This window comes from Aplidium turbinatum, chromosome 11 (genome assembly GCF_918807975.1).
Source record: "Aplidium turbinatum chromosome 11, kaAplTurb1.1, whole genome shotgun sequence".
In the NCBI taxonomy this organism is placed as follows: domain Eukaryota; kingdom Metazoa; phylum Chordata; class Ascidiacea; order Aplousobranchia; family Polyclinidae; genus Aplidium; species Aplidium turbinatum.
Window position 1 is genome coordinate 10822013 of NC_137482.1, and position 72089 is coordinate 10894101.

The 72089-nt window shown below is 38.8% G+C and overlaps 4 protein-coding genes, 1 long non-coding RNA gene and 1 pseudogene across 5 annotated transcripts; 4 read left to right on the forward strand and 2 right to left on the reverse strand.

The window, feature by feature from the left end:
* Positions 1 to 5171: 5171 nt before the first annotated feature.
* LOC145779378 (uncharacterized) lies at positions 5172 to 6510 on the reverse strand. The gene is made up of 3 exons (XR_014290549.1): positions 6338 to 6510; positions 5915 to 6052; positions 5172 to 5278 (listed from the first exon to the last, which is right to left on the reverse strand). It is a non-coding gene; the product is annotated as an uncharacterized LOC145779378 (long non-coding RNA).
* Positions 6511 to 7814: 1304 nt separating this feature from the next.
* Positions 7815 to 7911, forward strand: LOC145780424 (U6 spliceosomal RNA; annotated as a pseudogene).
* A 14682-nt stretch (positions 7912 to 22593) lies between these two features.
* Positions 22594 to 27108, forward strand: LOC145780195 (uncharacterized). The gene is made up of 3 exons (XM_082591901.1): positions 22594 to 22615; positions 22937 to 24076; positions 24344 to 27108. Exons 1-3 carry the CDS (start codon positions 22594 to 22596, stop codon positions 27106 to 27108), a joined length of 3927 nt encoding a protein of 1308 aa, XP_082448027.1.
* Positions 27109 to 35365: 8257 nt separating this feature from the next.
* On the forward strand, positions 35366 to 45237 carry LOC145779569 (ubiquitin-like protein 3). The gene is made up of 6 exons (XM_082591188.1): positions 35366 to 35542; positions 36758 to 36843; positions 37928 to 38036; positions 38656 to 38742; positions 39517 to 39594; positions 44006 to 45237. The coding sequence occupies exons 2-6, from the start codon at positions 36790 to 36792 to the stop codon at positions 44068 to 44070; spliced, it is 393 nt and encodes a 130-aa protein (XP_082447314.1). The 5' UTR covers positions 35366 to 35542; positions 36758 to 36789; the 3' UTR covers positions 44071 to 45237.
* On the reverse strand, positions 44860 to 52437 carry LOC145779568 (nucleoporin p58/p45-like). The gene is made up of 12 exons (XM_082591187.1): positions 52278 to 52437; positions 49548 to 49642; positions 49102 to 49209; positions 48666 to 48882; positions 48254 to 48385; positions 48029 to 48151; positions 47699 to 47817; positions 47517 to 47599; positions 46989 to 47079; positions 46397 to 46540; positions 45257 to 45421; positions 44860 to 45077 (listed from the first exon to the last, which is right to left on the reverse strand). Exons 1-12 carry the CDS (start codon positions 52316 to 52318, stop codon positions 44929 to 44931), a joined length of 1467 nt encoding a protein of 488 aa, XP_082447313.1. The 5' UTR covers positions 52319 to 52437; the 3' UTR covers positions 44860 to 44928.
* Positions 52438 to 57130: 4693 nt separating this feature from the next.
* On the forward strand, positions 57131 to 58939 carry LOC145780196 (uncharacterized). Its single transcript, XM_082591902.1, has one exon. It carries the CDS (start codon positions 57131 to 57133, stop codon positions 58937 to 58939), a length of 1809 nt encoding a protein of 602 aa, XP_082448028.1.
* Positions 58940 to 72089: the final 13150 nt, after the last annotated feature.

A 72089-nucleotide genomic window follows, 5' to 3' on the forward strand; every position in this document is an offset into this window, starting at 1 on the left:
CCCATCCCACATATACGTCCTGTACCTCTATGGAACCAGCGGAACCTTAACCCGAAAAATCATTTATTTCTCAAACCACACGTTTTTCATAAACTATTTTATTTGCCACAAAGACTTTTTAACTCGTTTGCTGGGTTTTCATTTCATTTCTATAATTAACTTTTTAACGTTACCTATTTATTATTGCGCGGTGGGATGGCGCAACGGATAAGGCGTTGGCTTTCCAATTATGCAAACCTGGTTCGACTCCGGCTTCAACTGGTTGTTGAAAACCACCGCTCAACTCTGCCCAGGGTGTGATAAATTGGGTGGGGAAGTTGCTGAAGTAACGGCGGCCGAGTGAAAGGAACTGGCCACCCTACTCTCCTTAGTGCCGAAGGCTTAGTATAATGAGAACCTTATCTTCTCATTCCCCAAAACTCAGTACCTGAGTAAGGGACCTATTCTTTACCCTTTATAATACTTTGTTCATTCAGTAGGCGTACTGTAGGCCATGTGAAATGGTCCAAAACACACTTTCTACTACAAGAAAGCAATGAACGTACGGTACTTTAACCACTAAAATTCTCTTTTCAACGCTTTCAAGACAGACGCCGTATTTTACTTGAGATAACTGACAACAGAATCGCTATTTTCCATCTCATATGCATTTCATAACATCTTGCCTGACAACTCAAGCTTTAACTTTGTAAGATGAACAAATACGCTACAAGCTTTGCCACAGGCGATTAATAAGCAATCACATTTGAAATAATGGAATGAATACGTTATTACAGAAATGAAAACCATGCTATACCTAAATGTGTTGGTCGAAGCAGTTGAATCATGTTAAATGTAAGATGCACTCCTACAAATAAAGAATTTTATTTGCTTAACTTGGCGCAAAAATGACGTCTAGAGTGAGTTTAAATGTATAACAATATCTTGACCAGTTAAGATTTGTCAGTATTTCCATGGTTTATATTTTGTATTCATTGTCATGAGCATATTCCTCACCTTGCGTGCTCAACTATACCCCAGGTTAGCTCCACACACAGAAGAACATTACTCTTTGCTACTCTTACATATATTTGACGATGTGTGCGCCAAAAATTCAAACACAAGCGTAGAAGAAGTGTGGTAAGAAACAACCCCGCCATTGAAGTCCACTAAGTAGCCTTAGGGAGAGTGGTGATTTAAACAAATTTTTATAGCCTACTACTACTTATACTATAAATAACACTTTATATAAAGTCATTTTTCTGTGTTTTACGAGGGCGATCGCTCCCTCTCCGATAGATCCGCCACTGCCATTAAATAGGTAACTCCATGATATTACTTAAAATTTTGAATCACGAGACACCTACCTGAAATTAGCAATGTTTAATCTTTTTAAAGTTTCAGCTTTGAGTTACACTACTTGATGAATTTCTTGACTGACTGCTTTTTGAGTTTTTCTGAAAACTTTGATAGTATAACTACTTTTAGCGGACAAGCGGAACTTTTGTATTCTAAAAAGTAGTGGTAAAACCTAAGCTTTTTATTTATTTGCAATTGGAGGTCTGTTCAATTGTAAATCATAAGCTAAATCGCATTGAAAGACAAACCACTGAGACATCGCTACCTGTAGGTAATTGACGTAGTCGTAGAATCGGGACTTGCGGTTTTTCTGATGTGTCGTTCTATGGTTGTTATTATAGTTCATAAAGGTATCGTTCCCACAGGCAAACTCGTCAGAAGAGACCACGTCACAAATGCCATCAGCACTTACTACCTATAAAAAGGCAGCAAGCCGTCACTAAGTGACGACATTCCACGTATGTTTTGAAATTTTTCTTTTTTTGTGTCAAGTATTTATAGCATTTCGGTTAAAAATCATTTGCTTGGCATGTTCCTGCATATCGTAATGTCTCATGTGAACTTGTTAGAGTGTAAAACTTAAAAAATGGCTTCAAGAAGAAAATTGTGTAATTTGAATATTCTTTCATGTCCTCTAGACTAGAGACCTTAAACTATTAAACTCGAAAAATGCTTCTAATTTTCGCATATACCAGTGGTTTCCAATCCTATTTGATGCATTTCTCCATCTGCTTACGGTACCGTATGCTAAAGATTTTCATTCAATGAGTACAGGGGCGCCGGAAGCGGGGGGGCAGGGGGGCGGATGCCCCCCTGCCCTCAATTTTTCTGCAGATGGAGGGGCAGGGGGGCAATGGTGCCCTTTTGAAGTTATGTAAGCTACTACACATTTTGCAATATAACAATTTCTGCTATTCGCTTTTAGCCTATATATAATCTTTTATTTTTGCCTCAAAATAATACTTACGGCACAAAATTTTGCAACTGCAGCACAGTACAGGCCTTAAAACTCGTTTTTTTTTCGGCAGCCATCGTGGCCTACCGGGAGCTCTTTCTCGGCGGCCAAATCTCCGTGCTTGGAGGCCAAAATACAAAATAAGAATAACGATAGCACAAGTAAATAAAATTAAACTTGCAACAATGCTAAAATGATCACTTGGCGTTGTTGAAGTCTGGGCCTGGGCGACGTTCTACAATAGAATCGTTGCACCACGCAGTAACTGCTTTATCGAGATTGTAATCCAGTACTGCAGAACCATGTAACGACACTCGCACGAGTGTCTCCAATGTGGCTGATTTTAATGAAGTTCGCCACTCCCCTAGAATTCTTATTAGCAACGAAAAACAACGTTTGACCTATTGTGTTGACGATGACGCTAAGGTAATAAAATAAGTATTTCAATGATGTGAAAAACATTACTAAAAGAAGCATAATTTTTGCAAAATAACTTATGATCAAAACAATTTTCCCCTCGGATGTCAACTAACCTAGTTCTCCTTTTTAACAACGATTCAATGTCCGACAACATCGAACCGACATAAAAACGACAATATTGCCAGCCAATGTAAATTAGCAGTTCGGATTAAGATTTTGTTAAAATAAACGTCTGGAATTACAAACAAGACTTACAGCGCTGGTAATCGCCGATGGATATATTTCATCAATAACAAATATTCCCGCACAATGCAACAGCGGCGATTATGACCCGCTGACCTAATTTTGCGTCACTATTTGATACTACTGTACATATTTTCGACAGTTAATCCACGATCATTCTATTGCGAAATTAAATAATTGGCTAGAAGAGACCGGCGGCCAAACTTGGCCGATTGAGGAGGTAGCACCGGCGGTCATTCAAGCACTACTTAGCGGCCATGGCCGCAGGCTGCTTTAAGGCTTAACAGTAGGTTACATCATTATAACATAGCATGATGCCCTTCTTTGTGTACCGGACACTTGTAGGCTATCATTACTTAATAGCCTACATAGTGAGCTGATAGATTAGCATTATCGCTATATCTTAACATAAAACTTGAAAAAAAATTGGCCTTTTAATAAACAAAAGTGCCCTTTTTTGTAATCTTGCCCCCCCAGTCAAAAATCGTTCCGGCGCCCCTGAATGAGTATTCGATTAAAATAGACAGCATATCCGCCCCAATAGCTCAGTTAGTTAAGCGCCAGACTAAGAAATTGCAAGATCGTGCAGCGGTGGTTCGTCTCTTGAGGGTGTGCGCTTGAAAAACGCATTTTAAGAACTACTTTCCATTCTTCTTCTTGCTGATAAGTATGGGAGAGTTAATTTTAGTTTATACTTATTTATATGTGTAGCTGGTTTTAGTATATGTAGAGAAAAAAAATATATAAGCGCACAATACAAGCAATGAAAGTACCGTAGCTCAACAATGCATTCAATCCATTCTGGACTTTTTGCAATGCAAAGTTACGGGTCACCACATCAAGTAATAAAGATCTTGCAACGTCTGATGTGATGCACAACATGCATAAGCTGTTCAATCAGTTTTGAGTCATGGTGAATCGTAAACAATTCTTTACAAATTTATGTGCCCTAAAACTAAGTTCTTAACCCTTTAATGCACATTAAAGTTTGGGAATGAGTTTTTGCATGAATCTTACACTTCTAAAGTCCACTGGGGATACTTAAAGGAATTTAATTTTTTTTTTTTAATATGACACCACGATGTTTTAAAGGTAAATTTTTATTTTCGATGCATATTTTGAGTTTTTCTAAATCTCGCGTAGAAACGTATAAAACGAAGAACAATTGCAGATTTGCAGTGATTCCATTTGTATTGAGCACAAGTATGCTGCTAACTTAGTATCAATATTGAAAACATGCAAAATAGGTTGACGAAAATGGATTGCTAGATAAAAATGCGCAAACAAGCACTGGGGTAAGTATAATATACCAGAGATAAACAGAGAGTACTTCTAATGTCAGCTTGATGTCAGCAAAGCTTTTTTCTTGCATTTTAGCTACAGTAAATCTGCTCGCTGAAATTAAATGAGAATATCATGCATGAAGAGAACGGTCTTGGATTCACAATGGGAGGCAAAGATGGATGCAGCACATTCAGAATTATGCATGTTACTCATCCAAAACAAATCTAATAAAGTATTTTGTAAACAAGTTAAAAAAATTCAAACTAGAAAAACTAGTTGATAACATTACACATCAATAGCGTACACCCCAATATAATAACTATAGCTAGAAGTGTTCCTGAGGCAAAAGTGGCTAAACGTGTTAAATCGTTATTTGTGGTCAATTTCTTCATGCAAATGTTTAAACCAAAATACAGACTACGCAAAAACGAGGTCCAATTTTATGGTCATCTTGCTACAGAATAGATTTTTGTATCAGTTTAGTCCTTGGCGACGCAAATGTAACTCACACAAAAGCTAGATTACCAACATCCAAAATAGCACGTTGACTATTACTGTACCTTCGTAGAGACTTATGACTACAAAAAGTACTGAGACTATGGATATAGAAGACTGATATTGAAAGCACAGACTATTTGAGAGAAAGGTTAATTTGCTCTCCTCAAAAGAGTTATTAGTAGTTATTGTTTTGCACTACTGCAAATGAAGAGATTTTTTACCATTTTAACACCTAAACAGAATTATGTACAGCATAGTAAAAATAATTGCATACAATCGCCACGTTTTACTATTGCATATACTAACGACAACAGCATGGTCACAAATACAAAAAGCGTCGATTAGCCGCACAGTCCAAAAGCTAATTGGCATTAAAAAAATTCTTATCACATTGCATAATGGTCTGTAATGTTGTTTTTTGTTGTTGTTGAAAATTTCAAGCAGGCTCGCATTCCTTCAAGGTTTCATTGTCGGTGATGGTTGAGGTAGAGGAAGATGCAGAAGCCACAGAGGTTGTTGATATGGTCGAATCACTTTTTTCTGCATAAAAGAAAATATAGCAGTCTTACCTTATCACTAATTTACTTCTCTTATCTTTTGGATATTGTAGGTACATTTATCAGATCAAAATAATTCCATTAATAGCAGGTATCATTGTGTAAGGTTGTAAGAGATCATTGTATCACATTGTAAGGAGAGACAAACATTATGTCGGAAGAAGAATAAGACAATTGGAAATTGGTAAAAGAAAGCGAGAAAAGCCGAAAAAAAGATAGAGAACTTGTGTGGCAGAAGATATGGAAATAGTTGGAGTGAAGGAGGAAGATGCTGCCGACAGAGTGATGTGGAGGACTGCAATCTGCACAGGCGACCCCACTTGAAGTGGAAATAAAACCAGAAGAAGAAGATTGTGGTCACTGGTTATTGGCACTAATCAGGGGTACATTGTAGCTTACATCATGGAATAGCATGTGATAGATCTAAAAGTTTATTCTTTCGCAAATATAATGATTGTGTTTGGTTAAGATAAACAAAAGTCTTAGTAGCAAATCAACAAAAGCATGATTAGCCTACGTATATGTTCAACGGATTACAAGTAGCCTACAGTAGATGAAGGGAAGTGTAATTTGTTTTAGGCTGATGTTACTTGTTTAGCCTATATAAAACTGATCTCACCTAACACTCGGCGAGTTTTTTGTTGTCTTGGGACCGTTGCTCCTGGAATTACTGGCAGCCCTGAAGGTGGCGTCAATGATAAGGGAGATTGGCGACATTCAAGTAAAAATTGGCGATCATAAGTAATTCGTCTTGTTCCTGGCCAAAAAAACGTGGAATAGTTTGGTCGGTACTAGTACTTTTTTAAACGGCTGGATATTTTCTTTAACCACAACTAGTTTTTTAAAATCGTTTTAGACAGTAGGCTAAACGTTTCACTGTTATTTAACGATTCGAATAACGTGGCATATCCATTTATCCGAGTTGGAAATGTTGATCATCGTTGTTAAATTGGTTCTTACATCTACAGATGTTGAATCAATGCAAAAGAACAGTTTTTTGACTGGGGTTTGGCCTAAATGTAGGGTTATACACTAATCGCACCTCCAGGTGATAGCTTTGATTCTCCTGCGCTGCGAACACGCACCAGCTTTTCTTTGTCAAACCCTTTACTTTGTGGTCTTCTCACTCGCTTCGGAATAGGAACTGGAGCTGAAGATGTTCTTGCAAGTGGCGAACGTTGAGTAGGATAAAAGTTATTTTTGACTAAAAAACAATAATTAGTTGTTATTTAATTACTGATCTTACCACTGAGATGAATAGTTGGTAAAAATTTTAAATGAGTTCCTTAATTCACCTATACATTATTCTGCACAGCAGAAGCATTCAAATTTTTCTATTAAAGGGCTATAGCTATAGCCCTGCTGGCTATACCCGATCCATAAATTTTCTACCTAAGTCTCTTCACAAATTTATATCTACATTTCAAAAGCAAGCATGGTTGTTTTATGTTGTTTTCTACCAAAATAGAAATTACAGCTTTGGAGCCAGATTTCAAAAACTTTGACAGCTCACTTGTGGCACGGGCGACCGTTCGATGTTTTTACTATATAACTTAACCGGAGGTTGATGAAACTATTTTTACAAGAAAAAGGTCGGATTAATTCGAAGAGATCCTTCACAATATCTGCTGTGCTGTTCAACATTGAGCTTTGGACGCGCACTCAACAATTTCAGTGTAAGTATGCTACTTATGTAGGAGTCTAATTTAGGTTAGTTCAAAGATTTAACTTCATCCGACAAGCAATTATCAACTTTAAAAACATGGCAACAAAAGAATTGAGAAAGATTCGCGGTCAAGGACGCAGATTCCTCATTGTCTGCTTTACACATTAACTCAGGGGTCACCAACCTTTTTTGCATGCGGGCCACTTTGGCACTAAGGAGAGCTGTGGCGGGCCGCACTAATAAAATTTTAGGTAGGTTGATATTATGCTAGAAAAGAACGAATTTCGTACCCAGTATCCAGCGTTACATGTTGTTAATATTTGTTTTAGAATACCGCAGCAACACAATTAGTCGAACAACGCTACTGCCAGGCCAAGCTCCTTAAACAACACTTTTGACTTCTTTAACAATGTTTAATAAACGAGGCCACTTGTTTTGCGCACTTATAGCGAAGCGAGTGGTTTCATCAAAATATTCATCGCCAAGCAAGAGTGGTGTTGTCACTTCGCTTCACAAATGATATCTTGCAATTAACAATTTCAGTAAACAAGGAAATGTTTGACACATCGCAATACAGGCAGCAATAGTGACCTGCAAACATATCAGCGAAAAAATAGGCTCCAATAACAGGGAAAAAGGCACCATGAAACAAACGTTTGTGGAAATCACCGAAAAATCGTAACTCATGCACAGTGTTCCCTCTAAAAAAGCAATGAGTTGGTTTTTCATCCTTTTTGTGAGAGTCTATAAAACCGTCTTTCTTTTGTTATAGACACTGTCGCATGCGGTGCTTATTAGCGTGGCAAGAATTTGTTGATTAACAACATTTTGCAGTAGCCTACTTGCTTCGGCAGTACATATACTGTACTAAAACTGGAACAATACAGAGAAGATTAGCATGGTCCCTACGCAAGGATGACTCGTAAAATCGTGAAGCGTTCCATATTTTGCCAATTTATCGTAAATTGAGTTGGCACACCGACCTAATTTGCCAACAAAGACTTGCATAAAGAGAATACTGCTCGTGAAACACAATAACGGTGAAACGCACACACTTAAAATAAAATAAGCAACCCTATGCTCACAGAAATTCGAAAACAGACGTTTTAATCAACCACTGGGACAATGTGGCTGGACATCGCATTGGAATAAGCAACCCCCACCTAGAACTATAATCTGATTGGTCGATCGGTGGAATCGTATGCAAAGCGAGAATATGCTTCCCGGAAATTATTTTTTGCCATCGTGCTCTTTAACTCCTCAAGAAAAGTAACTTATTTTTGGTTATGCTTGTACGCTGATACCTTCCGCGGGCCGCAGCGATACAGCGTGGCGGGCCGCATGCGGCCCGCGGGCCGCCAGTTGGTGACCCCTGCATTAACTCATAGCATTAACTTGACATTGATGGCCGCGGCGTGAAATGGTGTTGCGCGAATAAAAATAAAATAAATAACAAAATAAAAAAACGGCTCCTGGAGCGGACGCACTAATGATGAGACAGGGAACAAATCCATTTCATATGGAACATTGTAAACCCGCAAGATGTATCTATCGCTGAGTTCTTGCTACACTCGACTGCCGAGATAGACATAGTGTAGTAAGATCACATTGTAACAATAGAAAGGTAAAAAGTCAGTCACAAAAGTCGTAGTTGCGTATTATTTTAGCAGGGATGACTTATTCATCTAAACTTGCACTGTTAATTATTTTTAACGAAAATAAACAAGCAATACCATTTACAGGAAGTAAGGCTTCTTCTGATTTTTTTCTCATAAACTTGGACCATCCAAGTTCTTGCAGTTCCTGTGACTTCCAAGGATTCGGGTTGATTATTGGTTGATTGATAGGTGAGCTGATTGCAGAAGCCTGGCTTTTCGCATACTTGTCAACTTGAAAGTATGGCTTTTTGGCAAGTGCAGTCTGACAAGACGTAGTCAAAGAACACATCGGTGTTGTTATAGGTGCAATTAAACCGTTCCGGTTATCCACTTCTAATGCAGCAAATTGAAGGCTATGTTGAAAAAAAGTGTTCTGAAAAGAACTTTTTCAGAAATTGATTAATCTTTTTCGTGATTTTTCTTATGGAAAACCAATGAAACATATCTACCCCACTGTGCTGAAGCTCATCATGACATTGATTATACTGTAGCTTACTATAGCCTACTAGGCCTACCTAGTTTTAAGCAAAGGTGTAGGCCTACGTGTATTTAGGTACCCTAAGTTCGTTAATCATCAATAAACTGCTCGTAGTTCTTTAAAACATATGACAAACTTTCCACAATTACAAAAGTTCTGTCTTTACATGATTTGATTTAGTTTAGAAACTACATCTCAATTTGCCACATATCAGTGCAGTGCTTCATTCTTAGCTGATGCGGAAACAAGTCTATTCACTTGGCTTATGTCTCGCGTGCATCTTATACGGATGTCGCGCACCTTCCAAGAGTAAGCAAACTGTCAACAACTCCCATTCTCCTAATGTAAAGTATTTCCAAAGTGGAATGGAGAAAAAATAACAAAGGGATACGATATGCAGTTTCAATAACATGTTGTGACAGTGCGTGGTAAAGACCATAAGGAAATTTGTCGCTTTTATGTAACTCATCGTTACTCGTCAGCGACTTTTCATCAATACCTTGGTCGATTAATTACAAGCACGTTGCCAGCTGGTAGTGATTAGGTCATTTTCTTTTTATTTCCAACCTCTTTTAATTTTTTAATATTTATTTTTACAGCAAAACAATTTACCAGTGGCTCCGTGTCTTCAAATAGCTTAGGCTATCGTTGAATTCAAAATTTGCTTTTAATAAGAGAGCGTGTTTATGATCCTTATAGCTAACACATCGCCTGCTTAACCCTTTGCTTTTCAACGTTTTTTTGGAAGTTAACTGCTCAAGGGGGGGCCTTTTTTGGATCAAATTCAATCAGCTGTTACGTGTTATCTGCTGATGCTATTTCAACAAAAGTTGCACTGGTGTGAAAAAAAATCATTTGTCTATAAGTTTGAAAAGTCATTATTTTAAAATTTTGTATGTTAAACTTGATATTTCAATTTTTGCAAAGGTACCCAAAAACGACAATTTTGATTTATCTTGCCGCTATTTAATTACCGTGCTAATCCGATTTCATGCAAAGTTCTGAAAAACAATGAGCTCGATCGAACGCACGAAGTGTGTGTGCGGTGTGCCAAATCATTGCATTGATAAAGATTTACTTACGACTTGCGAGCAAATCTTATTGTAAGCTACTCATTGATTCTAAAATAGTTACAATCAGAGTAATATTGTTACACGAATTTGAAAAAAAACAAAACTGCGTTTGTTGTCTTACATTTTCGTCCTAAACTAATGCATTCCCAAACTCATGGCTAGCTTCTAGTTTTATGGAACCAAATTTCTCATAAGTAACACCTTAGCCTGCTTGAATAGCTGTTTACATCTTCGTTTGTGTATTTTAGGTCTACAATTGAGTTTGTAGTATGAATATTTTTAGTAGAGAGAAGACAATTGAACAAGTTGTTGAAATTATCTGAAATTTCTAAGTTCAAATTAGGTGCTTTTGAAATAGTGGATTTGTGTCAAGTCGCATCACAAATATCATGCAAGCTACATCATAAGTCATTTCGCTTACGGGTGTTTATAAACATGACTCATAAATTACATCCACCAACAATACAGCATTTACATCAACAAAGCTAAGTTCGAAGCTAAACTTTTTATTGAAGATTGTGTCAATCAATTTGAAATAACATTTTTAGTCCGCCAGCGTCGAAACAATGCAACAGCGAATTGAGGAACATGCGTAAACAAAGGAAATGTGAAATAACCCACAGTCAGCAAAGCTACATAAATTTAACGTTTACAAATGTTGAATCAATGTAAAAGGAATGGATTGCTGCCTGGGTCGTCATTGTTTGAAGCACAAAAAATACGCGTAAATGCGACAACATCAGCAAGGCAGCGATTATGTTTCTGGCCAAAAAAAAATTAACATTTGAATTCAAAGATAAAAATGATTATAACGAAGCTTCAAAGTTTGTCGTAAAAAATATTGCAGAGATACAATAAACATAATCATTTTGTGCCAGATTGTGAGAAGACTTCCTAGATTCTTTCCAAACATTTGCAGGATTGCAAATTATTTTTTATAATTTTATATTGCCAAAAAATGGCTTCTTTGTTGAAACAACGTGGCTACAATTCTATAAAAAATTCTTAGGCCTACTACATTGAAGTAATGAAATTTTTTTTTGTGATTTTGCTGATGACGTTTTACAATATCCGAGAAGTAAAAAATAATAATGATGAATTATTTTACAAAACCGTGGTTTGCAAGCGCTTCACAAAAAATTGTTGGGGGAAAATTTACCATTAGACGTAAAACGTTTGTAAAAGAAAATTGTCGGTTTACGTATTTATAATGTTTATTGCCCTGTTCGAATTATAAACTGCCTGTATTGTCTACCTTTGTGGTTGCCGGCCAGCTTAGAGCAGCATGCAAACTACGCGTTTATGGTATTTGCATCGTGTTATGATTCTCGAAAATTTCCCACAAGGTCTTTATTTTTATCGTGACATTTTTGTGCATTTTCTGTTCTAAACTTGAAGTCATTGTGCAGCACAATCCACATCGGTTTTTAGACTCAGTCTTCATTGAAAATCTTTTGTGTGGTGCATCATTTCAAGTAGTGTCTTCCCCTAAGCTGTTACACAAACCGCCCAGAACCAGGTTGATTATTATGTATCTTACAGCCGTTGAGAGCCCGTTATTGTATGTGTGGAATTATTACTGAAGATGTCTGACTACATTCATGCCAAAGTCGAGCAAATTCTGCTTTCGGGATCCTTGCCGTTATTTACGGTATTTTTTGTTGATAAGTTTAGGCAGCATTTTTCAAAGATAAATGAAGACATCGGTATTGTTCATCACTTAGATTTAGTTTTCTCAGCATTGTTTATTCATTCTTTGATCCACTAATTTGTCCCACTTTTGGTATAATCGGATCGTTTATAAATGGCGGGTCTTCACAATAGCCGGCCTCTTATACATTGGCGCAACGTATTCAGATGTTGAATCAATGATGAAAAAAGCTGATTTGTTGTTTGTCTGATGTGACGCCTAGCTTTATGCCTCTTCTACATTACAAAATATTTAGTAATGTAGATGAGGCATTATCATCTTCATTTTGCGCTCTTTGGAACAACACACAGTGCACTGTGAAACAAAAATGCAGGACATAACAACAAGTAGGCGACATAAAGCAGGGAAGGGACATATTGTAGCCATCGAGTTAGCTGCTACGTGTAAATGGAGCCTATCTCATAATTTTGAATGTATCTCACAATTACTGTTTGCAAAAACGCCATTTCTTCGGCCTCTCCCAAAAGCATTTGCAGTGATACATTTCCTCAATTGCAAGTTTTGTCAATGAGAGCATTTCCATAGAACGTTTATTTCGAAACCAGGTTTTCGTGCATTTACCCAAGAGAAGATTTCTTATTGTAACGTTTTTTATTCGTCAATGAATATTATCTGCTTGAAACAACTGTTTTGAATAGTTTGTGGCCTACATAGCCTACTATTTTGATCGTGGATTGTTATTCTTCTTTGTAGAGCTGATAACGCAAAAAACGTTTGCTATTATTGTTTCTAATTAACAGCTTTGTGATCACTGGCTTTTCTTTTGTGGCATAAGAAATAACGCGCTTTGTATTATTGAGGTCAAACCAAACAAAGGAAACCAAGAGGATGTTTCTCTCTGCTCGCGCATATCGATGCACGAAGCAATTATGAGCTTATGGCTTGTTATCGCAATGTAATCCATTTCACGCTTTGCTGGAAGTGAGCTAGAAATAGCAAAAATTCACCAAAATCTTGAATTTACAAGAAAACTACACAACTTTTAGCATCAAATTTAATATCATCAGATCCGCCTGGCAATTTTAGGAAAAGTCAAGAAAAACCAAGTGCATGGCGTTACTGTGCTTCAAATAATCAAAGGAAATATGAGGGGGGGGCCAAATCTGGCCTCCCTTTGAGGAGCAAAGTGTTAAGCCAAGTTCTGACCTTTGATACCAAAAATAATTTTTATCAATCACGTGCTTATCGCCATTCTTGCTACTTTATGCATGGAAACAAACTGCTATCGAACTAAAAAAAACAACGTTTTGTCTTCCATTTTATTATTTTTTCGTAACCTGCCCAACGAGCGGTGATTGGCCAATATTCTTTAAATTGGTTGCAATGTTGTCCGGATCTTTATCCTCGAATTGAGGAAGAATCTTTAAAAGCTTTATCCTCTCAGCTTTGTATTCTGTCACCGAGGTTGACAGAACGAAGTTCCGGTTTGTTGGAAATGTCATTGCCTCTATTTTTTCCGCTAGCTGCAGCTAAGCAAAGAGCTGTTCTTGAAATGTTTTGCTCAGGCGCATAGCCCCAGAAAGGAACAAAAGCTGCTTGATTTTACCTTTTCTTTGTTTAAAAAGTCGACCCCATTTTCTTACTGAACTATCGGACAATGTATCCCACAATAAATTAACATTTGTAGTGAATATATAAAAGGCTACCACAATTCTGTTTGGATATGGTCATGGTGTATTTGTAATCTATTTCTTTTTGAATTGCTCACAATTCAAATTGATAAAGTCGGGTCGGGTAGTTGAAAGGATCGGAAATCAATAAGCCATGCAAGAAGTTGTAGACTGAAGTGGCTTGTTGTTGGTTGTTACTGTATGAGTATACGACGATCATTGTGGGTTTATTAATCGCAGTTAATGGTGCCGTTTGAATCACTTGTTTATTACAGCATGATGCAAGCCATTAAAATTGGATAAGTGTGCAGTACGGTATCTAGATTAGTTTGTAGATTAATTAATTTATTTTCATTTTGTTGGTCAAACTAAGCGTAAAGTTTTTCCATACCTTTATAGCCTACTCGCTAATTTCAGCATTGTTTTTTTTTTTTTTTTTTTTTTTTTTATAGCAGTGTTATAGAGCCGATCTTTGCTCATAATTTATACAAAAAATAGAATGTTACTCATAATTTATACAAAAAATCCACATGTCCTATAGTGGATCCATGTTAGCAATGTTTGGCGCCCTTGGTTCAAACTACTAGCTACGTCAATACTTGTTTTAAACGCAGGTTAGCATGACGAAGTCTGGACGAAGTAGTGATAGCTTATATTAAACCTTAGCTATTCAATGTCCCTTATCTCATTTAGCAACATTGGTCTGGTTCTTGACCCTCTGACCCGCGTGTTATTTGTCTATGCGCAGACAAACAGCTCGACAACACGTTTCTACTGGGAAATAACAGGTAGACTACTCACTCTTATGATCTAAAACACCACAAGCACGTGGCTAATGATGAAAGTCACAAGGGTGGGAATACAACAGCTGCACGTTTCTTAGTTTGATAAATATTTGGTTTAGAGTGCATCTCACTTGTGTCATCAATATTGTGATTGACAGTACAGATTTTTCAAAACAGCAATAATTAAAGAAACAGGAAAGAAACTTTGCATTTCATGCAATAAAAAGATTTGTACGCATCTGAAGCCTATAAACTTTGCGTTTTTGTAAAAAAAGCATTAAAGTCCAAAAATTGTATATCTTGAAGAGCCAAGCAAAATTTTTCGAAGTTTTTTATGAGCATATACTGCCACAGACCCCTAATTAACTTTTTTCCCTGTTCGGGATAACTATAGGCCTATATACGCAGAGTCGGGAGAAGTATCTCTGACCGGATTAGACTAAAAATAGACCCCAAATTTGATGGCATCCTTCAAAAGTCAAGAATTTCATCCAACCTCATCTCTCCTTAGCCTGTGGTGTTTAGGCCATTATAAATCTACACTTCATAAATTGCTAATAAATGTTGCTATATATATGGATGGATATGGTTTTCAGTGTGCTTTGCCTACATTGCTTATATATCACCCATAGGGCTATTTATCAAATATTTCTATTGTGGTCTTCGGTAGAAATTTGAAACAGGCTCCAAATTTATGACACAAAAACTTTCTTTTCTTTGTTATGAATGAAAATAGGCGCATTTGAAAAATGAATATGATGCGGATAGACGATTGAAGAGTATTTCTTCTGGGACATGGAAAATCCTTTTGGAACCTTAATTCTGGCAGATTCACATGCCTTTGTCGGTTGACCAAGTGGTTGATTAATTGATTGGACGAACATCTGCTCGACACAGCTCTAAAGCACGCAGCTGTGTCTCGGCAAGACACAGCTACGTCCGCCCTGCTGGTAGCTCAGTTGGTTAGCGTGTGACTTCGTAAACAAAGAAGCTTCAAGATCAAGCGGCGCTGGTTCGACTCTCGGGGTGTGCGCTTTGAGCAACGCATTTTAAGGATGGCTGTGTATTCAGAGGCACTTAATGGATGAAATAATTTCCTGGCAACAACACTTCAACAATCAAAAAACTTCACTCTGTCAATCTCGGTAACCGGCCCTGCGTCAAAAGCTTCTACAAGAATGCGAAGCTGCCAGGAATAACCTATCAAGGCTTTGTTAATCCGAGAATAAAGATTAAAAACCAACCAACCATTTTGGTGAAGATCGTCGTCGTCGTTGTCGTCGTCGTGTGAGCGTCTGGGGCCGAGGGTCTATCCTTTTACCACCCCAGATTCACGATGTTCCCGGACTACACTGGAAGGCTACTGGAGAGCAGCCAGTCTTTGGTTTCATCATCCATGACACGCAGACCTTCCACTCCGTTAGGTGGCTTGAGGATGGAGCAGTCATTGATGATGTGGTCTGCGGTCTGTTCCTCGGCACCACATTCACAGGAAGAGGAAAAGGCCATTCCCCATTGGTGCATGGTTGAGCGGAAAAGCCCGACGCCCGTACGAAGACGGTTGAGGCGCACCCAGTGTTGGGCGCGATAACTCATTTTTCAGTTAAGCGATAACGATAATCGATAAACGAAAAATGCCTAAAGCGATAACGATAAACGATAAATCAAAAAAAAGTTAACCGATAACGATAAACGATAAATTATCGCCGATAATGTCCGATAACGATAAATTTTTTTTCTTGATTAGCGCTGCCCCATCCCATGCAGCACGAACTGTTTTCATCAACATGACGAAAAATCGAACATAATATTACTGTGAAGGGACAAAACTTTTTGTAAGTTAAGCATGAATAGAATCGCAACAGCGGCAGTAGGTATCGAATCTTCAACTTCTTGATCCAGAATCAAATCACTGAGGTAACCGCCGTGCTTATAATTATACCTTTAGATACCAGTTGGATGCTTTTATCAATTGAGTTACACTGCCGTTGCAGTAGGCAAAATAATTTAATCAAATAAAAATACCATAAAAAATTTCAAACTTTGTATTTTGCTTTCTGCAGGGTTGTTTACAGCAAAGTCAGCAATAATTGAAAAAATTCCAAAAAATGCAAAATGCTTGAAAATTTATCAGTAATCTTAAGCGTTATTGGTAGTAAAATGTGCATAAACTGTGAAATCCATCAAGCTTGTGAAATTTGATAACGGATTTGCCTAGCGTCTTATATATAGGACGGCTTTTTTTATCAAAAAGTACAAACACAATTAGGAAAAAAATAATTGTGTTATGTTTTTTAGGTCATAATTATGCAATATTTAAATTTTCCGAATTTTTTTTTAAGTACTTTTACTTTCGGCACAAATGGGTTAACTTTTTAAGTTAAATGGCACTTACGCATTTGGTCATTATTTTTGGATTAAAGTTATATCGCCAAGCCAGAAAAAAATCGATCTACAGTCTATAACCAATCTTGTGTTGTTATTGTGTGTGAATTTTGTCTTTTAAACTGAGTTTGTGACGTAAACGCACGTCTCAAGGCAAGTTCTTGCAATTTTAGTTAATCTACTCATCTAAAGATTTAATGCACTTAAAATAGTAAGTTTCATATTTTGACGAGAGAGATTTTATTTTTTTACGACAATTACTAAAAACTAACACTTCCAACGAAAAAAGAAAACACAAGAATAAAATAGTTGATCGTGAGGTGGCGCGAAAGACCATGTTTCCGATGTAAAAGCGGCCTCGTATTGCGACACTTTCACAAACCACTTGCCAATTTCTGTCGCTTCGCTTCAAAGGAATCTGTACCGCCTGTGCGCTTACATTTTAATTGTAAAATTCACTCGCGATTGCCGATTGCAGCAAAACAACAAGACACTTGTTGCATGCATTTCATTGCATTGCAATTTGCAACTCTAAAAATTATTGTGTTGTCAGAGCCGTTGCTGCAGGGGGCGTGCCCCCTCCCCTGACAACGACCTGTGCATACACACTTCAGGCACTGAAGAAGAACTGGTTTTAATTTTAGTTTCATTAACTAGGTGGCTAGTAAAAATATTACTTTTCATGGTCTTTCCACTTGTGCGTTGATCCGAAATAAAATTTATCGGCGATTAATTATCGGCGATAATCAAATATTGCCTTTGGCGATAACGATAAACGATAACTGAAAAAATAATTGAGCGATAACGATAAGCGATAAAAATTTATCGCCGATAATTATCGCCGATAATGCCCATCACTGGGCGCACCCATGCCTGTCTTGGTAGTGTTAGACCGATGGGGGGTGTGTCGGCGTCGGGGATGAACGAATAGAGTCTGGTGGCGGTTGACTTCCATTCAGAACTCCATTTATGGTCCGCCCAAGCAGCCGCAGAGATGTCTTGTACATCAGCTTCGTTGATAAGAAGTTGAGCGGCTGGCACGAATGGGTGTCTTGATTTCAGTCGATGGGGGTGCTCGTTTGGGAGAGCAGAGATCTTGTGGTGGAGAAGGTGGTTAAGCTCCAGTGCCCGTCGACCGAGAGTCAGAGTGGCTTCTTCGCGACGAAGCTCAGCTGGTTGGATGCCAGCGAGAATGGGGAGATTGTCCAATGGTGTGGGACGCAGGCATCCGGTCACTGTGCGCAGGGCGCTGTTTATGGCAGTGTCGATGTTATGGCAGTGAGCACTGCGGCACCAAACAGGTGCACAGTACTCTGCTGAAGAGTAGACAAGGGCTAGAGCTGCTATACGCAAAGTGTCAGCCCTCGCCCCCCAGCTAGAGCCTGCCAAGCGCTTGAGTAGCGCAGCGCGGGATGTGAGTTTCTTGCGCAGTGACACCAAATGGTGGCGATATGTGAGCGATCTGTCCAGCGTCACCCCAAGATATCTTGGTTCGGGACAGAAGGACAGAGATTTTCAGTTGTTCTGGACGTGTAGCTCACGATCAGCTTCCCGATCATGGAGGTGGAAAGCTGCTGCCACAGTTTTGGTTTCGCTGAGTTTCAGTCGCCAGTTCTGGAGATAGGCTGAGAGAGTTTGCATGTCCTGGCTCAAGGTGTCTTCTAGATTATCCCACGACTTTGTGGAGTGGAGAATTGCCAGATCGTCCGCATAAGCATATTTTGCGAAGACCGTAGTTGGCAGGTCATGGGTGTAGATGTTGAAAAGAAGTGGAGCCAGGACCGATCCTTGTGGGACGCCGTTTTTCAGGCGTCTCAGTCTGCTTCGCCGTGAGCTACCGGTGGTGAGGGTGAATCTTCGGTTCCTGACAAGTTCCATAATCATATGAACCATATGTCGGTCAGGAAGCAGGCGAAGCAGCTTGCAAGTAAGGCCGCGATGCCATACAGTGTCATAGGCAGCAGTAAGATCTAGAAAGACAGCGCCGGCCTTTTTTTTTGCCTCAAAGCAATCCTCGATGGGTTGGGTTAAGAGTGTGACCTGATCTACGGTGGATTTTCCGCACCGAAACCCAGCTTGCTCTTTTGGAAGGAGCGAGTCGATGATTGGGTTGACGCGTGCGTAGATCAGTCTTTCGAGGATCTTGAAAGAAACACAGAGGAGGGATATTGGACGATAACTCCTTGGGTCCTCTGGTGGCTTGTGAGGCTTAGGGATCGCAACTACTAAAGCTCTTCTCCAGATTTTTGGGATTGTGAGGTGGTGCAGGCAGGAAGAGAGGAATCTACGTAACCAGGACTTTAGGGCATGGCCAGCATGGAGCACAAGCTCAGGGCAGATCTTATCGGGCCCTGGAGATTTGTGTGGTTTCACTAGGCGGAGGGCGGTGGCGAATTCCTCTGGGGTAAAGTCTCCAGAGATTGCTTCCTCTTGTGGTGTTTCCACTCGCCAAAGGGCAGATACTTCCTTGGCAACAAGGCGGGATGCCTTGCGGTCCTTTGTCTTGTAGACCCCGTTCTGCACTAGCTGGGAAGCGATGGCATTAGCAGAAACGGGGCACTGACGAGGGGAGTTTGCTGAGCGCCCAGTGAGGTTGTTGACGATGCTCCATGCTTTGCGGCTTGAGTGTGAGAAGTCGATGGTTTGGACAGCTTCGTTCCATCGCTCAAGCTTCTTTGTGTCCAGCCGCTCAAGTAGTTTGGTGGCGGCGGTGTTAGAAGCAGCACCACTTGTGGCGCTTAGGTGGGAGCGATAGAAAGCTTCACACTCAGAGTCCCAGCATGGTGTATATAGCTGGTTCGATGGCCACGTGGTATTGTGGCCTTTGCCGCAGTTATTATGGCATTGCAGAAGTCCTGGTATGCCTCGTCTGCGTTGCATATTTCAAGTGATGGTAACTTTGCAGCAGACTCATTGGTCAGGAGGCTGTATTGATTCCCATCGGCTTTTTTGAAGTTCCATTGCTTCACCGGTGAACTCGGAACAGGAGCCACAAGTTTTGGGGCGATGATGAGGGACGGCCGGTGTTGGGACCGCGGGAACTTTTCAAGCACACGTCTGTCTGGAAGAGAGCTGTCGACACTCGCGAAGGCCAAGTCAGGGTTTGTCCCTGTTCCCCAGCAGCCGGAGTGGAAACTGGCTGGTTCCTTTGGGTTGAATAAAAGAGCAAGATGGTTTGTAGAGGCCCGGTCAGCCAGCAATTCTCCGTCGCTGCTTGTGTTGTTGTAGCCCCAGTCGATGTGCTGGCAGTTGAAATCGCCAGCGTAGAGACTGGGTGAGTGGAACGTTGGAAGGGATGGTGGCAACATTCGCGAGGGTGGGGGCTTGTAGATGTTGACGATGTTGTAGTCTGAGATACAGATGCACACCCACTCAATCTCAGCATCAACTGGAGATTGGTCGACAAAGGTCCACTTCAGGCTCTCATGCACAAACGTGGCAATGCCGTGCTTCCTGCTTAAGGTAGACCCGGCTAACGTGTAGTTGGGAATAGCTAGCCTATCTGCAGAGGTGCAGTGGGTCTCTTGGAGGAGAATGACGAGTGCCCGGTTGGTATGGGCAAGCTGCTCCACACCTTTGATCTTGCTTGTTGTGTAGCCTTCTATGTTGAGCTGCGGAATGGTGGGGCGTCTGAACTTGTTCATTTCCCCATGCAGCTGTGTCGTCCGGGTGGAGGCTCTTGGTTGACAAGTTTCGTTTGGCATCTGCTTATACTATGAATCCCTGGCTTGGGTGCAGATGTTACTCACAGGATGGGGCACGAGGAGCCACTTGTCGTCCATTGGTGAAGATAAAAAGCAGAAAATCCAATAACCGACTTCCTAATTATTACAAATTATTATTATTGTGGCTAGTGTAAATTAAAAGTCTAAATGTTGGGAATCTGATTAAATCAGTTATTGCATTCTTATGACATGACTTGATTGAATGACAGCGTTTCATAAAAAAAATTCATAAAACTCGAAGATTTATTTAAAAAAAACTACCAGGAATAACCTCTGCAAAGAAATTTATTTTCACACGAGTCAGTTCAATCATATAGGCTACCGGTACCTAAAAATCGATTTTGATCAGCTAGAAGCGAGATCATTTTCAGTTAAGCTTGATTACAAATAGAATAGGCTAAACTATCAAGGCTTTGTCAGTCTGAGGATGAAGATTTAAAACTAACCAAATCAACCAACCAAGACACTTAATGGCATGCCAAAATATTGGAGCGGCAGACTTGATGACCATATAAGTCCTTTGCTGCTTTCAGTTGTCTGCTGTGTTACATCTGTAATTGTAGCGTAGGCTACCCTACAGATCATATACGACAGCATTACCTTTTTCAAACAACATTTGAGAATCAGTTTAGATTTAGATAGATCAAATAAATAAGATATGATGAGAAAGAGCATAGCCTATAGCCAGAGATGGGCAAGATCACCAGTATTGGTGATCTTGAAGATCAAGATCAAGATCACCAAGAATAGGTGATCTTGAAGATCAAGATCACCAAACTATGTGATCTTGAATATCAAGATCAAGATCGTGATCTTGAAGATCAAGATCACTTTCAAGATCACTTTTTGTGTACTTGAAAAAAAAATGAAGTTTTTGAACAGTGATGTTGCAAAAAATAATTACTATAAGCAACCTGGGTAAAGGTATATAGTTGGTATTGCTAACTTTTACTTTTAACTACTCGATCGCTGGCCTAAGAATTGTGATAAGTTAGTGACTGTTGCTATTAGGCCTATCAATTGTTGATGTAGTTTGCGTAGAATCGCAACGTCACACCCAAGGCCGAGGTTAATTACAGTAGTTCTGAAAAAGTCGCAAAATTTGCAATTAGTTTTATACGTTTTATTTATAATAAATAAATAAAAATAAACTTTGAACTGCATCATTTTTTACCAAATTTTTGTCTGGTTCATGTGGGAGTTTTTATTCGTGTTACTAAGCAGTTTTAACTTTCACTGTATTATGTCAATGTTTATTGCACCATTTACCTATCTGGCAACCTTGATGCTGTTGTCTGCTATCAAAAAAGTTCAGAGGCCTGCGGTCAGACAAACCGCTCCATACTCAGACCCTAAACTGGCTAAACAAGTCTTGGTCTGGTTGATTTGCTGCAATAAACCACTTTACATGACCAAAGTCGGCGTCCTAGAGTCCAGATTTTTTAACGCCGCCATTCTAGAGTTTTGAAACATCTAAAATTGGGTCAAAGAAAGAAAACATTTTTTGTAAATTCACACATGGAAATTGTGAACAAAGTTAAATCATTTTTTATTATACGTCAACATAAAGTACACGGTAGTTGACTTCTTAATTACGATCAACACAGAAAACTTTTTCAATTTTGAAATGGCAACACTGACCAGATTAGACGGAGACTTTAAATCGTTTTTTGTTGGACACATATTATATTAACAGTGGCTTAATGTTAGTAGTTGCCACTAACTGCTTTGTACAGTACGATTTCTAAAAAAATGCCTCTATTTAGGAAGTAAAATTCAATTTTAAAGTGATCTTGATCTTATTGTTCTTCAAGATCAAGATCACACAAAAAAAAGTGATCTTAGATCAAGATCAAGATCACCAAAAAAAAAGTGATCTTCAAGATCAAGATCACGCCCATCTCTGCCTATAGCCTAATTCTGTAAAGATTTTGTAAAAAAAGGTTCTTGTAACATAGGCTACAATAACCACTCATTTTATATGCATTTTGATATATCATATATCCTGCAATGTGCACTAACAAAGGGGCAAAGGGTTATAGTCACCAGTGGTGTCGACAAGGGGGTCCAGGGAAAACTTTTGACTTGGGCCCCGACCCCGATTGATTTTAGAGCCCATAACATTTCCAAAGGATCCGGAAACTTCAAGAAACCACTGCATGCGTATTCTTTGGATATTAGTCTACGTTTTTCATAGAAGTGTCTTGATGGAGCCCGAATATCTCATTGGTAACGGGCCCAAATTATCCAAGGATGAATTTTTGGTGTGTTTGGTGCCATCACATGAAACGCCGGTAAGAAAAGAAAAGCCAATTATAGCCTAGAGGTCTAACATATCGTAACTTTATTGAATACACCTCCCCTATTTCATCCAGTGCTGCGGTGGTTGGATTTTTCTCCGTGAGAAAAGACGTGTTGAAGCCAAAGCAGGCAGGACTCGGCAACTCGCATTTTGAAATTCTCGTGTTTTTGAAAGATGCGTAGCTTAACAATAAATTTCACCTAGAGTAGTGGTTCTTACCCTTTTTCTTTGTTTGCACGACTTTGAAGTCACCAACCAGTTCTCGCACCAACCAACCAGTTCTCGGCTTGAAACAAATGTGAATCCTCAAGGAACATCGGGCAATGGCAATGATCTTAGAACGGCACCTGCCGTCACTAATCGTAGCGTAAGCATCGCTCATAAGAGGGCAGTGTTTAATCGTGTCACGGCTGCGCGGGTCATAAACCCATCTAATGGAGAGACCACTCTGGTTTACTGTCAACACGACCCAGGCTCTCAGCTCACATTTGTTTCAAGCCGATTGGCTAAAGAATTGTATCTAAAAGCCACGGATAATGTATCCTTCCGCATGGACACTCTAGCAGGCAAACAAGAAATACACTCTGATCTGGTTAAATTTAATATCCAATCCTTAGTTACTGACGAACTGTATGGTGATGTGGAAGCAGTGGTAAATGCACCTTGGAGTGACCATGTCGAAACATTGCCGCAGCATCAAGACTTAAATAGGTTTTCACATTTCGATAATGTTGAATTGATTTCGTTACCTAACAAAATGTCGGTCGATATTCTAATCGGGAATGACCATGCTTACTTGATGCGAGTATTAGAAGAACGTGTTGGCATGACTCGGGAAGAGCCCCATGCTATTTTAACCCCACTGGGCTGGCTGGCTAGTGGAGGTCGAGGTTCTATGATCTCTGGTGATTCTAAAGTACGTCGTGTTGCCATTAATGGTAACGTCGCTGAGGAGTCACTTAGTCTTGACAGTTTTGATGCGCAGGAGATTGAAATCAGTCGTTTAAAACATGTAATAAAGGATTTAACCCTAACAGATGAAACGATAGAACTGTCCCGCAATGATGTCATAGCACAAAAATTTGTTGAGACGCAAATGAAAGTTGAAGATGGGAGATTTGAAATGCCCGTACCTTTAAAAACCGACTTTGAATTACCGGATAACCACTCTTTGGCTTTTGACCGTGTTCTGAGCTTACGACGAAAGGCTTTAAAGCAATTTGATGTTCGAATATTCTTAGTAGAAACGATGACTGAAATGCAGTCCAGTGAGTACATTGAGCCGGTAAAAGACGATGACTCATCAGCATGTGTGTGGTACTTACCATATTTTGTGACATCCCAAGCAAAAAAGCGAGTGGTATATGACGGCAAATCTGAGTTTAAGGGTAGGTGTGTTAATGATGTGATTTTGTCGGGCCCAGACATATTAAACCCTTTAACACAAGTTCTGGCTCGCTTTAGATTGGGAAAGTTTGGCCTAATGGCAGACCTAACCAAGTGCTTCTTCCAGATTCAATTACCAATGGAACAACGCGACTTGTTCCGTTTGCTGTGGTTTGAGAATAATGATATCGAAAAGGGCAAAGTAATTCCGTTTAGATTTTGTGTACACCCTTGGGGAATTAAAAGCAGTCCATACGTCGCCTGCTTAGCCATTCAAAAGATGATTGAACAAAACCCCACTGGAGCCAGTGACCTGACCCTGCGTGCCATTCGAAAAAATATGTATATGGACGATCTGATATTCTCTGGAAATAGCCTTGATGAGGTCAGTGAGATTGCTAAACAAGCCATTGACTTGTTCGATAGCCGAGGCTTTAGTTTGGTGAAATGGAGTGCCAACAAAGGGGCGTTGGATGTTTTGTCGGACTTTAAAAAAGAGATGCTGGCTTCCTCCTTTCGCGATGTCGACCTCGAAAAAGACGACACAGACTTACCAGTAGCAAAAACTCTAGGTTGTGTGTGGCAAACCGAGTCAGATTCATTCTTCATTAAGTGCTCTCTCCAACCTTTAGAGAAGTACACACGTCGCTCAATGTTAAGCCAACTTGGCCAAAATTTCGATCCACTAGGGTTCGGCGCTCCATTCTTCCTTAAAGCTAAGTTAATTCTGCAGCGTTTGGCTATTGAAGGCCTCGATTGGGACACCGAAGTGCCACAAAGCTACATAAAAGAGTGGAAGTCGTGGATTCATTCATTAGATTTACTAAAAGAATTTTCCATACCTAGATGGTATTTTGTAAACACAGAGCCGTGTTGTGCAGACGATGATATCGTATATCAGTTACATGGATTCAGTGATGCCTCCAATCACTCCTTTGCCTCCGTTGTGTATATACGTAGGCTGTGTAACGGAGTCCCTTGCGTATCCTTCGTTTTTGGCAAAAGTAGGGTTGTCCTCAAGCATCAAAGTGCATGGCCGATTGCCAGAAAGGAGCTTGTAGCCGCGCTTAATACTACGGAACTGTTAAACCAGGCAGCTAATGCACTACACCTGCCTGATCTTAGAAAACATTTCTGGTGTGACTCGAATACTGTCCTTCAGTGGATCAGAAATCCTGATTTACGATTATGCAAGTTTGTTACTCGTAGGTTAAATCGTATTTTACTCTTGTCAGAGGTGAGAGAATGGCATTTTTGTCCGACACATCTCAACTCGGCAGACGTTGGAACCAGACCGAATGCCATCACCAAAACAGGTTCCAGAGAGATGTGGTTGAGCGGTCCATCTTTTCTCATGCAGGAGGGCGAGGTCCCAACGGTAAATGGAGCAGATGCTGCTATTCGTAAAATGGAACTGTCGTCGGCGATAACGGTAAGTGAAAATGCAACTGCTGGCTCCATTAGCAAGATGATCGAAACCGCACCTACTTTGTACGTGTTGAAAAAAAGAGCCGCCTATCTTGTAGCTTTCACGGAGTTCATTGTATCCAAATGCAAGAAACATGGGTATGTAAAACCAAAGTTAAATGCATCCTATCTTGAGGACGCTTTAAATAGGGTTGTTTCTTACGTACAAAAAGTAGTGTATAGAGATTTGTTAAGTTGTGACGGCCTGCCGGAGTCGATCGATGTGGTAACAAAACGTCTTGCTTCGAGCGAAGCTGGCGCTGATAAACAGTGCCTGAAGGAGTTGCGCTCTCTAAAAAAGTATCGTCCTTGTGTGGACACACGGGGGAGACTTCGTATTGAAGGTCGATTGAGTAAGTCTCCCGAAATAACTGTCGATGCGAAGCATCCTCTTATTTTGCCTTCGAGGCACGCATTGACACGGCTAGTTGTCCTTGACGCTCATTGTGATAGCTATCACTGTGGTGTGCAACAGACACTGTTATCTACTCGTCAACGTTTTTGGATTGCAAACGGTAATTCCTCGGTGAAACACTATTTGCATGACTGCGCTCCATGTGCCTTAGAGAAAGCAAAGCCTATCAGGCAGCTTATGTCGGATCTACCATTACCACGAACCACGGCCTATAACAAACCCTTCTTCAACAGTGGCGTAGATTATTTTGGTCCAATGACGTTTGTGGAAGGAAGAAGCCAAAAGAAAGCATGGGGATTGTTATTTACCTGTCTTGCGAGTAGAGCAATCCATGTGGAACTTGTGACGTCACTATCTTACAGTGAATTTGTCTTAGCATTTACCAGATTTGTAGACTTGCGTGGATCTATACGTAACATGTACTCAGATAACGGGACCACATTTCAAGCGGCAGCTAAAAGACTACCAGAAATTTTGGAGTCTTCTGAAATTCAAACTTCTTTGCGAAAAAAGGGAATTAACTGGGAGTTCATTCCTCCGTATGCCCCGGCCCAGGGAGGGGCCTGGGAAGCAATGGTCAAGCAATTCAAAATTGCCTTTTCCCACGTTATTGGGAACTCATCACGGAAACCCAACTTTGTTGAACTTCTTACATTTACTGGTAGTGCCACAAGAATAGTCAACGAAAGACCTTTAGTCCCTGTCTGTGATGACCCTAAGGATTCTACTGTTATCACCCCAGCCGCCCTCCTTAACCCATTCTTGAGCCCATTTTCATCAGTAGGAAATCCTCATGACCGAGATGAGTTACGGAGAGACTATAGGTACAACCTGGCTCTATCTCACAGTTTCTGGGAGAAATGGATCTCTTTCTATTTACCTTCCCTGCAGGGTAGAAAAAAGTGGGCCAGTTTGGTGGAAAACCTACAGCCTGGCCAATTAGTGGTGGTTGGTTCTCCAGAAGATATAACTAAGAGAGGAAGGTATCGTCTGGGGAGAGTCCATGAGATCATCCCCCAAATTAGAAAAGGAAAACCGATTGTCAGGCGCGTCAGGGTGGCAGTCTCAGTGGTGGATGAGGCATCGGGTGAGGTCAAAGTGGACCTGGTCCTAAGGGATATATCGTGCGTTGCTCCTGTGGGGAATGCTTGACTGCGTTCAGGACCCGGCCACGCCCTGGTCTGTTGTTAGCTGGTGTCGTCGAGGCATCTGTACCACCCTTGCCTTTCATTTAAATTTGTAGTGTATTGTAGATATGTACCGCGCAAATCTGTTATTAACCTGCGTATTTCTATGTGTCATCCGCAGGACTCCAATATGCGTAACTCAACAACATGTCTTAGTAACGTATGCTCTACAGCAATCTCAGTCATCGGCCTCGTTATAAGTAGCTAGTTAGTTAGGCCTACTGTGTAATGCATTTGATTTGTTTGCTATTGTGTGTTTCATGCAAATGATGTAAATGCTAACCGTGTAAGTATTCGCAAGCGATCTCAGTAATTTGCGTCATTATAAGTAGCTAGTTAGGTACTGTGTAGTGCGTCTGAGTTGTTTGCTACTATGTGTGTCTCAAGAAGCTAACGTAGATATTAATCGTTAATCGTGTAAGTATTCGCCAGGCCATTGTGGCCAGGGTGTCCAAGTGCCTTGCACTGCTATCAAAAGATAATCACCGTTTTTGTGTAGTTTTAATGTACATACTTTCTGTGTATTGCATGTCGGGAATCGACCCTTCTACTTCAACCTTTATTTAATTATGTGCCATAATTAGGGGCCGCAATGTTCCGGCGGGTCGATTGCCCTCTTGATTAGAATTGAAATTGTGATGAATTTTGTAACTTGGTTGGTTGAATTAAGCAACGTTGAATTTGCGTTCTTTCACTGTTATACGTTACGTGGCGCGCCTTCTGACCAAGACGTTTAATTTCTGATTGTCGCATTGCCGCGTGCCGGGAGCCGTGGTTTCTGGAGAGTATTTGCCATTGTGTGTTGAGTTTCATTTCATTATCGAAAAAAGCAAGCTAGAGAAATGAATGTGTACCACGGATTTAAGTTGTCGTGTTAAAGCCATTGTAAGTTTATACAAAATCAGGTTTTTATCCCAACTCGCGCTCAATAAATCAAAAAACAACAAGAAACAATTGCAAGTATGATTCAGGCAGACCGAGGAGGGATTGTAGGTAGGCAGTGAGCACCTACTCATGTAACCATCCATATAGAATGACTCAAAAGTAATGCTGTTTACATGTGTGAGGTTGGTTGGTTTTAAATCTTTATTCTCGGACTGACAAAGCCTTGATAAGTTATTCCTGGTAGTTTCGCATAGCCTACTTGTAGAAGCTCTTGACGCAAGGCCGATTACCGAGATTGGCAAAGTGACCCAGCAAACATTGATTGCTGGGCCAGCATCGGCTATATGCTGGGTATGTTGGCACAAGGTCGGCAATTTCGTCCAACATTTTGCCAACATTGCCAACAATACGCCAACAATTTCAATACATCTTATTAAGCGTTGAAAAAGGTCTCAAAGATTTTATTTCAAGTTTATTTGTTTTAAACTTGAAAAATACTAACACAAACCTCTTTTCATGTGGTATTGCTTCTAAACACAGTTGTGTGATTGGTTAACATCGGTCAGAAGCATTGCCAACGTTGTGCCAATTCATAACAATTTTGGTGTTTTCTTTCAAATTATGCAAATGTATGCCATCATTTTGCTACATATTAAAAATTTTAATAATAGGCTATCAATGCTGTTATTATTTTCTGATACCGTACAAGTATATTATGAATATTTAAGACCAGCATTGGTCAGAAGAGTAGCCAATGCTTTGCCAACAAAGTACTTTCATTTCAGTTTGTTTATGCCAAACTGAGCAGAGGTCTAGAAAAAGGTAGGAGCAACAAAACGTGAACGCGATAACGTGCTTGATACCGAAACAGTTTAAAGTTTCCATTAGCCTACACGTTTCAACAAAATAAACAATTGCAACGTTGGCTATATGCTGGATGTGAGGGCACAAGGTCGGCAATTTCGTCCAACATTGCCAACAATTTCAATACTTCTTATTAAGCGTTCAAAAAGGTTTCAAAGATTTTATTTCAGGTTTAAACTTATTTGTTTTAAACTTGAAAAATACTAACACAAACCTCTTTTCATGTGGTATTGCTTCAAAACACAGTTGTGTGATTGGTTAACATCGGTCAGAAGCATTGCCAACGTTGTGCCAATTCAAAACAATTTTGGTGTTTTCTTTCAAATTAAGCAAATGTATGCCATCATTTTGCTACAATTTAAAATTTTAATAATAGGCTATCAATGCTGTCATTATTTTCTGATACCGTACAAGTATATTATGAATATTTAAGACCAGCGTTGGCCAGAAGAGTAGCCAATGCTTTGCCAACAAAGTACTTTCATTTCAGTTTGTTTATGCCAAACTGAGCAGAGGTCTAGAAAAAGGTAGGATATGAGCAACAAAATGCGAAAGCGATAACGTGCTTGATACCGAAACAGTTTAAAGTTTCCATTAGCCTACACGTTTCCACAAAATAAACAATTGTAACGTTGGCTATATGCTGGATGTGAGGGCACAAGGTCGGCAATTTCGTCCAATATTGCCAACAATACGCCAACAATTTCAATACTTCTTATTAAGCGTTCAAAAAGATCTCAAAGATTTTATTTCAGGTTTAAGCTTATTTGTTTTAAACTTGAAAAATACTAACACAAACATCTTTTCATGTGGTATTGCTTCAAAACACAGTTGTGTGATTGGCTAACATCGGTCAGAAGCATTGCCAACGTTGTGCCAATTCATAACAATTTTGGTGTTTTCTTTCAAATTAAGCAAATGTAGGCTATGCCATCATTTTGCTACAATTTTAATAATAGGCTATCAATGCTGTTATTATTTTCTGATACCGTACAAGTATACTATGAATATTTAAGACCAGCGTTGGTCAGAAGTGTAGCCAATGCTTTTATTACTTATTTCCATTTTTTAAAATATCAATAACCTACAAACCTTTTTTATGCGGTTTTGTTTAAAAATATGTTTCTGTGAGCAAGCATCGGTTAGAAATGTTGCCAACGTTGTGCCAGTTGAACAACTATTCTAAAGTTTTCTTTCAATTTATGCAAATGTACACCATCATTTGCTACAGACCAGGCCAGTGAGAAGATAATTTGGGCCCGGTACCAATGAGATCTTTGGGCCTCTAAACAGTTTTAAAAATAACGCACTACATCTAAATATACGCGGTAGTTTGTTTGTTTTTCCGGACACCTTGAAGAAGTTACGGGCTCCTAACATTATCCAGGGCCCGAGTTCAAAAGTACTCCCTGAACTCCCCTGACACCGCTACTGGTGGGCAATTCCAAGCTTCAGGACCAGTCATGTTGCGTCGAAATCTCTCCTCAATTTCTTGAAGCGAGATTTCACAAAACGATTGCTACTTTTACTTTCAACGATCCGGCAAATCGTTTTGACTGGGCAATATGACGTGTTGAAGTGAAATAGGCAACAAAGCTTTAGAATGCGGCGATGTGTTATATCAACGTGAGGAGATGCAATTTAGCAGAAGAACTTGGTTTGTTTTGATGAAGGAAGACAAAGGCCATGACTTAATCCTTTGCTAAAGGGATTATGACGTCACTCGATTTACTTCGACTGTTCAAGCATGGCGGTTGTGCGCAATACACAATTACGTGTAGAGCCGGAGAGGCGAAAGCACAATGCTTATGTGAACAGCGCTAAGAGGAATTTTCGCTTCTTGCATCGAAAATATAAAAAATCGAATTCAATTGAGATATTAGTTTTAGAAATGATCAATTAGAAATGAGCCGAAAGAAGTTTTAGAAATGATCAAAATCAAACTATAGGAATGATTTACGACAATGTTTATAAAAACCTGGTAAGTGAATGTCTTTTATTCATTGAACCTGAAATAATTGTGTAAAGTCGTTTTTGTCACTAGGCTACGTTTACACAATTTAAAGAAAGTTATAAAACTCAATTTAGAGAAAGTTATAAAACTCAATGACCAATGGAAAACTTTCATATGAAATATTCTCGTGACAAATTTAGTGCCAGTGCTCCTAGATGAATGCTAAGAAGATATCAGCAAAGTAGCAGAGCTTGTGATGTCCAACAACATGTGTAGGGTTTTGCTCAATCTTTGATTTTGCTGCTCCGGCAGTGTTTGCCTGACTGCTTGAATGTGTTTGTATTTTTATGTCGTGTGGATAGGTCTGTGATGGTTGTAGAGTATTTGCAAATGTAGCTTTCAACTGAATAATAATAACATGTTTTATTTTGCGCCCATTGCGACAACATAGCCTACAGTAGCCTACACTGCGACCTACATACGCAACACACGACTGGAATCCCAAATAAAACTTTAAACGTTGGCTGTCATTTGTAACAGTCGAAAATTTCTGTAACAAGTGCTGAAGCTTTTTAATATGATGGATGAAACCCCTGTCATTACATTCGATTTACATTTTGCAGGTGGCAAATTTAAGTTAAGTTGTTGGCAAAAATGCAAGCGATTGTATCAGTGGACTTATTCCAACTATTATTATCGAACACAACACAGTTCAAGTCATGTCGAGAACAAAGAAAGAAAAAAAAAACATCGTGAAGTCTAAGCACTCGTTTGATTGTTTAAAGAAGAATCTGAAAAAGGTTGTTCTTGTTGAGTACGGATAAATGTTTCTACTACGACTAAATGATTATGTCATAACTATGCCATTTTGCTCTTTTGATTAATGTATGATGTAATTGTGAAGAGTATTGAGTAATGTATGAAAATGTTTTAGTGGTGTACTCGCATTGATGTGAACAACGAACATGGTGGTTAGTAGGCTATGTCGGCATTATATGCTGATTTAACACTTCTTTTTTTACTTTCATGATTAGACATGGTGATGGCGCACGACAAAGCTGCTGCCGTGCAGCAAATTGATGAAGAATTTCAGAGTGATTTCGAAATTGGAAGGACAGGCAAGGTGGCCGAAAACGGCAAGAACTAACTTTTGGTGAGCTTGTTGTATGTTTGAAAGACAACTGCGAATGTGTTGCTTTAGTTGTTGAATAACTATCTGTACACGCAATTAGAATGTATTGGAACTTGATTATCGCTCTGCGTGGCGCAGAATCGAATGATAAGTTTTTTGTCACGCACGTTGGAGAGAGGGATATTACCATGGATATTACATTGATATTGCAGATTGTCAATTAACTTCGTATTATCCTGGACAACAACTGATCAAAATCCTACACTGTTGCCAAATAGCCCTCTTGAATTAAATATTTTTGTTTCATTCGCAGGAATTCAGAATGATAAAGATACGCAAGAAAAAGCTGCTGATGTGCAATGAATGTCCATCTGTCAATACGATTTGATGTAGCTTGTTTCTAATAAATGTGAAAATATAAGAAGCTCGGCTGTTACTTTGCTTTGTCACAAAGGGAGTAGTGTTGCTTATAAATCCGTGTTGTTGCTGTTCTTTCGCCCAAGGATTAGCTAGGTTCAACAATAAACTTTTGGTGATGAGCGAGGTTTAGGTACAGAGACGTTTGGCAAATGTAAATGCCAATGCTGTTCAGATGTTTTATGCACCAGCTTGCTTCGCATGGCCAACCTTGGTCAAAGCGCTGGCATCACAATAGTCAATAGGTCAGATGAAGCAGCGTCATGGTGCATAAAAGTCAACCAGAATTTAGGCGCCAGATGAAGCAAAATGGTGCACAAGCCATCTTGCCAACGCTGGCCAGATACAGATGCCAACGTTGGCAAGATGAAGCAAAATGGTGCATAAAACATTTTGCCAATGTTGGCAAGATACAGAAGCCAATGTTGGCTAGATGCAGAAGTCGACGTTGGCTAGATGCAGAAGTCGACGTTGGCTAGATGCAGACGCCAACGGTGGCAAGATGCAGACGCCAACGCTGGCCAGATGCATCCAAATGGTGCATAAAACATTTTGCCAATGTTGGCAAGATGCAGAAGCCAATGTTGGCTAGATGCAGAAGCCAAGGTTGGCAAGATGCAGAAGCCAGCGTTGGCAAGATGCAGACGCCAACGCTGGCCAGATGCATCCAAATGGTGCATAAAACATTTTGCCAATGTTGGCAAGATGCAGAAGCCAACGTTGGCCAGATGCAGTAGCCAGCGTTGGCAAGATGCATAATCCAACGTTGGCAAGATGCAGAAGCCAACGGTGGCAAGATGCAGACGCCAACGCTGGCCAGATGCATCCAAATGGTGCATAAAACATCTTGCCAACGTTGGCGTCTGCATCTTGCCAATGTTGCGGCCAACTTCTTGCCAATGTTGCCCCAACAATCAATGTTTACTGGGGAAGTTTCCGATTGTTGAAGTGTTGTTGCCGGGGAATTATTCCATTCACTAGGTGCCGCTGAATAGAGAGTAGTCCTGAAATGCGTTGCTCAAGCGCACACCCCGAGAGTCGAACCAGAATAACAAAACCGTTAAGCCTATGTGGCAGCAAAACAAGGCGCTACCGGTGTGTGTGATAATGTAATTATTACCAATCAATCAAGTTTATTTCAGTACCTTATAAGACACTGGTTTCACATATCAACGGGTGCGGTAGGCTATACATTGTATAAAGTTAATAACTTGTATCAAACACATAACCTTAATTCATAGGGAAGCTACATCGTAGAGGCACCAAAAAAGACGATGCGTATATCTACAAGGTGTCCCAACAAATTTAAATAAATCTTAAGTGAGAGAAGAGAAAGAAAGCTTAGCTTGCTCCGATACAAACTTCAAATACTTTCCGGACAGCAATCACCGCGAAAACAAAACAGCCATTTTAAACGATCCACCAACTCGCAAAGCTTGTTGACTATTAATATATAGGCCTACATCTGGAGGCAACAAAAAGACCAAACAGTTATCTGAATGAGATAGCCTAATAATTTTCTGATAGAAGATAGAATGAAAAATTTATAGGATAGAACGGAAATGAAACGGAAGAAAGTTTCAGAATGGAATGTGGAAAAGACGACCCTGCTTTTTGGAAAATAAAAATTTTTGTTGTGGCAACGTCTGGCAACACTGATTTGGCAGTTCTATCTCCATTGTTCCAAACATAGGATAGGTTCTAAACTTCCAAATTCATAAGAAATTTTTCAGGGGATGTGGGGAAATTGAAGTCATCAAAATGAAGAAATACAAAACATTCCGTTTTTCGTCTAAAAATAGACCTACATCAGTTCAAGTTCTCAGACAGAAGTTACCAAACTTTTTGACAAAGTATCAGGTATTTTGATTGTGTGAACATTTGGGGCTGAGGGCCTATCCTTTTACCATCCTAGTCTTACGATATTGCTGTACTACACTGGAAGGCTACTACTCTAGGGAGCAACCAGTCTTTGATTTCTTCATTTGTACAGTTCAATTTATTTGTTTTTGTTGGCAAGAAAAAAAATGTACAAGCCCAAAAAACATATATGGCAAGTAGTTTGCATATCATATAACAAAGATGATAGCGAAATGAGCTATGTATCAACCTCAACCTACTTGTTAACAGAAAAATGTAGTTTCTTCAAAGTACCTTAGGAAATATGGTAACAATCCTAAAACAAAATTTGAACAACACATCAACCAGGAAATTTTCGAACTCCAACACAATTTAAGAAAACTTTATCAAGTAAACTTTATTACAGTTGTACTCACATTTACAAAACCCAAAAACAGTCTTCATTCAAAAACATAGGCTAAAATGAAACTCCAGTGATTTTAATTGATAGCCTACCAATCGTGCAACATAAGGTGCAATTAAACTGTGGAAAAAATTATTTTTTTTTCCTCATTGGTTCTTCTGCAATGTCTAAGTTGGTTTAATTTTTTGATAGTTCTAATTCTGTGTCGACTTATATTGTGTTTTGATAGGGTCTGCATGTGAAGTTCCATAGGATACAGCTTAGAAGCTTAAAACAATGAAAACTATTGATACTACAAAAAGTGCTCAATGCTAAGCAAAAAAGCAAAGCAGAGCGAATTAAATCAAATATAGTTTTTACTATCTGAACCCTTAACAGCCTGTTTCACTTAAATAAGGATCATCAGAAGGACCTTATCTAGAATCTAGTGAAACATGTTGTTAAGGGCTTAGAAGCTTATATATATATTAATTCTTTTGAAGCTGGTATACAAGTCCCCCCCTTCTCCCTTGGTAACTCATGACAAAGGCAGGACTCAACCAAACATTGGGTGAAACTGCTTTACCTTTGCTTTACTGTTCACACACTTCAATCCACATGTTTTGGTCAATTCCTCTTTGTGATGACTCATGAGTTGCCGTGGGGGGGGGGGACTTCTATACCAGCTCCATTCTTTTAGATTTAATGTATAATTTATGTTTAGATAGGAGTTACATAGGTGCAACATTATTAACCTAGTTTAAAATGGTTAGTTTATTGGTGAACTAGGCTACTGATGCTGTGTTTTGTTGTATGTGTCAGTTAGTTGATTTTTAATACAACTGAATGTTAACAACAATGGCCATTACTGTTTGATTACAAAATTCTTCATCTGCATACATCCTGTGAGTACCGTACTTTAATATCTCAATGCTCAAATAAGACTTTTGTGCACGTTTTTTTTTAATAAATTTTTTTTATGTTTCAATTTTGAACATAAAGTAAATGTAAAGAATTGATCTGGAAATCATGCTTTATTACAACTTGGTGTAAAATAGCCTGTGTGAAACTATCCAATATTCCTCTTTTGCTTATCAGAACTCTCTTTACTGGATACTCTGGTGCAGTATTTTTATGAACGGGAAATTTGCCCTATTCTTACTGATTTCTCAGTTGCATAAAAAATTTTTGCAGATTGGTACCGGTAATGCACTGAATTATCACTTTACACTGATTCAATATTAAACAAGGCATTACATTAATCTCTAATAAAAGAAGTACATTACCGGTATCTCTAAGGTTTTCTTGAGTTTGTTTGATGCAACCATTCTTGGAACTTGGTTATACACAAGATTGCTAACTAACTGATAATTGATTGTTATGCTTCTTTAATCTTAACAAAGCATTTATTGATTACTCTATTTGCTGTTTGTTCAACATAGAAAGTATCCTCATCTGTACAAGCAGCACTAGATCATGAGCTTACATAAACCTGCAAATAAAACTCAACTTTATACAAAAGATAATAACATTTGTAGTATAATATTGAAGATGTCACATGCTAGTTTTATTTAATTGGTTGATTACACGGGTTTCTGCTGTTGACAGCATGGTCAAATGATGAGATCGTCTGCCCAACATTCAAAAGAACGTGGGTTTGACTCTCACCAAGAGCATGCAGCTGTGTCTTGGCAAAAATACTTAATGACATGCCAAAATAAGGGGAGCACTAGCACTTAGCAGCTGACTGGAAGACTAATATGTCACTTTGCTGCTTTCTGTTGTATCGTTGCCTATATGTGTGATACTGTGATAGCAATGTACAGTTTGTTGTCGAAATGGGTGGAAAATAAATCTAATTGTCTTTGTTGTGGACTTGTGGTTATAAAACTTCAGAAAATAATGTTGAGATGAAGTTGTTTTGTTTATTTCAAAATTGTTCTCAATTTTATTTTTTATGACTGATATTGTTATCACTGGCATTATTATCGCTTGAGTGGATAGAGTATCTTTTCCAAATGTATCAACATTTCAACATGTAAGACAATGCTGCAAAAGTAGCATAATATGCAGTCGCTGCATCCATGTGTATGTTGTCAACTTACTTTCTGTAATTTTAGACAAAAAGTGCCATCGTTATACTTCCCGAATAATGGAAGAGTTGACAACAACCAAACGACTTATGGAACCACCCAGTAGTAATGAGGTATCATATATAACTATTTCAGTGTCTAAAAATACACTAGCGGTACTTGAGCCTATACAGTATATAATATGCTGTCTTGTCCATGATGACTTCCTATGAACTTTTTTGGCTACCCTTTTTGACGTAAATGACACTTCAATGAAAAAATTATTTTTCGCAAAATACTGTATTTTTGTGGTGTTTCAACTAGTGTTGAACATAAGTAATAACATTTTAGCCAAGATGGTTAATTGGTTATAAAACTGCACAAGAACAGAAAAAAACGTGAAAATTGCGGGTAGAATGTTGCTCATAGGCGAAGCTGCAGGTTTTCGTTTGACTCTTTTCAGGAGCTATCCTCAGAATAACCTAAATGTGGTAAAATATTTATAGTAGAAGAAAAACGAAATGTGAATTTGGTTAGAAGAATTCAAGACCCCTGCAGAGAGTCAGACGAAAACCTGCAGCTTCGAATTATGAGCAACATTCTACTCGCAATTTTCAAGTTTTTGTTCCACCAATCAACTCTTAAAAAAAACATGAGTTTTCTAAAGTCTAAACCATGTTACAGAGGCACAAATACAATTATGTTGGCACAAATTGTCTATTTTATGTATATAAAAATACTTTAAAACTGTATATATATCAGTATTTGAGTCAAGAGGGCCATATTACTGACACTGTATGTTTCTAATACTGGATTCTGATTCTAAAACAGATGTTACATTATGGTATGTATGGATAGGTTTATGAACAGTAAAAACTAGCACATAAAGTTCTGAGCTACCTATGACTTCATGTACGGTACAATATAAAACAGTCGCCAGGTGCAAACTTTTTTTTTTCTTTCCTGGTGCAAACTTTTTTTGTTTTACATGCTTACATGAGACGTTTAGTAACCAGAAGTTATTGTTGTCAGCTCTACTTGCTGTTGATATTTTGCCTCTGCTTGTTGCAGTGATCGCTTTTTTTAAACTGCTGTGTCTTGTTTCTGGAATATGTATACTATAGCAGTTTGGCTAGATTGCACTAAAAATTATTTTATTGGCTAAGCTCATATGCCATTTAATTGCCATATATTCCATTATTAATTTTTGTATTGAAGATTGGATTAAAATTATTAAGAGTGAATGGACAAACACATATCTTTCACTTTCCTCCCTCTGCATCTGCTTCTCAAATAACCAACCATGTGTACGGAAATTGGCCGGAAGGTGAATATAATGTTTTGTTGCTGCATCTTTTGCATTGTCTAAAACCGTTACTTTTTGAGTCAGATGTTGACGAGAGTGATGGTTGCGTTTGTGCTTTATACTAACGAAAAGAGGACTTACTGTTAGATTGATTCATTTTTCTGGCTTTCAGATTATAATATTATTTTAAATTTTCACTTCATACCACCTGGGATTGAGCATTGTAACTCTCTAAACTTATACTCCTTTTTACTATAGTCTGCTTTTGCCATAATCTTTTTGATCGGAAATGCACACCGACCAAGTTTTCTGAAATGTGTTATCAGTCCACTGGCTTCATTATTTTGATTACCAATACAATGTTATTGAAATATTAATAATGTAATTATACCATTCTTCGTTCATCAAACAAGAAAGATGTTCGTCTCTTGGATGATGAAGCGAAAGATTGGCTGCTCATTTGTATATTCTCAGTGAACTCTGGCAAACCTTAACAACTTAGTTTTCGCTGTGGTGGTCAAAAATGAAAACAAAACAACGATAGACTTCAGCGACTCTCAATTATCTTGATCATAATATGAGTTGCGTGCAGATGAAGTAATTGCCTGGAGTAACAAATTAAAATTTAGCGTTTTTGCAGACTGGGTGGAAGACACAGTCCACACAGCATCTGTGCTTAGATTAATTTATCAAGGAAGATTTCTTCATGGAGACGCCACGCTTGGCGGTAAGAATTTATGTTCACATCATTCACGGGTTTGCGCTCTGCGTTTGCTTGACTGCCGAATGAGCCTGGGTATTACATTCAGTCGTATGGTACATTTAAATGAAGAACTTAAGTCAACAATTTCTTTTTTTTCACAAAAAGCTTGATGTCAACAGTGTTTCTTTTTTGCAAGAAACACCATCCCTTGATCATCATGACATAACTCCATCGCAAACTTGATGACTGACTCCAGTTGCTTTAAACTTTAATCGAAGATAGAATATGATATAAAATTGGCATTGTGCACTGCAAATTAGGGTCCACGTCTTTTAGGCGTAGACAGTTAGGCGCCGGTCTAATAGGCGCGCACACTGTGGCGTCTGGATATTTAGGTGCGAAGCACTGTGGCGCCCGTTCATTCAGGTGCTATTCCTAGTAAAGTCTGCAGATTGTATATAGCTCGGCAGGTAGGGCAATGCTTTTCACACGAAATATTATATTGAACAGATATCACATTTTGTGTGAAAAGCATTGCCGGTTTAAGCAGCTTCCTCACGGAAGCCATAACATATTTTTCTGTGCAATACAACATTTTGTGTGAAAAGCATTGCCCTGCATGCCAAGCTGATACAATCTGCAGACTTTACTAGGAATAGTACCTAAATGACCGGGCGCCACAGTGCTCCGCACCTAAATATCCAGACGCCACAGTGTGCGCGCCTATTTGACCGGCGCCTAACTGTCTGCGCCTAAAAGACTTGCTCCCGCAAATTATCGTCAATGTGTCGTTTACAGGTTTGAAAATTCCTTCCGGTAAAATAACTGTGATGCATCTGGTCTCAAGAGAAACTGTGCCGGAGCCTAACTCTCAAGGTTAGTTTTAGTTCATCTCTTTTTTTTAATCAATGCATAACGTACTTCTTCTTCCTGTTTTACGTCTCATTTCCTAGAATCAGGGTAGGACGGGGTCTGGCAAGGCACATCTTCAGTCTCCGTTCATCACGATCTAGGGGGCTAGTGCAATTATTGATTAACCACAATGAAGCTCACTATCCGCTTCATGGCCCTACGTAGTACGTATTTAGAAGTAAAAATTTCCGTTGGTTTATAGCCTATACATTAGGGTGTTTCATTTTTTCACCATTTTTGAATTTCAAAATGCCTGGGGTCCCATCTGGTGGTATTTGGGGAAAAAAGTTTTCACCCAAATTTTTTTTCAATTATGACGTCATATTGAGGTGGTCCACAAGGTTTGAAATTTTTGGGCCTCAAAATCTTGAAATTTGGCCGTATCTGCGGAACCGCTCATCATAAATCGACAAAATTAGTATCAAAATGCGCAGAAGGGTCGGTTTCCTATACCTGATGTGGAGAATATTAAGCTCTGTCTGCTTCAGAAAAAAAGTTATTTCAAAAAATCTGATTTTCGGTCTATTTTCTCCTGATGAACAGAGATGAGGTGATCAAGGTAAAAGTTTTTCTGTAGTTTTCCACTCTTGGAAGCTGTTATTGCGTAAGAATAGTTGCTGTCAGTGTTGCCACTCACATCAATTTTTAAAACATCAAATTTTTTCATAAAAAACATCAAATTCAAGATTAAAACATCAAATTGAAAGCTCGGGTGTGTTTTGTCAATAAAATGACAAAAAAATACAATAATGACATTAAATCTAGACTTTCTTCGTAAAATTTACTTAAAAGTTAATTTAAAAAACAAGTTTTCAAGAAAAACTACTTGGCTAGCAGAATTTTATGTGCAACTAAAGTAACACTGGTCTACAAAAAAAATTATTTTGCTCCAAAATTTGAAGACTGATTTAGAGTAATTTTGGGGTGCTGAATCCGAATCTGGCATCAGATTTATCCTATCAAGTCAGGTTTGTGAGATATGATAACAAATCGTTACTTTTATCAAAGGTGAAATATTTGGCGTTGCGTTTACCACCAACATATGCAGTGCTATAACGAAAGGTTAGTGTTAGACGGGCCAAAACAGCCTAAATAAGGTTACTGGACAGTGGACAAGCATTGTCACAGGCCTGCTTAAATCTTTGTGGTTTCATGCAATACATTGACGGGGGAGGGGCCAGTTATACTTTTAGCCTCCCTTTTAGCTTGTTATTACTGCCTTGTTAATAATGTTGCTTAGACAACAAATTTGTATCAAAATTATAGTTGGTGGGTATACTTCAGATACTTATGCACCACATGGCCTGGATTTCTGGATATAGCACAATGTGTATGTGCAATACATGCAACATCAAATCTTCCACTTTTGACAAAAGTAACAATTTGCTGTTATTATTCTCACAAACCTGACGTGATAGGAATTTAAGGATAAATCTGAGGTAAGAGTCGGATTCAGCAACCCAAAATTACTCTAAATCAGTTTTCAAAGTTCATGGAGCAAAAATCGTGTAGACCAGTGAGTAGGTACGTACGTTTTCAATACGGTACCTTTTTAATTTTGGCGGCTGACATTTGCAAATAAGCTTACCTACAATACAACTTAGGCCTGTATTTTAAAACCCTACTCGACTTCAAGTTGACTCACTTCGAATGTAATGCAAACTGATTTTACTAAATGAATCTTTTATGATGAATCAAGTCCAGCAATTGGCTAGTTAGTGGCATTTTGTTATTACACTTTAGCCTACTATATGAGGTCGAATTTTTAGTCAAGGCCGACTTGAGCTCAAGTAAGGTTTTAACAGTATGGCCATTAATGTCTTTATTTTAGATACTACTACCAGCCTATCAGTTTTCTTCACAACCGCTCATCATGCTCATGAAGCCTACCGTATCTCTTACGTGGACCACCATTGCTCATATTTTCCACTACTGTAGCCTATTTGATGGTTGCCAGGTGGTGCAGCCTCCACTACTTTGGGATACAAGTTGGCGAGCTAGAAGCTGTCCTTTTAAATTTATTGAATTCACCAAATTGATTATATTTTATTTAGTCTGAGCTAGCTAACACCAAATCGCTTAACATCAGATTTTTGGGCAAAAACATCAAACATCAAAAGGTTACCCAAAAACATCAAATTTGATGTAATTACATCAAGAGTGGCATCGCTGGTTGCTGTTAAGGTTTCAGTACTAGGCTTGTCTAGTTTTGCTATTTGGTTAAGCAAAGCCCCTTCTTGCATTGCTCCGGGACCCTTCCTGACGCCGTCCACAAAAGAAATGACATGGGAAAGATATATTTCGTTTATGTAGAACATGCATTTGAGGGTATGAACATCATGACCAACTTCATCATTAAAATAATAGACCGGTCGAGTATTGACTCCGGACTTTTTTCCTGTGTTGAGAGCAGTCATATCAGCCATGACTGAATATAGTTGGGATAGGTGAACTCTGCAAGCCTCCTGGATGATGGTGCCAAATATCAGTTCTGCAGTGACCGACACACTTTTGGGAAAAGATTTAACAGCAAGCACACTTTCGTGCTTCATACCATTATCATCAGCAAGTTGGCCAAATAAAACGTATCGATCTATTTTATCGACAACGCGCCCATCATAATATAACTGCATGGCAGAAGCTGAGTTGAGAAGGTTCTCACTTTCCATCAGAGATTTTTCTTTTCTTTTTTGTCGTTGGCGGTATACTGTCGAAGGTGATGCAGCTACTTGATCTTTTCCAAGAACCGACCTCATAAGATCTGACTGCTGGCGTACCGAAGTCATCCTACGATCAGCAAGTACACAACTTAGCTATCATTTATGGAAAACGAATGTACTCTCTTGTACACTTTTCTCCAAACAGCTGGTTTCAGAGACTCGTATTCCTTATCATCTTCCCAATTCATATCCCCATCACAGTCGCTTTCGCTACTGTGTAGACATCTAACTGCTTCATTTCTTTTTCTCTGTTTGGAACAGTCTTTTATTGCCGAACTGCCGATGCTTTGGCAGATTGTATGCCAGAAGTGCTCGGTTGTTCACTTCCTTTTATGATTTTCAAGTTCCAAAGCCTTTTCTACATGGTTGAAATCTACGCCAACGATAAACATTTTTCAATTTTTTCGCTGATCTTTCAAGAAAGCGATTTCTTTCTCCTGGACTCGGTCTTCGAGTTCACAGCTGCAAGAGAGTTTTTTTTGTAAAACAACCGCATTTTCAGAGATTGAACACTTGCATGCACATAATAATATCGAACAAGTTCTGTAACCATTCTTGATTAACCTCATTACCTCTGCGTTTCATTTCCTTCTTTTTGCTGTGTTATACTTCTCTATCACGTCTTTTAACTTCGCTTCAATTCTCTGTTTGCTAAGCACTGGAAGACCATCTTTGTTCCACATGCCAACTACATCTTTCTGCAGTTCATCTTTCAAACCTTTGAAATAGGGAATTTTCTTCTAAAACTTGGGATTAGTTTCGGCTACTTTCTTCCTCAAGTAAAAATAGTGACTGACTACATCTGAATTAAGGGGAAGCACATTTCTCTCCAATTCCTTGAAGTTTTGCATCGACTTACTAATGCCTGACCTTAATGCCATAATGACACTTAATCTAGAGCAGGTGAGCACTGAGCAGCATAGGCCAACCTCATCCTCAGCGGTTACATTATAAATTATAATAGTTGGCCTAATACCTTCAATTATTACCATTTCATCTCTTGCAAAACGAACAAGGACTATTATTACGCAATAGCAGCTTCCAGAGTGGAAAAATACAGAAAAACTTATTATCTTGATCACCTCATCTCTGTTCATCAGGAGAAAATAGACCAAAAATCAGATTTTTTGAAATAACTTTTTCTGAAGCAGATAGAGCTTAATATTCTCTACATCAGGTATAGGAAACCGACCCTTCTGCGCATTTTGATACTAATTTTGTCGATTTATGATGAGCGGTTCCGGAGATACGGCCAAATTTCGAGATTTTGAGGCCCAAAAATTTCAAACCTCGTGGACCACCTCAATATGACGTCATAATTGAAAAAATTTTGGGTGAAAACTTTTTTCCCCAAATACCACCAGATGGGACCCCAGGCATTTTGAAATTCAAAAATGGTGAAAAAATGAAACACCCTACTATACATTGTGAAATGGATCATTCAAGATTGCTCAGCTAAGCATTCCTGTGAGATGTAATTCACATGCGACAGTTTTATGTGCTTTTGGTGACCTAACATGGCAGCATACCACGTTGATTATATGCTTATAAACAATAAACATGACCTACCGTTAGTATTCTTACACTACCATCACCTGAGTTTAATGTTATTATCGGTTGAAAAAACTTTCACAGCTCGATTGTATGTGTTACAGATCAACACAGTCGGGAAAAACCGCAAGACTCGCGTTGTAAAATATGTTGTTGCGCCATTTTGTAATAATCAGAGGAAGCTGGCATCCATGTTCCCATATGCTTCCAATTTAATTCAGCTATTGTTTAATTCAAAATGACGCAAGAGTGTGCTTGCAACAATCAAATTCACTGACAAGTGATGCACTGTATTCCGTCTATTGACCCAAGTTTCTTTGATCACTATTCAATAGTTTGTATTGAAACCATGACATAGCAGGAAAGGCCTCATGAATCAATGTCATGCAGCGGCGGTTCCAAGGTGAACGATTCCCCCCATTATCTTAAACATAAGAAATTAACTTTATTTCGGTAGATCTACAGTTTGCATTCGTCGGTTTTTCATCTATTGTTTTACGACATAGTTCTAATGTATTCTTATGGCGTACTTCTTGCAGTTTTAGCGTTTACTTCAGTCAAAAAAACATAAGTGGTCGATGATGATAATCTAGTTCTAAATGTAATGGAAATCTGCCCCAATGTTACCAGGTGAACTCACCTCTGGGGTAATCGCTTAGTTCTAAAAAAAACTATACGTCAGGTCTGGACGAAACATGCAAGTACCGTCTTAAAAAATCGCTGATAAAATATGTTCGTGTTTGCAGTACCATGTCATGTAGGCCTAATTCTGTTCATCACTAATGACAGGGGACAATATTTGCTGTGGATTGCGTTATCAGTTCTGTATTGTTTTTATGTTTTATTGAACGTCTTTATTTCTTTTAATTTTCTTATTGAAAGCACTTTATGCTTTAAATACGTTTGCTTTTACACTCAAACATTTCAACCTTGTCCCCTGACTATCGTTGCACGACAGTTGTTCCAGCATTGAGAGTATATTTTGTTGCAAATTTCTTATATTGGCAGTGTAGTAAGTTCGATAGTTTTAAAGAACTTTTTTATTCCGCTTGTTGTTGGCTGGAAGCTTTAAGTCGAAGGCGGGACGCAAGGCAGTTCCACCGAAAGTGACGCCAGCGCTGGAATTGAAAGTGGTGTTGCCAAAGAAGGCGCTGCCGCTTGTGGAAGTGTTGAACCCTGCAGCACAAACGTATGTAGTTGACAACACTGCTTTGGATCCCCCAAATATGCTCAGAGTGCTCAAACCAACCGTGCTCCTCTAATGTAGTGATATGAACGTTCACTGTACGTATGCAAAATTTGTTGCCATGACTTCCAATACATTGGAGAACGCGTATCGAATGGTTTGCACAAACCTGCGCTGAGAGTTTGTTTCAAAGGATTGCTGGTTGCGCCGAAGCCTCCAAAACCAGTTGTTGCAGTGGGATTAAACAAGCTGCCCGTTCCTGTGGCACCACATTTGGAAGCAAACAAACCACCTCCACCGATTGTAGTTTTCGCCCCAAAAGGATTAGAAGCTCCTGAATTAACACATCAATACATGTTGAAACCAGTCAAAACCATTTGTTTTATACAGTTTGATGAATCATATCAATAGGAAACATTGCTATCTGTGAATTGAATTTCCAACCTTGAACCTCCAATTGCCTTGCTCGCGGCTCTCAACCAGACTTGGACAACTAGAATTTTTGTAGTCTTTCGAAATTCGATTAGAATTAGAGTAATTTAAGCTTTTACAAATTAGACTAGGATTAGAATTAGAGCTACCCAAGTTTTCTCAAATTAGAGTAAAATTTAAACTAGATTAGAAATAGTTGGACGCAGTTGTCACATATCTTTTTTTTGTTGGATAAAAACGCCAATGTGTCAACTTGGGATTCAAAGTGTCATTCCATCATCACAGCGCCAAAACCGCTTACGTCATAATATACATTGTAACGTCAGTGAATTAATCGAATTTTTCATGATTTGCTGCTCAAGGGATGGAATGACACTTCGATCTTGATCGTTTTATTGCATTTTCTTTGTATAACATTCATAAGAGCGCAGTATCCTTCCATTTGCCAAAAAATACTGTTGGATAAACTAAATTTTTGAGCAAAACTGGAGATTGGATAAGAACTACAATTAGAGCAATCAAGTTACCGACATTTCGCTCTAATTTATCGAATTGGACAACTAGATAATTCTAGACTAGTTGTATAAGTCTGCTCTCAGCACCTCTGTTTTGGCTCAGCCTTATTTGGAGAGGTTTTTTTACAGCTGCCTGATTTTATTTTCTTACATGATGAGGGGACACATGATGTTTTTTTTTTCGATATGCTTGTTTTAACTGCAATACCTGGCAATTCCACTTATTGGGCCTGTTTTGCAAACAAACCATTAGTTTTGCATTTCACGCATAAAGTATCATCAACGTTACACGTGTTGGGAAATAAAACATTTTGCGACACAAGAAATCACATAAACATAACGCTATAAAACAAGACGGCTACCAGCTGTTCCGAATGGCTGCTTAATGAAGCTCTGTTGAGGCGGTGCTTGTTGGGGTTGTTGCAACATCGTTGCCATGGCGAGAGCAGCTACGTTGCTGAGGTTTTGCAAAGGCGAAGGTCCTTCTATATGGGTGCTTTTGTTCTCTTGAGGTAAAAAGAATAAGTCAAAATTGAGATGATCAGATTGACAAGTCGTTTGATGTGTTGCAAGGGAAATTAGAAAGGTGAAACAGCATGAAAATGGCGTCATATACAGTAGTATCTGGACAGTGCTTGCAATGCATAACCTATTACCGCACGTATAGCCTAAACTTAGAATGTAGGCTACCATGCTCTAGAATGTTAGTACTGTATTACTTAGAATTTTAGCACTTTTTTATTGAGCTGCTAAATTCGGTTTTACTATAAAAGCGTAAGAAAATCATTTATCTGGAAAATAGAAAACAATTAAGGTAAGTGACGACGTATAGGACTTAGGTATAATAAATGAAAAATTATAGCAACATGTGAAATGTTTATTCTTGATGGTCTGAGAATGCCCAAGTTGATGGCATTAGCTCAACAAAACTCAAACGATCATTCAGTTTCGCACCTTTCAATTTGTTTTGTTTTTCTGTGGCAAATATGTCAGTTGGATCTCCATGAACCACTCTTCTATATGCCAAGTATTGGTCTTTTAAATGCTGTTGAAATAGTTGAATATCATTACGATGAAAACAAATGTACAATGAAACGATATAGTTGTACAAATGTACAGTTATCTAAAAACGATGATCAATAGAGTAGCTTTTTAATCGTCATGCAACGGTGATTACATCTCAATGACTGATTAGTAGTTCAGTTTGGTTTTATTTCTGACCAACACAACGAAAAAACAATAGATGACAAACATAGCAGAGGTCTAGAAAAAGGTAGAAGCGACAAAACGCGGACGATATAAAGTACACGATAGTATGATACCAAAGCAGGACAATCAGTTTAAAATATGGCACGGTGGCAACACCTCACAGTAAACCTTCTGCGCAGTCATCTTGAACAACATTTACTCTGCATTCAAAATGAGCATGACAACAGCATTGATTCTAAACAATAGAAATCCTTTACACACATTCCTGCTCACCTTGACATTATCATGTACCGAATGCAAGTTGGACGCTAGTGTGACAAAGGTCTCCTGGATTTTCACCAGCGCTAAAGATATGTCTGAAAGTGTAGACGTAGATTTTAAAGTAATTTTAAAAAACTGCATTACTTTTTAAGCAAGCACTATGTGAAGTAACTTTCAATTCCAAAGTAAATTACCTTGTGGTGTAAGCATGTTACTTTGTGACAAAGAATGGAGGTGGTTTTCCAGTTCATCAATTTGTTGCCTGTAAACCTGCATGCTGCTGTCAAAGCTTGCGACGAGTTCCGCAAAGTACCTAAACAAATGGGAAATTATCATTTTCCGACTAACTTTAAATGAACCAACCAGGGACCTCAGAATACTTCAGAGATCCCTGGAACCAACTCACAACATGGGCACAATAATTAAAGAAATAAAACTACGTCGTACCATATATTGCATAACTCTGGTTTTTCGAATAAAATGTGATTTTATAATGAAGAAAAGGAACTCTATGCAAATGTTACCGAATCGGGGCTATATTGTCGTGTTGCAAGGCGGGAGGGGTGTTCTGGGTACGTTGCGTCATCTCGATGTGTTTCAGCTGCTCGCCAAATTCACTTCGAAGCTTTTCAACAGAGGCTTTGTTTCTAAAAAGCACAATGACCATCAACAGTTCAATAAACCGAATCTGTAAACGCAGACGCGTGATGACCAGACAAGCAGACGCGTGATGATCAAAAGGATCTCACCTTTGCACTGCAGATGAAATTGCGGCCAATGATGAAGACAGGGCATCTATTTCTTCAGTTATTTTATGCAACGACCGAACTGAAAATTGAGCCACTTCGTTGCTTTCTTCCTTTTGTTTTGTCACGAAGTTTCTACAAAGGCAAATACGATTTCGGGTGATTCGCATTGACACCAAGTGCAGTGGAAAATATAGCGCTACTACAGGCCGAAGTGCGACACGATTACAGAAAGTATAATATAGTCTTGGTACTGTTTTTGAAACAGTAATTTCTGAGAAATGGCTGACGCTACGTTGCTATGTATAACCACTGACCACTTCTATACAAGCACCAGTGACGTACACGTCGCTACAATTATATATTTGAGTAGTTTCAAATGCATAATTGAATAATGTTCAAAAATTAAGCTTACTCAAATGTTGTAACGTCTTTGCATATTTCATCGGGTACTGCCTGGTCTTTTACAGCTTGACTAATAACACCACTTGTATCTCGCTTATCATTGTTGTTATTAGTTGATGACGCCAAATCAACTCCCCCAAGACCTTTAAACGCAGGCTGACTTATGGTCTGTGTTTGAAAAGCAGTTCCCGTTGTCGAAGCCAATGCAGATGTGGTGGTCGCAGCCCCTATTACAACAAAAGCAATCACAATTTTTTAGGTTATTGGTCTTGAAGCACTTTTTAGGGTTTGAGAAAAAATTTGCAACCATTGGCAAATGTATAAAAATAATAATATTACTCAAAAATAACCTAACAGAAGGTAATGTACCGGTACTTGCGAAGGGTATTTTGTTGTTTGTGAAGTCATACGCAATCAATTTAGAATTTTCTATTATACTGATTTACCAAAAGGAGTGACAGTGGCTGCTGACGTTTTTCCACCAAACAGAGATCCCCCTAGAACTGAGGGAGTTGTACTTGCGACGTTGGTGGTAGCTGCTCCAAACGAAAACCCTTCACACAACAAAGCCGAAATTTAAAATTTGTGTGTTTATCAAAGACTATGCCTTAGCAGTTTCAATTTATGGCAACAGATATTTCGTGTGGCATGTTTAGCCAGACAGTATCAGACCACAAACACACACCTAAACCATCTGATGTCATTTTTTTGTTTTATATACTTCTCCCTATTTGCCATGCCAAATGCAAAATGTGACGTTTTTCAACAATCAATTAGGCAATACGATAGTTCTCAACACTTCCTCTAAGGCGTCTAAAGACATTTGAACAGTCCACAAAAGCAAAACAAGCAGCACTTTGGAGACAAGGGTAACGAAATAGTTAAATCTAACCTGTGGTAGTTTTTGTTGTTGGATTAGTAGCTGTAGTTGTAGAAGTTGTGGTGGTATTTGAGCTTCCAAAGTTAAAGCCAGAAGTTCCAGAAGAACTGAAATTAAGAAAATATAGCCAGAAGTTAAAGACAACCAAATCATTGTTTTTTTAAATAACTAAACAGTTACATGTATATTGTATATTATATTATATAATCAAGACTCAGATGTATTGCATGTGCAGTTGTGCACACTGCAGTGCCTGCACACACATACCATACATACTTACACATTCACATATTCAATTTATTCATGTACGGTACATAATAATTATTGTTGAAAAGGAGCGATCTTCCTAGCGCTTTTGGAAGTCTTCATGGCTAGTGTGGAGGCTACACCGGCAGGGTTTTTTTTAAGGTTTGGTTTGGGTGACCGCTAAGTAGTTTTAAGAGACTGCAAGTGTTTCATTTAAATACCAAAAAATAGCCATAACTACATACAATCAATGCAACATAAAATGAATTATTCGACAAGGCACAGCTTAAATGATTGTGACAGCGACCAAACAGCCTGCCCAACACGGCCGCCAAACAAGTTTGCTGCACAACCAAACAAAGTGTGCTTGTTGGCTTCTGCTTGTTATGTTTCCACACGTAAAAACTGATCATTATGCGCCATAAATCAGAAATAAACATTGACGAGTATCGAAGGTGCACTTCTTTTGTGAATAACTCTTTGATTCAGCTGTACCTCCACTTATTCTTTTTTCCAGACGTGAACTATTGATCGTAGACTATATTCGTATTATCGACAAGTCATAGCGAGAAACAACCATTACTTTTATAAGAATTCAATTGATTGACAAAAGCAGCGGTTGAGGACTATGTGGCGTGAATTAGTGGTGCAATGCTGATGAGCCCAGCCTCATGAAAAAAAGTCAAGTCAATTTATTTTGTTTCAACATAAAACATGTGTCTACCGCTGTCAATTCTTGTACACTCGACTGCCGAGAAACATAATATTGTCAGTGATGAATACACAGTGTTTCTCTTGTCTGCACCGGAAAAACCTGCATAGAATTGTACCTCCTGTACATTGCACAACGCAATAAAAATAAGGCAGTGGCTATTTGACCGGCTCCGGTCTTTGAATCTGAAACACTATTTAACCGGTCATGACGTCACTACATAAGCACTTTTTTCTTTTTCTCTTTCAAAGCAAAAGACGAGAAGCGCGGATATAAGTTCTAAATTCAACACGTTTTCTTCAACTCAGTCTGTGGCGCGTAAGTTACGTCTACGACTGCCATTCTAGAGGGGATGAGTTCGATACTATCCGGAAGCATTCTTTTTTTTCATTTTTTTTATCTAAATTTTGACCCGAAGCGCATTTTTGTGGTCAATTTTTAATTTGAGTAGCCTGCAGCCCATTTTTTTATATCTTTTCAAACTGTGTTTGCCGAACGACCATAAGTGACCTTTCAAAAAAAATGGTAATGGTAAAACCATTTTTTAAAGAAGTATAATATTGTATATAACTAACTTGAGAGCAAAAATGTAATTGGTCGTTCGGCAAACACGGTCACTTATGACGATCGGAAAATTACCAAGAGAAATTCTCAAATTCCAGCAAATTAAAAAAACTCTAACTTTATTACTCAGATTTGAAAAGACATAAAAAAATGGGCTGTAGGCTACACAAATTAAAAATTGACTACAAAAATGCGCTTCGGGTCAAAATTTAGATAAAAAAAAATGAAAAAAAAGAATGCTCCCGGATAGTATCGAACTCATCCTCTCTAGAATGGCAGTCGGAGACGTAACCTACGCGCCACAGACTGAGTTGAAGAAAACGTGTTGAATTTAGAACTTATTTCGGCGCTTCTCGTCTTTTGCTTTGAAAGAGAAAAAGAAAAAAGTGCTTATGTAGTGACGTCATGACCGGTCAAATAGTGTTTCAGATTCAAAGACCGGAGCCGGTCAAATAGCCACTGCCTAAAAATAATGTATGAGTTTCAAAAAATAATGATGACTCGTTTAGAGATAATTAGGTACAGTACGGTACTTCAAAAGTTAATGTTGACTTGACTTTAAACCGGTATTATTTTAACTTATTTAAAACAAATACTTATTTTAACTCCTGGTGTTGTTGTGTGTTTCTATATATAATAATGTATAAAATTAAAATTCTCTTGTTAAACATAGGCATAAAGCAAGCAACGTCACAAATAAAACATGGCCTGAAAAGACAAAAAGCGAGGACTTAAAAAACACTTTTTAACATTAACATGAATAACAGCTTAGCTTCAACTTGCTTAAAAGGATATGAACTGATTCAACAGTTAGCAATTCACCAGTATCTCGGCAAGGCTTTTAATGACCTGACAAAAATGGTCTTTGTCTACACATGTTGCTTGCACTGGTATCAAACCAATAACATATCATACAATCCAGAGTTCAAGTGATTAAGACATCATGGGACTATACTGAGTAGGTTTTGTACATGATATCAGAATGATAACTTGAGACTATAGTCTCTTTATTGTATTCTTGATAATTATTCAGGTCAAAAACCTTGTAGATTTTAAGCTTTCACCATATCACAGCATGAGAAAGAATCAGTGTTTCAGAAAACCGACCAGAATCTATCACTATATAAGCATCAAATATGTAATATTCTATATTTTAAGATTGTATGCATACAGTATATATGCTACAGAGAAAATATGAGCTAATGCAAAATGGTTCATACCCAAAATTAAATCCTGTGTTTGTTCCAGATCCAATTGCCATAATTATATCACACTAAAGCTGTTTTTTTTCAAAAGATCTTGTTGATTAATACAAGCTTGCAAACACCTAGGCTATAGTATGTAAATTTTTAAGTTAGCTTAAAACAAATATTGCTTTCCTAACCTGGTAAAAATTGGAAAACAATGGAAAAAGTTGATCAATACATTTACCTCAATCAAATAATTACAACTGAGAACTGACTGTAGCAAAAAATGAAATAACTAGACGAATATCACTTGGTTGGCAACCTTCGACAGAGCAAGTTTAGTATTCAAAACAAAATTATCTTTTTCTCCCAAAAAACAAGCTATGCCCTAATAAGAATGCATCCTTTCAGCTGTTAAATATGCCCAGAAACCTTGCAAAAAACTTTATTCTTGCACTAAAATCATTGCAAAGAGCACATGAATGAATTATACCACCGTCATTCTGGCAGAACAATTTTTCCGCTTTCCGCCTAAAAAAGTTATCCGTGAACAAGTGCGAGGCATAAAATGCGACCACACACACATTCGAAAAATCTTAAATAAAACTATAATCCGCAATACGTGCCACTTAAATTTTACATGCATCGGATTCAGTATTAAATTACCTTTTGAGGGATGTGCACCAATAGGTGCGCATTTGGAAGGAACTCCCAGCAGAACGCTTCAAAGATGGAAGATATATTTACGATAGGCTAAACATTAAAATAATACGATTTTGCATAATTGACACCTCTTCAAACATCTTGGTATAAAATTATAATCCGCAATACGTGCCACTTAAATTTTACATGCATCGGATTCAGTATTAAATTACCTTTCCAGGGATGTGCACCAATAGGTGTGCATTTGGAAGGAACTCCCAGCAGAACGCTTCAAAGATGGAGGATATATTTACGATAAACATTAAAATAAGACGTTTTTTGCATAATTGACACCACTTGTTAGATTTTCAACAGGTCCTTGATAGGCCTGCCTTTCGTTTTACCGCATTACTCCCGTTAATTTGTGTATTCGCCACCTAGCGTCGTTTCCCCTTCATTGTTATGTTATCGCTCTTTGCAAATGGCAACACTCACCACGAGATTGTCTATGGAACTTTCGAGACGTTTTCGTTTTTGCTGCTAGTTTGCCAGCTAGCCGAACTTGTTAGTTACTGTAGTTTGTGACTGAAAGTTGATTGATTGATGTTTATGCTTTGTTAGCTGCTTCTCTGTTATGTACTTCTACAGGACTTAAGTTTGACAACTGCTATGGTAATACTTATTTGCGTGTAGGCTGAATTCCATATTTGCAGCTTGCTATCTCAAAGTTCAACTTACTGGTGAGCGTACTTGTGATGTAATAATGTTTTTTGTAGCTGAATGTTGACTGTCTACCGTAAACAAACGTAACGTATCTCTGATGTGCGTAAATTGTTGTTAGGCTAATACTTCAAACTTAAATATTGCAGAGTCAATCACTATAGAATCCTTCGCGTACAAGTGCATCATTTGGCATTACTGATCCGGTCATACTACCGGTACGTTCATTATTCTGAATTGTATGATTGATTGATTTGTGTCGTGAATTGTGGATTTATGTTTACTACTGAATTATTGACCAATAATTTGTCAGCCTAATGGAAATTAATTCTCGTAAACCGATCTTAACTAGGCCAAGTGAATTGCCACGTTTCTTTGTTTTTTAATGATTATTGACCTAGCGTTATGGTTGTACGGTACGGTAGCCTACGTAATAATTGTGTAAGGTAACATCGCGAATTTATTTATTCAGTGCGTCATTGGCCAACCTGTGGAACTTGTGTACCGTACAGTGGATTGAGAACTGTTTGTCAACAAATTTGGTACGTTTATCAGTTCGACTGTTGTGCTTGCTGAATTGTGACTAGTGTCTTACGTTGTGTTATTTCTTGACAGAAAAACCGTATAAACTTCATTGCTGCGAAGCAGTCATTGGAAACCGAGTGATTTCTTCAAGTTGGCGTGCTTTAACAGTTGCTCAGTCCTGCCGGGTGGATTAGGAAAATCGTGACGTCACCGGCGCAATTAACTACCGCACCTGTTGTGTTCGCGTCGCACACAACATCGTTTTTCAAATTTGACATCAAAGCTTAACCATCTTTGAACTGAAGCTGATTTCGTCAATTGTACCGAACTGCTGATCTTCACCAACCTGACGATCAAATTTGCGTTTACTTACCAAGTTCCCATCAGTGTCACGTGACATCTCTCATTTGCTGAAGTTAGCTTATGCTGTTACGAAGCGGATTTGCATACACAGTTATGGATTCCAAAGCCGAAGCTATTCAACAAGCAGCTGTTACTTTGAGAGACAGCTACAAGCGTGGTGAACAGCTGATGAGCAAACGTGAAAACCTCACAGAAGTACAGATTATCCTGTTAGAAATTGATAAAAATTATGCTTCTTTAATGGCGCTTTGTGTCGATGTCCCTGACAATGAACAAATTCCAGGAGGTCTTTCAACCAAACGGGATTACATTCAAGGGAAAGAAGAATTTGCTGATAGAGCCAAACAGTGGTTCGCGGAATGCGAGAGGACAGACACTAAAACTCCTCCACTACGTTCACATCACTCGTCCTTGCGTACCCATTCTCACCGCTCCAAATCCGGAAGCATTCGGTCATCGAGTACAACGTACAGTTTGCGTCAACGTGAAGCACATGCCAAATTGGAACTAGCTCGTTTGACAAAAGAACAGAATGATGCCAGGCGACGAGAGGAAGAAGAACTAGTTCGCATGGAACAGGAGAAAGCTCAGATGGAACAGGATAAAGCTCGCTTGTTCGCTCGCATTGAACAGGAGAAAGCTCAGATGGAACAGGATAAAGCTCGGTTGGAGCAGGATAAAGCTCGCTTTGAACGTGAGAGAGCCGAAGCTGAAGACCTGCGTCAAATTAAAGCTGCCGAAACTGAAGCCGCACTCTGGCAAGATGATTCTTCTTCGGTTATCAATATTGGATCAATGACACCCGTACGATTGCCACAGCAAACCTTCACTCACAAAGACACACACCTGGAACCTCTGCGTCACGGTGATGAGCGGCACAAACAAGAACCAACTGCAACATCTGCAAGAATGCCAGACCAAAAGGTAAATTACCCTTGTTATTATACTAGCCGACAACCTGATCTTTCAGAACGACTTCTACCTAAACCAGATGTTAAGAAATTCTTTGGTGACCCACTCGATTTCTGGGCTTTCTGGCACCGTTTTAAGTCCCATATTTCTGATTGGTTGACACCCGACAGGAAGATGTCTTACCTCATGCAGCACTGCTGTGATGCAGTCTGTGAACAAATAAGGCACCTTGCCGATAGCAGCGAAGGTCACAACTGCTATGATGAAGCGTGGGAAGAATTAAAACGGAGGTATGGCCAACCACACGTTATTGCGCATGCTTGCGAGGAACGCTTGAGAGCTGTTACCAGAATTTCTCACCACGAACCCGAACAATTGGAGAAGTTGTCTGTCCTGTTGAAAAGATGTTGTTCATCATTGAGCTCAAACACCGAAGCTTCGAACTTGGATACCGTGCAGTTTATCACCTGCCTTGCAAATAAGCTGCCAGCGTCTCTGAAAGAAAAGTGGGTAATTGAAGCTCTGAAAATCAATGACGACACTGGAAAAGTGGCTGGATTCCAACATTTTGCTGACTTCATAACGAACGAATCTAGGATTGCCAATTCAATCTATGGCGTGAAACTTTTTTCATCAAATGTCGACAAACTTAACAAGCCTGACACCAAAGGGAAACAAAGGGCTTCACTGTTTAACGTAGTGACAAAACCTACTGAACGATCCGGACAGCTCCGAATTGGCAACAAGCGACTCATACAATGTATCCTGTGCGATAGTACACATTATTTGCAACACTGCAAAGAGTTCAAAACCAAATCCGTCACTGAACGGGAGCAATTTGTAAGGAAGAACAAATTGTGCTTAAACTGTCTTGGACCAGATCACATACGTGCCGACTGCAGAAGCCGAGGTAAATGCACTGAATGCGGAAGCTCATCACATCATTCTCTGTTACATCGGTACTTGGTCACAACTGGAGAACAAATCCAGAGACGACACCCCAACCCCATTGCTAATAGAAGAAATGATAGCCAGCCAGATGATCCCGGAAGAAGACCATTAGAAAGGAACACAAATGAAGTTGTAGAAACCTTCCATTCCAGAACCAGCAACTCGGCAACTTACTTGGACATCGTTCCCGTACGTGTGACAGGAGAAGGAAAGGTAATACATACTTATGCTCTCCTAGATTCTGGTTCAAACCGCACCTTTTGTGAACAAAAACTTGTAGAGATGCTTGAACTGAAACCTGAGCCATCTGGTGACTTCCAGGTGCAAACACTGTCTTCGAGTGGACCATATTCCTTCAGCTCTTCAACTGTATCGTTGAAAGTTTTACCAGTAGTTGGCGGCGAAGTGCAAGAACTGACAGATGTGATCGTCGTTGACAAGATACCTACCAAGCCAACTCCAGCGCTTTCTCCGGAGTATCTGCAAACGCACAAGCACCTCCAAGGCATTGACTTGAAGCAACTGGACCATGGTACAGTTACACTGTTGATCGGAAATGATCATGCTGTCGCCCACCGATGCATTGAAAGCCGCTTTGCACCTAACCCGAAGCAAGGACCTGATGCAGTCAGGACGCCCTTAGGCTGGTTGCTTAGAGGTAGGCTACTCGACCAAAGGAGACAGGCTTAGATAATTTCGATGCTGAATCCGACATTTCAAATTTTCTTGTCCGTGACACGAAGCAGAACCCTGCTGACCAAGCATCAAGGGGCATGACGGCCAAAGCCTTGATGCATTCTGGGATGTGGCTCAATGGCCCAGATTTTCTGAGGAAACCCCCAGAAGAATGGCCCAACCAAACCGCTCAGCAACCACAATCTGAAGATATCTTTGCTGCTTACAAACCAAAGAGGAAAATCGAAACCTTTACTGCTTCTACAACTGAAAGCCAAGGAACAAACAGGCTAATCTCCTACTTCTCATCTCTGCGCCGACTGAAACTATCAGTAGCCTGGTTCCTGAGATTCAAATCGTACTTACTGATGCGCATGAAGAACGAAACCCAGATTACACTGAAAGGACCAATCAGTGTGCCAGAACTTGATGAGGCAGAAATTGAGTTAATCAAATACGAGCAGCGTCAGAGTTTTCCAGCCTGGATCAAATCTCTATCCAAAGGAAAACATCCAAACATGCCCAAAGCCAAGAGGATCCCACTCGAAAAACTCAGCCCTGTCCTAATGAAAGATGTTCTACGTGTTGGCGGAAGAATCGACAGATCCGACTTACCGTTCGAAACGCGACATCCTGCTATCATAGCTCCAGAGCGCCACTTAACGGACTTGATAATTGAACATTGTCATACCAACGAATCGAAGCACATGGGTGAAAGCCATACACTGAACAATATTAACCGAAAATACTGGATAGTTAATGCCAAAGTTGCGGTTAAAAGGGTACTTGCAAGATGCCTGCCTTGCCGGCGAAGGACCGCAAAACCTAGACAACAGCTCATGGCAGAACTGCCAGAAGCAAGGTTACAAATGTCACAGCCACCATTCTCACAGACTGGCGTTGACTTTTTTGGGCCGCTGAATGTCCGAAACAGACGAAGTGACATTAAGAGATACGGCTGCCTTTTCACATGTCTCACAACTAGAGCCATTCACTTGGAAGTGGCACCAGACCTGACAACTGGCGCATTCATAAATGCCCTACGGCGTTTCATAGCTCGCAGAGGCCCCATCAAGAAAATCTTCTCTGACAATGGAACCAACTTTGTGGGTTGTGAAAGAATCTTGAAGCAAGCCATCGATGAGTGGAATCAGAACCAGATCCACCAGAGCCTTCGACAACAAGGAATAGAATGGTCATTCAACCCCCCAACAGCCAGCCATATGGGTGGAGCCTGGGAGAGAATGATTCGCACAGTACGTCAAATTCTTATGAACATCTTACCAAAACAACCACTCGATGATGACACATTGCACACGTTACTTCTTGAAGTGGAAGACATCGTCAATTCAAGACCACTCACCGATGTGAAGCTGGAAGTTGATGGCGACTTACCTCTTACACCCAACAACCACTTGTTGAAGTTGAATTCTTCAGCGAATTTACCGCCAATGTTAAGCTGCGACAGAGATGGCTACCGACCAAGTGATCGATACCGCCATGTGCAGTTTCTGGCAGACACCTTTTGGAAGCAGTGGGTTAAGGAATACCCACGATCTGTGATGTCAAGAGCAAAGTGGCTTCACAGAAAGGAGAATATCCGAAGAGGAGATATCGTCCTTTTGATTGATGACTCTGCTCCCAGACAACGATGGCCACTAGGCAGAGTAATTGAAACATTTCCTGATCGTCACGGCGTTGTTCGTTCCGTAGAAGTGAAGACTGCAACCGGATCTCTGAAGAGACCAATATCCAAACTTTGTGTCATTGTCCAAAGAGAAGAAGATGATCCAGATGAAGATGAGACACCAATAGACACCGTTGAGATTTTGCTGGAAGATCAGAGCGATGAGGAAGAGACTGAACTGTTACATGACAATAGACTGTTGAAAAACTTTTATTCATGAAAAGAACGAGCCAGTTTGGCCCTTCTTTGGCCCGAGAGTGTTAGATTTTCAACAGGTCCTTGATAGGCCTGCCTTTCGTTTTACCGCATTACTCCCGTTAATTTGTGTATTCGCCACCTAGCGTCGTTTCCCCTTCATTGTTATGTTATCGCTCTTTGCAAATGGCAACACTCACCACGAGATTGTCTATGGAACTTTCGAGACGTTTTCGTTTTTGCTGCTAGTTTGCCAGCTAGCCGAACTTGTTAGTTACTGTAGTTTGTGACTGAAAGTTGATTGATTGATGTTTATGCTTTGTTAGCTGCTTCTCTGTTATGTACTTCTACAGGACTTAAGTTTGACAACTGCTATGGTAATACTTATTTGCGTGTAGGCTGAATTCCATATTTGCAGCTTGCTATCTCAAAGTTCAACTTACTGGTGAGCGTACTTGTGATGTAATAATGTTTTTTGTAGCTGAATGTTGACTGTCTACCGTAAACAAACGTAACGTATCTCTGATGTGCGTAAATTGTTGTTAGGCTAATACTTCAAACTTAAATATTGCAGAGTCAATCACTATAGAATCCTTCGCGTACAAGTGCATCATTTGGCATTACTGATCCGGTCATACTACCGGTACGTTCATTATTCTGAATTGTATGATTGATTGATTTGTGTCGTGAATTGTGGATTTATGTTTACTACTGAATTATTGACCAATAATTTGTCAGCCTAATGGAAATTAATTCTCGTAAACCGATCTTAACTAGGCCAAGTGAATTGCCACGTTTCTTTGTTTTTTAATGATTATTGACCTAGCGTTATGGTTGTACGGTACGGTAGCCTACGTAATAATTGTGTAAGGTAACATCGCGAATTTATTTATTCAGTGCGTCATTGGCCAACCTGTGGAACTTGTGTACCGTACAGTGGATTGAGAACTGTTTGTCAACAAATTTGGTACGTTTATCAGTTCGACTGTTGTGCTTGCTGAATTGTGACTAGTGTCTTACGTTGTGTTATTTCTTGACAGAAAAACCGTATAAACTTCATTGCTGCGAAGCAGTCATTGGAAACCGAGTGATTTCTTCAAGTTGGCGTGCTTTAACAGTTGCTCAGTCCTGCCGGGTGGATTAGGAAAATCGTGACGTCACCGGCGCAATTAACTACCGCACCTGTTGTGTTCGCGTCGCACACAACACCACTCAAACATCTTGGAATAAAACTATAATCCGCAACACGTGCCACTTAAATTTTACATGCATCGGATTCAGTATTAAATTACCTTTCGAGGGATGTGCACCAATAGGTGCGCATTTGGAAGGAACTCCCAGCAGAACGCTTCAAAGATGGAAGATATATTTACGATAAACATTAAAATAATACGATTTTTGCATAATTGACACTTCTTCAAACATCTTGAAATAAAACTATAATCCGCAATACGTGCCACTTAAATTTTACATGCATCGGATTTAGTATTAAATTACCTTTCCAGGGATGTGCACCAATAGGTGCGCATTTGGAAGGAACTCCCAGCAAAACGCTTCAAAGATGCTGGAGGATATTGTTACGATGAACATTAAAAGAATACGATTTTTGCATAATAGACACCACTCAAACATCTTGGAATAAAATTATAATCCGCAACACGTGCCACTTAAATTTTACATGCATCGGATTCAGTATTAAATTACCTTTCCAGAGATGTGCACCAATAGGTGCGCATTTGGAAGGAACTCCTAGCAGAACGCTTCAAAGATGGAGGAGATAGTTACGATAAACATTAAAATAATAAGATTTTTGCATAATAGACACAACTCAAACATCTTGGAATAAAACTATAATCCGCAACACGTGCCACTTAAATTTTACATGCATCGGATTCAGTATTAAATTACCTTTTCAGGGATGTGCATCAATAGGTGTGCATTTGAAAGGAACTCCCAGCAGAACGCTTCAAAGATGCTGGAGGATATATTTACGATAAACATTAAAATAAGACGTTTTTTGCATAATTGACACCACTCAAACATCTTGGAATAAAACTATAATCCACAACATGTGCCACTTAAATTTTACATGCATCGGATTCAGTATTAAATTACCTTTCCAGGGATGTGCACCAATAGGTGCGCATTTGGAAGGAACTCCCAGCAGAACGCTTCAAAGATGCTGGAGGATATATTTACGATAAACATTAAATTAATACGATTTTTGCATAATAGACACCACTCAAACATCTTGGAATAAAACTATAATCCGCAACACGTGACACTTAAATTTTACATGCATCGGATTCAGTATTAAATTACCTTTCCAGGGATGTGCACCAATAGGTGCGCATTTGGAAGGAACTCCCAGCAGAACGCTTCAAAGATGCTGGAGGATATATTTAGGATAAACATTAAAATAATACGATTTTTGCATAATTGACACATCTTCAAACATCTTGGAATAAAACTATAATCCGCAATACGTGCCACTTAAATTTTACATGCATCGGATTCAGTATTAAATTACCTTTCCAGAGATGTGCACCAATAGGTGCGCATTTGGAAGGAACTCCTAGCAGAACGCTTCAAAAATGGAAGATATATTTACGATAAACATTAAAATAATACGATTTTTGCATAAATGACATCTCTTCAAACATCTTGGAATAAAACTATAATCCGCAATACGTGCCACTTAAATTTTACATGCATCGGATTCAGTATTAAATTACCTTTCCAGGGATGTGCATCAATAGGTGCGCATTTGGAAGGAACTCCCAGCAGAACGCTTCAAAGATGCTGGAGGATATATTTACGATAAACATTAAAATAAGACGTTTTTTGCATAATTGACACCACTCAAACATCTTGGAATAAAACTATAATCCGCAACACGTACCACTTAACTTTTACATGCATCGGATTCAGTATTAAATTACCTTTCCAGGGATGTGCACCAATAGGTGCGCATTTGGAAGGAACTCCCAGCAGAACGCTTCAAAGATGCTGGAGGATATATTTACGATAAACATTAAAATAAGACGTTTTTTGCATAATTGACACCACTCAAACATCTTGGAATAAAACTATAATCCGCAACACGTGCCACTTAACTTTTACATGCATCGGATTCAGTATTAAATTACCTTTCCAGGGATGTGCACCAATAGGTGCGCATTTGGAAGGAACTCCAAGCAGAACGCTTCAAAGGTGGAGGATATATTTACGATAAACATTAAGATAATACGATTTTTGCATAATTTACACCTCGTAAATATATCCTCCATCTTTGAAGCGTTCTGCTGGGAGTTCCTTCCAAATGCGCACCTATTGGTGCACATCCCTGGAAAGGTAATTTAATACTGAATCCGATGCATGTAAAATTTAAGTGGCACGTGCTGCGGATTATAGTTTTATTCCAAGATGTTTGAGTGGTGTCAATTATGCAAAAATCGTATTATTTTAATGTTTATCGTAAATATATCCTCCATCTTTGAAGCGTTCTGCTAGGAGTTCCTTCCAAATGCGCACCTATTGGTGCACATCCCTGGAAAGGTAATTTAATACTGAATCCGATGCATGTAAAATTTAAGTGGCACGTGTTGCGGATTATAGTTTTATTCCAAGATGTTTGAGTGGTGTCAATTATGCAAAAAACGTCTTATTTTAATGTTTATCGTAAATATATCCTCCATCTTTGAAGCGTTCTGCTGGGAGTTCCTTCCAAATGCGCACCTATTGGTGCACATCCCTGGAAAGGTAATTTAATACTGAATCCGATGCATGTAAAATTTAAGTGGCACGTATTGCGGATTATAGTTTTATTCCAAGATGTTTGAGTGGTGTCAATTATGCAAAAATCGTATTATTTTAATGTTTATCGTAAAGATATCCTCCATCTTTGAAGCGTTCTGCTGGGAGTTCCTTCCAAATGCCCACCTATTGGTGCACATCTCTGGAAAGGTAATTTAATACTGATTCCGATGCATGTAAAATTTAAATGGCACGTGTTGCGGATTATAGTTTTATTTAAGATTTTTCGAATGGTGTCTGGTCGCATTTTATGCCTCGCACTTATTCACGGATAACATTTTTAGGCGGAAAGCGGAAAAATTATTCTGCCAGAATGACGGTGGTTGAATTATGATGGGTCTAATATATATAGCAAAACACAAAATTTGCTGAATGAATGAGAGATACCGATACTAATATTTTTGCCGATATCATTTTTAGGCCGATACCGATATATCGGTACATCTCTCTTGAAAATCAAACAAAATTATAGCCTATGCATTCCCTTAGGAGTGCACACGCTAATTTAGAAATAGCAGGCTACGGCTACTTCTCCCACTACTTTTGTGGGTTTCAGCACGTTTTTTTTTCAGTTTTTTTGGAGAAAAGTCTCTCCACCGCAGCACTGGAATAAATGGGTGTGTTGTAGCTACTTATTTATAAAGAGGCATTGTAAATCGACACCGGGAAATCTTAAGGACTTGCTTTTGTTTGAAAACAAAAGCCTCTACAATTGACTTTTCTTTCCATATCGATGTTGCATGTGATGGCACCAACACACCAAAAAATTCATCCTGGGAGTTGTAGCTGGTGTTGGTGTCACTCATGTCGGTATCAACTTGGCTTGATGTTTCCTACAATAGTTGAATGATTTCTGCCTGGATTTTTTATGCATTGTTTTATAAAGAAAATATCCAAAAAACAAGTTATTTTTTTACTTTAAAAGGAAAGTTGCAGGAGTGCAACTGAATGAAATGCATCGCCTCTCCACCATAATAGGAAAAAAGTAGCGCCGCTACTTCAACAAAGATGAAGCGCTTATGTTGTCTTTGCCTAAGCATTATTGGCATCAAAAGTATTCTTAAAGTATGTGAACAATGTATTCAATCACATGACATAGTCTTTAATTGTGGCAAGACACAAGCAATGTACTTTCCCACCAAAGGGCTCAAACCATGGCTCAAACTAAATAAAGCCTAATCCTTAAACTGTGTGTTTCTAGTTCTCAACTTAATTTTGTTGACCGTGTCAAGCATTTAGGTGTGAAAGCCTATTTAAGTGACTTGCATGATGACTGCAATATTACTAGACATAGGCAAGTTTGTTCCATGTATTGCTCTGCAAATAACTTCCAGGTTCCAGCTGTTCTCAACTGGTCAAAAATTATCGGATTCGGAGTATCGGTTAGGTATCCTTTTCCTTTTGGTATCCGTTTCCTTTTGTTGGTTTTATTCCCGTAAGCTGTTGGTAACTTTATCATTGCTGTTGTTTTCCGATAAAAAAAAAATTGAATTGTATCGGTATCCGCAAACAAACAAACTGAAAAGATCGAGAGAATAAAATAGAACATCGCTGATCGCAGTTTCCGTTTTTCCGCAATTTCCGCAAACATTTTATAATTTCCGGTAATGATCCTAAGAGTTTGCCAAAGTCGCTGATCGCAGTTTCCGCAAACATTTTAAAAGGAGGGTTAGGGTTGATCGGAGTTTCTGCAAACATTCTAAATGGTTAGGGTGCTTCTGCAAACAAAAAAACTGAAAAGATCTAGAGAAAAAAAAATAGAACAAAGCCGAAGTCGCTAATCGCATTTTCCGTTTTTCCGCAGTTTCCGCAAACATTTTAAATTCCGGTAATGATCCTAAGAGTTTTTGTTTGTTTGCAAAAAATTTTAAAATGTTTGCGAAACTGCGATCAGCGACTTCGACTTTTTTTAATTTTTTCTCTCGATTTTTTCAAGGTACGAACTGACGGTACGAATTAGGTTGCATCCGTCAAAAATACGCTTTTTTCAATTATATTGTATGCATTGCATATGTATGAAAGCCAAGTAAGGAATAAATTTTTGTGTTCTACTTTTCATCGTCTTCGAGTGGCGTATAACAATTTGTTTCGTATTCTATATGGACTGTCTCGTCACATCAACATAAGTGACTTTCAAATCTCTCGTCGCATAACTACATTTGAAACCTTGATAAGGCTTTCTTTGAATTTGTAGCGCCTGAGGACTCTCTATGACATCATGCGCTGCTCCACTGGTGTCTTGTCAGAACCCTGTAATCCACTTGATATGTATAACAACCCCAGGCTTTTAGCGCAATCCCACATCACGCTTAGAAACTTAGGGGATTGTAAGCATGTAGCCTACATGGGCCTTGCCAACCTGAAATCTATAATAGCCTAAAGACTGGAGACAGATGTAACTTTGAACTAAATCATATGTAGCCTACTCCATACCAACGTCATTCTGGCAGAATAGTTTTTCCGCTTTCCGCCTAAAAAAGTTATCCGTGAATAAGTGCGAGGCATACACTGCGACATGACATACTTTCGACAAATCTTAAATAAAACTATATTCCGCAACACGTGCCACTTAAATTTTGCATGCATCGGATTCAGTATTAAATTACCTTTCTAGATATGTGCATCAATAGGTGGGCATTTGGGAGGAACGTCCAGCAGAACGGTTCAAAGATGGAGGATATATTTACGATATTCAAGAAAATAATACGAGTTTTGCATAAAAAACACATCTCGTAACATATTCGAATAAAACTATATTCCGCAACACGTGCCACTTAAATTTTGCATGCATCGGATTTAGTATTAAATAACCTTTCCAGGGATGTGCATCAATAGGTGGGCATTTGGGAGGAACGTCCAGCAGAACAGTTCAAAGATGGAGGATACATTTACGACATTAAAGAAAATATTACGATTTTGCATAAAAAACACATCTCAAAACATCTTCAAATAAAACTTTATTCCGCAACACGTGCTACTTAAATTTTGCATGCATCAGATTCAGTATTAAATTACCTTTCCAAGGATGTGCATCAATAGGTGGGCATTTGGGAGAAACGTCCAGCAGAACGGTTCAAAGATGGAAGATATATTTACGATATTCAAGAAAATAATACGATTTTTGCATAAAAAACACATCTGGAAACATCTTCGAATAAAACTTTATTCCGCAACACGTGCCACTTAAATTTTGCTTGCATCGGATTTAGTATTAAATTACCTTTCCATAGATGTGCATCAATAGGTGAGCATTTGGGAGGAACGTCCAGCAGAATGGTTCAAACATGGAAAATATTCTTAAGATATTCAAGAAAATAATACGATTTTGCATAAAGAACAGCTCAGTTCAGTTCAGTTGTTTTTATTTCTGACCATCATATCAAAAACAATACACGTCAACATAGCAAAGGTTGAGAAAAAGGTAGAAGCGACAAAACGCAAACGTTAAAACGTGCTTGTGACCAAAGTAGCCTAAGTTATTGAGTTGAAAAAAATTTGGCATGGTCGCAACACTTTCAGAAAAATTTAAGATGTAAAGGGAAAATAAAAAAAGAAAATGTTACAAAAAAACAAAATAAAAAACATAAATTTAGGCTATAGCTTTATTAGCCCACATAGCTTTAGCTGATATAGGCTATTTAAGATTTGTATGGACAGCTGCTATGAAGATCGGCCATGGTGCGTTGTGAAGAGTGCTGATGGTCGTGAGGGGAACACGTCTTGATGCGTTTAGCTCATAGCAAATAAGAGCAAGGCAGGCAAAGAAAACCCCACAAAGAAATCCTACCACGGGCAAAGCCGTTTCAAGCGCAACGCACCATGCCTTGCACAAATCACAAAATAGATAGGCCATAACTTGACGACATGAAAACAATGACAAAAACAAATAAAACAAACTAGCAAAAACAACATCATCATTTTGCGGAAATCCAATTATACCCAGGAAAGTACTTATATGTCTTGAAGACATCAAGCGTGCTTTGTTACAAAGTTGCGTTGATAAAGCGATAATTTTAGACCCCAGTCAGCTAAACTCGTCACCTCCACACCGATCCAACGTTAGCAAACGTTCAATTAATGCAAAAATGACAGGCATCGCTAGCTGGGATGTAGTAGTGGCATGTCACAGTAATATGTGAAATTTGGGTTAGGCCTACCGTATGTTTTACACGTTAAACCAAAATAAAAGTAAAAAAATCCAGTTCGGCATATTACGTAGAAAAAATTGCAGACAAACAGATAATAATTCAAAGAAAATAAAGGGGTGTACCAGCAAACATCTATAGGATTGGCCCATGATACTAAAGAAGGATCCACAGAGGATACAAACTGATATGAATGAATCAACAAGTGAATAAAAAAATAACAGTTAACCTCTCAAGTACATGTAGCTCCACACAGAGTGAAATTTACATGCCTTTTGACTCTTTTTTTATTTCTTTAAAAGTAATGTCTAAAAAGACATTATTGACCCAAAAAGAATGTCTAAAAAGACATTATGATTGATTGGTTGAATCTTTATCCTCGAACTGGGAAAGCTTCTTGCAGAGCTTAATCCTGGCAGTTTCGCATACTTGTAGAGGCTTTGAATCACTGACGCAGGCCCGGTCACCGAGATTGACAGAGTGAAGTTTCCGACTGTTGAAGTCTTGTTGCCGGGGAATTATTCCATCCATTAGATGCCGCTGAATGGAGAGCAGTCCTTAACGTGCGTTGCTCAAGCGCACACCCCGAGAGTCGAACCAGCGCCGCTATTGATCTTGAAATTTCTTCATTCCAGAAGTGACGCGCTAACCAATTGAAAAGTAACTACGGACAAAGGCCAGTGTTTCGATCTTCCGATCTCTTCAGCGTAGTAAAGTGAAGGTGGAAAGTTGTCTTGAAGTGTTGGTTGAGGTGATGATTTGAAACTTGAGTGATTGTTGTGAGACAATGAGACTGGATTTAATATTTAATTTCGGACTCGAGCGAAACGTAATTTTACAGCCTATTGGAAGGTGTGATTTTTTGAGAGAATTTGTGCTAAGGAATGACTGGAATTTGTTAAAAATAAAAACTAGAAAAAAAGACAAGAATTTGCAACTGAACTAGGACATAACAATCATCTGAGATGGATCTAAAATACAAGAAATTAGATACAAGCGGCACATAAAAGTATAAAAATTCAAAGAAAATGAAGGGGTGTACCAATTGGAGCTACATGTAGGCCTACTTGAGAGGTTAACTGTTTTTTTTTTTATTCACAAACAGATAATAGCATGACGATCCAGTCCAAGACATTAATATAAAAGAAAACAACTGGTTGGAGCACATGGCCACCGCTTCACCGAAAGATGACGATTGGTCGAAGAGGATGGAAAAACTTCTGCAGACTCTGTAGAACTTCTGTGGACAATAAACACAAGAACAAGAAAGCCAGTAGGAGTACCTACAACTTTACGATTTTGCTAATAAATCTACACACATTGGCCTATCATTGCTGGGCAAAGAAATATTAGTATGTTTGGTGTATGTAATACTTAGATAGGATTATTTCAAGGAAGATTTAGCTTGTTCATTTTTGATTTAAAGCCTTTTACAGTTTTACATTCATTTCTTATGGTAGTTGGAAGCTTGTTCCAAACTGTTGGCCCCATGTAGGGTACCGTATTGATTGTTTGCAGGTGTCAATTCTGCAATATATAGGAATATATGGAGAGTTACCTCTTGTTGTTAGGCTACTTGATTGTTTACACATAATTATATCATTAAATGTTGTGGGAAGTAGCTTTTTTGAATATTTAAACATGAAAGTTGCAATCTCTGTATTTTTCATGTGGTAAATTGATTTTAAATTATTGAGTTCCATTACACCTTTTATGCTTTCTCTGCGGTCAATGTCAAATACAGTACGAGGAAAGTTATTGCATGTGCGTTGTAGCTTTTGCAATGTAGTTTTGTTTCCATGACACCATGTTGAGATACAATATAATATCTGACTCTCAACTAGAGAATGGTAAATGGAGAGAAGTGCTTGTTTGTTTAGGAAAGGCTTAATTTTTTTTGTCACGCAAAGTGTTGATCTTATTTTTTGAAGCAAGACTTCCATATGAGATTTCCATGACAAATGCTCGTTTACAATTATTCCCAGAAACTTTATTGAGGCAACTTGTTCTATGTAGTTTTTTCGAATATTCAAGGGTGGGTTGCATGATAGTGACTTGCTACCTTGACTTGAAAATAATATATGTTTGGTTTTGGTGACATTTAGAGACAATCGATTTGTTGATAGCCGTTGATCTATGCATACAAGCTCTTGGTTTGCCAGATCATATACAGTAGAAACGGTTTTATTTTTATATATAATGGTGGTGTCATCTGCAAACATAATTGCAGTTCCGTGTTGAAGGCAGTTACGAAAGTCGTTTACATAAATCAGAAATAAAAGAGGGCCTAAGATAGACACTTGTGGGACACCCAAAGATATGTTGTTAACATTAGAAGATAGTGTGCCATTGAAAACCACTCTTTGTTTTCTGTTACTCAGGTAACTCATGAACCAATCATAGGCCACGCCTCTTATTCCGAAATGACATAATTTAGCTAGCAATATTTTATGGTCAATGGTGTCAAATGCTTTAGATAAATCAAGATAAATCTCTCTAAACATCTTCGAATAAAACTATATTCCGCAACACGTGCCACTTAAATTTTGCATGCATCAGATTTAGTATTAAATTACCTTTCCAGAGATGTGCATCAATAAGTGGGCATTTGGGAGGAACGTCCAGCAGAACGGTTCAAAGATGGAGAATATTACGATATTCAAGAAAATAATACGATTTTGCATAAAAAACACATCTTCAAACATCTTCGAATAAAACTATATTCCGCAACACGTGCCACTTAAATTTTGCATGCATCGGATTCAGTATTAAATTACCTTTCCAAGGATGTGCATCAATAGGTGGACATTTGGGAGGAACGTCCAGCAGAACGGTTCAAACATGGAGAATATTATGATATTCAAGAAAATAATACGATTTTGCATAAAAAACACATCTTCAAACATCTTCAAATAAAACTATATTCCGCAACACGTGCCACTTAAATTTTGCAAGCATCAGATTCAGTATTAAATTACCTTTCCAGAGATGTGCATCAATAGGTGGGCATTTGGGAGGAACGTCCAGCAGAACGGTTCAAACATGGAGGATATTCTTGAGATATTCAAGAAAATAATACGATTTTGCATAAAGAACACCTCTCCAAACATCTTCGAATAAAACTTTATTCCGCAACACGTGCCACTTAAATTTTGCAAGCATCGGATTCAGTATTAAATTACCTTTCCATAGATGTGCATCAATAGATGGAAATTTGGGGGGAACGTCCAGCAGAACGGTTCAAACATGGAGGATATATTTACGATATTTAAGAAAATATTACGGTTTGGAGAGGTGTTTTTATGCAAAATCGTATTATTTTCTTGAATATCTCAAGAATATCCTCCATGTTTGAACCATTCTGCTGGACGTTCCTCCCAAATGCCCACCTATTGATGCACATCTCTGGAAAGGTAATTTAATACTGAATCCGATGCAGACAAAATTTAAGTGGCACGTGTTGCGGAATATAGTTTTATTTGAAGATGTTTGGAGATGTGTTTTTTATGCAAAATCGTATTATTTTCTTGAATATCGTAAATATATCCTCCATCTTTGAACCGTTCTGCTGGACGTTCCTCCAAAATGCCCACCTATTGATGCACATCTCTGGAAAGGTAATTTAATACTGAATCCGATGCATGCAAATTTAAGTGGCACGTGTTGCGGAATTAAGTTTTATTTAAGATTTTTCGAAAGTATGTCATGTCGCAGTGTATGCCTCGCACTTATTCACGGATAACTTTTTTAGGCGGAAAGCGGAAAAACTATTCTGCCAGAATGACGGTGGTATGGTGTACTCCATGTCTCTTTGAAATGATGGTTTTGAGATTTTAAGTTGCCAAACAGCCAAAATGTGATTTAATAAACTAGCCTTCTTTTTTTCTAGTGTTGCCAGATGCTTTCCGGATTTCTGATACAATTTATTTTTCTTGGTGTTTTTTCTCTTGTTTATGACTTCCTTGTTGGTATTCTATTTCCTTTTTTTTTATTGCTACGTCAGTTAGATGGGTTGAATCGGTTAGATGGGTTGGATGGAATAATTAGATGGGTTGAATCGGTCAGGAGGTTTTCTTGTTCTTTGAGAGCGCCGAAGCTCCATCTTTCCTTGTGAGTCGTTTTCAACTTGTGTAAGGCACCTGTAGCTAATAAGGCCCGCTAATTTTCAAACTTCAATATTTTTCTAAATACTGCATAATTTTGAACGAAACTTAGAATGAGGATACTTTGGGTCTATCTAAACAACATATCTATGAAGCAAGTTTCTAAGTTAAAGGGGTTGTAAAATATTAAAAAAAAAAAAAAAAATCTCAAGCGGGCCGTATTAGATACACGTGTTGTGAATAAAGCCCGGTTTGAAATAGCACCAAAAGTGATGGAAAGGGTGTATTTTCACAATAACAACACCACAAAACAAATTCTAATCGACAACACAGGCACATAACTAATAATTAAATACACAGAGACAACTATTCCTTCCCCCGCCCCATGCTCCATTTTTTAAAAAGCGACATGGTGTTTTTAGATATGGTAGGGATACTAAAGTATTTTGATTCTGAAATTATGATATTTCCATTGCAATAACAAATTGGATTAATGGTGTAACAAAAATTGTTTAGGTCACTCAAGTCTTTAACCCTCACTTTCTTAACCAGGGCTGAACAACGTTACCCCAGGGGCCCATGGGCCTCATTATCAAAATTAGCCTAGTCTGATCATCATTATCAGTCTTGCTTTAATTAGAAAAAAAGTTCAAATTTATTGGTTTTACTGCATCAGCATGCACATATCTTTCACATAAAATGCAAAAAAACGGAAGTCAAAGCGGTTTGTTAACTGCAGAACAGTCTAAAATATGTGAAAATTAATAAAACCACTCAATTTCAGCCCCCCAAACTTCAACTTTCCGTAACTCAAAAAGTTCTCAACTTTAGGCTGTGAAACTTTACCAGTTAGTCTTAATTCACCATAGCACCAATCAGAGCTTCCAATTTTGTTTAAAAGATTTGTAACAACGGAGATCCAGGGGGTGGGCCTTATTACTGGCCGGGCCTTATTAGCTGCAGGTGCCTTAGTGGTTTCTGAAGGACTTGAAACAGTAGGCCCGCTCGCTGGATTTTCCTTGCTCTCAGAAACTCGGTGAATTTCGTCATTACTCGAGTGATTATCAAAGCAGTTTGAAACATCAGCATTTGTATTCTGCGGTGACTCTGG

What these genes read in the sequence shown, in the direction of transcription:
- LOC145780195 (XM_082591901.1), top strand. Translation starts at nt 22,594, where the DNA reads ATGGAGCCCGAATATCTCATTG. An exon ending in GGAGCCCGAATATCTCATTG is followed by an intron (nt 22,616 to 22,936) that starts GTAACGGGCCCA and finishes ACGACTTTGAAG; the next exon opens with TCACCAACCAGTTCTCGCAC. An exon ending in CGGCAAATCTGAGTTTAAGG is followed by an intron (nt 24,077 to 24,343) that starts GTAGGTGTGTTA and finishes TCGCCTGCTTAG; the next exon opens with CCATTCAAAAGATGATTGAA.
- LOC145779569 (XM_082591188.1), top strand. Translation starts at nt 36,790, where the DNA reads ATGGAAGAGTTGACAACAACCAAACGACTTATGGAACCACCCAGTAGT. An exon ending in AACCACCCAGTAGTAATGAG is followed by an intron (nt 36,844 to 37,927) that starts GTATCATATATA and finishes TTTGTATTGAAG; the next exon opens with ATTGGATTAAAATTATTAAG. An exon ending in GTACGGAAATTGGCCGGAAG is followed by an intron (nt 38,037 to 38,655) that starts GTGAATATAATG and finishes GCGTTTTTGCAG; the next exon opens with ACTGGGTGGAAGACACAGTC.
- LOC145779568 (XM_082591187.1), bottom strand. Translation starts at nt 52,318, where the DNA reads ATGGCAATTGGATCTGGAACAAACACAGGATTTAATTTTGG. An exon ending in ATTTCATCTGCAGTGCAAAG is followed by an intron (nt 48,152 to 48,253) that starts GTGAGATCCTTT and finishes TGTGCTTTTTAG; the next exon opens with AAACAAAGCCTCTGTTGAAA. An exon ending in TAACATGCTTACACCACAAG is followed by an intron (nt 47,600 to 47,698) that starts GTAATTTACTTT and finishes CTACACTTTCAG; the next exon opens with ACATATCTTTAGCGCTGGTG.
- LOC145780196 (XM_082591902.1), top strand. Translation starts at nt 57,131, where the DNA reads ATGACGGCCAAAGCCTTGATGCATTCTGGGATGTGGCTCAATGGCCCA.